This window comes from Pseudoliparis swirei, chromosome 7, assembly GCF_029220125.1.
Source record: "Pseudoliparis swirei isolate HS2019 ecotype Mariana Trench chromosome 7, NWPU_hadal_v1, whole genome shotgun sequence".
Taxonomy (NCBI): Eukaryota; Metazoa; Chordata; class Actinopteri; order Perciformes; family Liparidae; genus Pseudoliparis; species Pseudoliparis swirei.
Window position 1 is genome coordinate 6,525,753 of NC_079394.1, and position 61,608 is coordinate 6,587,360.

At 43.1% G+C, this 61,608-nt stretch overlaps 5 protein-coding genes across 5 annotated transcripts; 3 read left to right on the forward strand and 2 right to left on the reverse strand.

Moving 5' to 3' along the window:
- Positions 1–455: 455 nt before the first annotated feature.
- LOC130196603 (calcium release-activated calcium channel protein 1-like) lies at positions 456–4,847 on the forward strand. Its single transcript, XM_056418879.1, has 2 exons — positions 456–793; positions 1,888–4,847. The coding sequence occupies exons 1-2, from the start codon at positions 680–682 to the stop codon at positions 2,428–2,430; spliced, it is 657 nt and encodes a 218-aa protein (XP_056274854.1). The 5' UTR covers positions 456–679; the 3' UTR covers positions 2,431–4,847.
- Positions 4,848–4,934: 87 nt separating this feature from the next.
- LOC130196606 (histone-lysine N-methyltransferase SETD1B-A-like) lies at positions 4,935–22,435 on the forward strand. Its single transcript, XM_056418883.1, has 17 exons — positions 4,935–7,065; positions 7,188–7,292; positions 7,382–7,652; positions 8,090–8,202; positions 8,342–9,388; positions 9,510–10,238; positions 10,341–10,457; positions 10,553–10,631; positions 10,734–10,924; positions 11,470–11,605; positions 11,693–12,094; positions 16,054–17,094; positions 17,856–18,022; positions 18,104–18,229; positions 19,206–19,325; positions 21,371–21,508; positions 21,620–22,435. Exons 1-17 carry the CDS (start codon positions 6,925–6,927, stop codon positions 21,791–21,793), a joined length of 5,097 nt encoding a protein of 1,698 aa, XP_056274858.1. The 5' UTR covers positions 4,935–6,924; the 3' UTR covers positions 21,794–22,435.
- Positions 21,867–27,544, reverse strand: hpdb (4-hydroxyphenylpyruvate dioxygenase b). Its single transcript, XM_056418876.1, has 14 exons — positions 27,325–27,544; positions 27,136–27,162; positions 26,906–26,968; positions 26,597–26,701; positions 26,441–26,483; positions 25,706–25,788; positions 25,494–25,583; positions 25,293–25,396; positions 25,126–25,203; positions 23,681–23,843; positions 23,512–23,583; positions 23,306–23,428; positions 22,798–22,914; positions 21,867–22,688 (listed from the first exon to the last, which is right to left on the reverse strand). Exons 1-14 carry the CDS (start codon positions 27,325–27,327, stop codon positions 22,578–22,580), a joined length of 1,182 nt encoding a protein of 393 aa, XP_056274851.1. The 5' UTR covers positions 27,328–27,544; the 3' UTR covers positions 21,867–22,577.
- Positions 27,545–29,333: 1,789 nt separating this feature from the next.
- Positions 29,334–34,341, forward strand: LOC130196602 (uncharacterized). Its single transcript, XM_056418878.1, has 2 exons — positions 29,334–29,848; positions 33,133–34,341. Exon 2 carries the CDS (start codon positions 33,302–33,304, stop codon positions 34,145–34,147), a length of 846 nt encoding a protein of 281 aa, XP_056274853.1. The 5' UTR covers positions 29,334–29,848; positions 33,133–33,301; the 3' UTR covers positions 34,148–34,341.
- A 6,506-nt stretch (positions 34,342–40,847) lies between these two features.
- Positions 40,848–42,983, reverse strand: LOC130196601 (apelin receptor A). Its single transcript, XM_056418877.1, has one exon. The coding sequence runs from the start codon at positions 42,791–42,793 to the stop codon at positions 41,708–41,710; it is 1,086 nt and encodes a 361-aa protein (XP_056274852.1). The 5' UTR covers positions 42,794–42,983; the 3' UTR covers positions 40,848–41,707.
- Positions 42,984–61,608: the final 18,625 nt, after the last annotated feature.

Below are 61,608 nucleotides of genomic sequence, written 5' to 3' on the forward strand. Positions count from 1 at the left end.
CCAATCCATGGGCCAGTGTGAATTGCTAACTTTCCAAACATGATCTACTGACATAAACCCTTTTAAAAAATGTAACTGGACTTCGCACTCTTTAATAGTCCCTGCATATTATTTGGACCAAAGCAGTCACAGCCTGATTACTTCCAGACAGTATATACTTCATTAAAGTCCTAAATACCAATATATTCATGTTTAATAACAAGGAACAATTTCACACTGCATCATTAGTTAAGATCTGGGTGCACTTCAGAGAAACACACTCACAGATGTGTGGGCATTCATAATTTCACATGAACGTGAACGGCATCATTTGGGGGCATATTTCAGGAGGTAAGATACATATTTAAAAATATGTCAAAAAAGACAAACCAGCTTCATGACGAATAGCTGGCACAAGGAGGCGGACTGCAGCCGCAGCGCTGGCGGGGAGCATTGCATTGTGGGTAATTGTGTTTCCTGATCGACTGACGGAGTCGGTCAGCTGCTGAAGGGAAGTTTTGACCTAGTATGATAGTTTTATGAATCTAACGTTGCTGTTTTTTCTTGACGTTGTACTTCCCCGCGCGTGCTTTTCATCTGTCAACTCCATCGAGTGCCAGCCTGTAAATCAGTCCGGGTTCATCACTCCATATTGATACAAAAAAATAACTGAGACAAGGAACTTGCGGCAGCTTTCGGAATGAGCTTGAACGAGCACTCCCTGCAGGCTCTGTCATGGAGAAAACTGTACTTGAGTCGAGCCAAGCTCAAAGCCACTAGCCGCACTTCGGCTCTGTTGTCCGGCTTCGCGATGGTAAGTTATTGTGTTCCTGTCACTCAGGCGGTGTATTTACTGCATGGATTCAAACTCATGTTTAGGCCATCGGCATGACCTGCAGATATGTTTGTGACGCAGCTGATAGTTTTCAAGGGTGTGTGAAGATCCCGACACTTTGCAGGGCTACTAGCGGCTCCTGGACGTCTCATATATACTGTTTACCGTCTCTGAGTTGAAGCGCAGCGTATTGAATTATGTCGGTCAACGTTAGAAGACCACGGTCACATTGTCTGACGTAAACTGTTTAAAAGCGTGACTTTGCACGAGGTGTTTTCCCACGGTGCACCTGTGCGATGTTAACGGATGAAGACTGATGATGTTTAAGCTCCAGAGGGCTTGCCTACTCACCATCATGCCTGTGATAATCTTCCGCCCTAACAAGTAGACTGCACAGCAGCATTTTAGTTTAAACAAAATATCTTTTGATATGGGTTTTGTTTTATTCAACGTGCAAATCAACACCAATTTCATATATTCAAATACAAAAAACAAATAGCCATATTTATTTCTAAAATGTGGTGTTGAACAACATAATTAAACATTCCAGATATGCGTTGGTCCATATCTCTCGACAGGGAACTCTATTTCACCATTTGTGAAAAAGTCTTATTTTTTGGTCATATAGACATATAGCAGATAATGCTTGATATGCATATAGTTGATGTACAAATCAGTCTGCAATGGGTGCATTTACAATAATGCAGCTGTCCTGCTCTTATTACAATCAAGAGGCCCTCAAATAGCTTTATGATGACACCTACGTTTGAACTTTTAACCACAAGCTGCTATTTGGTAAGCTTTAGAAGAAACGGTCACATCTGAGACTTTCATTATATGATTACATTCATTTACATAGTCCTTACTTTAAGATGGAGATAACAAGTATAGAATAATGAGTGATTAAAGTGGTCTTTATTAGACTTTCTTATGTCCAATATGTACAGTGATATACATATGACAGCCATGTTCATTGTGTTACTCACTGATGCAGTCTGGCTTAACAGGATTTCGGAAGTTTATTTTCAATTATTACGTGTAAAAGAGAATTTTTTCTTCTATGATATTCCCAGGTTGCCATGGTGGAGGTACAGCTGGTGGCGGAATTTGATTATCCTGCAGGGCTGCTGATAGCCTTCAGTGCCTGCACCACAATTCTGGTCGCAGTACACCTCTTCGCCCTCATGATCAGCACCTGCATCCTTCCTAATCTCGAGGCTGTCAGCAATGTTCACAACCTCAACTCCGTCCACGAGTCTCCCCACGAGCGCATGCACCACTACATAGAATTGGCCTGGGCGTTCTCCACAGTCATCGGCACCCTGCTCTTCCTGACTGAGGTGATGCTCTTGTGCTGGGTGAAGTTCTTGCCAATTAAAAGCAAAGCCAACAACAGCAGCTTAACTTCTGGTCAGGCCGCAGCCATTGCCTCCACCTGCATCATGGTGCCGTTTGGACTCGTTTTTATCATATTCGCCATCCACTTTTACCGCACACTCGTCGGTCACAAAACGGACCGGCAGATCAAAGAACTGGAACAGGTCATTCAGCTCCAGAGCCAGCTGGACCACAGGGGTGAGAATGACGACCTTAAGACCATCATCCATTTCCCTTGATTATAGCCCGCTTGCACACAACTGCAATGGACATTCAACGATGCTTTTATTGTAAAATCTCTGATAAAAGCTTTATTCTTCATGTTTATGGACTGTGCTCCCATGTTTTTTTTGGAGGGAGGAAGTGCACGTGTGATCCGTCGAGTTTGGTTGAGTTCAATACAACTTTGGGATGCTGTATTTTCACAAACTTCTAAACATTAAACATCAGGAAACTAGTTTTCACCTTTTAACATGAGGGCACATCTTTTGTTCTTAGGCCTTTGCATGTTAGTGGCTTGTATGATGATAATATTACATATTCTAAAGCCATTTAAGGACTTTACAGGTGCACTTGTGTGTTCTATTATAGGAATTAGATTTCCATTTGTTTTGTTAGTTAAATACGACACCGATCTAATGAAAAATGGGTTGTTGTGTAGTTCTTACCAAGAGACAACGTGACTTTGTCTCACCAACACAAGGAGAATCTGGATCAAATCCACATCAGATGCAAACAATCACAATGGCTCTATTAAAGATGCACCTCCTTGTTTGAATATGATTGAATGTTAATGCAAAGGAAGTCTGCAAGGAAATCTGTTTTATGTTCAGGTGGATAAATGCATTCATGTGTAGTTTGCTGCTCTATTTGAGCTGTTACACTCCCAGTTTATTATGTGCTGCTGATGGCACACAGTACAAATCTCTTCAACTGCAGCATTCACCCGTGGCCTTCTTATTGTCCCATGGTGGATTGCATTGATTTCTCCCGTTTGCCTGGCTTTAAATTAGGCCTAGTAGGGAGCCTTACCAAGCCTTTGTTATCAAGACGGATGGACAACCCACTCTTCCTACAGAGCCACAGCTGACAAATGTCAGTTGTATTCACATGGCTGGCTTGATGCACGTCAACCAAAATGAAGGAACAAGAACCCAACATTATCGTGCTATTGCTGTCTTTTTCTATACATACACGCTCATACTCACTGGACTGAACGGTTGCTTTTTCTACACATTTCTTGTTTTGAGCTTCCAAATAATAAACAGAATCTATCAAATTCTGCAGTACTTTTGTGCAATATGAGGCAAAATACCACTTCTTACAATAAATAAGAGTGCTTATAACCAAAGTGTCCTACTGCAGTGCAAATATTTCTTAACCCTTCTGTTACCTTAGGGTCAATTTGACCCCATTCAATGTGTAACCCTCCTGTTACCTTTATATTTACTGACATATTTTACCCTCGGGGTCAATTTGACCCCAGCAATTAAAACCTCCAGAAAATTATTAGAATTAATATTGTTTTCCAAGTTTAAGTGTGAGGTACTTTATGTTTGTTTGTTGATGACCTAAATAGCCCTTTAAATATATAAAAAAGTTGATATTTCTTATATGTTTGACACAGTGAAAAACAGCCTGGGGTCAAATTGACCCGAAAGAACACCGACATTAAACCTTGAATGGGGTCAAATTGACCCGAAAGGTAACAGGAGGGTTAAACAAGGGACAACCAAAATGAGTTATGAAGAGTGTTTTGATCCTGACAGCGAAGTCTGCAGACTTTCTGTCAAATCAATCTCTGGTCAAAAAGAAAAGAAAACAAGAGACATTTTTCCTATTTCACATTGCTTTTGTGAGTAAAAAAAAAAATGTTTCTGGCTTTTTTAAGAATTATTGTTGAATGTATTATCACAAAGCATATATGTATTGGAAATGTCAGTTTTGTATGTTTTGTACTTTTCATAGTTTACAAGCCTGAGTGTTTTTTGTGTGACAGATTGTGAACGTGTGAAATATAGGATGTGTTCTTTTTGTCCTGCGGCACATTGTTGAATAGTTTGGGGTTTGACCATTTTCTTTACTTTTCTTTAGCATCTTTATTTCAAACTTGGTGACAAAAACTATGTTCAAGCTCAAGTGAGGAAATATGCACATAATTAGAGCTAATTCACTGCTCTCAGTTATCCTCTCAATGGTGTCATGACAACATTTTCATAATATATCATATAGTTGTAAAATACTGTAATTATATCAAGATAATGCTGTGGTCCTTGTTATATCTTTATTATTCACATCCTACACATGTTCAGTCATTGTTATGCAAACGCTCTTAAATCAGGAGCCGTACGGGGTTTGTCCCTAAAGACTGTTTATAAAATGATCGTTACGCTTCTGCAAAGCACTGTTGATGACAGGAACACTTTTTCTCAAAGACTGAAATGAAGATCAGTTCATTTATGTGAACCGCACACACTCTTGGACACTTCTGATCGGAATCGCCCACTGCTTGTCAATGCACAGCTTTAAAAGTGTATTTTTGTGTGGAAATATTGTATTCTAAGTTTTGCTTATTTGTGGTGTTATACTGTAACCTTATCAGATCAATATTTTTTGTGGTTGTTACCGGTTTGAGAATAAAATACATCCAAGATCATGTGAGGTTTCTTTTAATCTTCTCTTTAAAAAAAAAACTTTTGCATGTGTATAAAATGCCAGGAAAAACCAACAGAAACAAATGTATTGTATACAAATGTATTTTAAAATATGATGTCAAAAGTAAAACCACACAGGAAATGTGTCCGGATATGCAGTGCGATAGTACTGCCGGTTATGAGCTTGCAACAAGTCTCACTCCTCCGCTCTCTGACCTGTTCTGACACTCTTGTCGCACATTAGCGCTTGTTTTGTTGGCCGAGAACTCTTAAGTATAGCACAGCATTGATTTTCCTTCTGACCTCTTCTGGTCAGAGTAGGGTTTTATTACCACACATTACTTGTTTAATAGTCGATATTACTTTTCAAAAGTAATTATAATGATGTAACATAAGTTGGGCCCAGAGGAGTTTGTGTACTTTGTCTTCTTGTACGTCTGCTTTGCCCCCAACGAGGATGCTATGATGTGATTATAATGCATAGGTCAAGACAGGAAATCATCCCAGTTAGATGTTGAGAAACTGAGAAGTTTTGATTTTGGGGACTAAATACCCTGAGCAAAAAATAATTGGGATAATATAGGTAAAATGTAGGTATATTTAAAAATGGAAATGAAATGCTTTCTGGAAAATGCACATCTTGAAGAGCTATAAAAAGCCCAGCCTTCTCTCAATGCCCTCCATCTGAATATCTCAAGTATTTAAACAGCCTCACATATAACTTAAAGTTATCCAATAATATATCTGTATATTCAATTATCTATTTCAGAAAAAATATCTGAAACACCACACTAAATATACTATTTTGTAAATGTTATATGATAAGATACAAGTTATTACACAAATTTGAGTATTTCACGTATATGTTATAATATAAATAATATATATGTATATATATATATATCTGTATTATATTTTGTATAATATGCTTACATTTATTCCATTTCTATCTATGTGTAAATATATTCTCCAAAGAAACTGGATCTACTTTGTCACATTATTACATTTTTATTCAAATGTTAACATATTTAATTCATCTATTTTATTCTATTTTTCTTTTTTGTATTTATATGGTACCAGGTTCTATATTTGATTTAGGCCTATTTATGTCATTCGATGAACTACAGCAGGGGTTCCCAAACTTTTTAGGCCACGCACCCCCTTCTACATCCCGACCGGGTTCACGCACCCCCAATCCCCCACACCTGAAAAAAAAATGCAACGGAATGCAAGAGTTGTTGACGGGGGGGGGGGGCGGCGTCGGAGCTCTGCGGCGACCACGATCGACGGATTGAGCACCCCTGCATTCAAACATTAAATAGCCGACAGTTTTTTTCAGCGTAAGAAATACGATGTGTGGCGAGAGTGCGTGAGTTAAGACCGAAATGACACTTGAGAGCCCTGAGAATGTTTAATATTAATTATTACACCATTAGACCACCATTACATTTTTCCTCTCGCGCACCCCCTAGAGGCAGCTCGCGCACCCCCAGGGGTGCGCGCACCACACTTTGGGAATCCCTGAACTACAGAGTTGTTATCTGTGATCATAGCTTAAACATGTCATCATAATAATTATTCATGACCATCTATAAAGTTTTGACTTTTTAGTCATGAATCGTCAACAAATGATTGTATTATAAACTCGTGGAAACACACCTGTCGTCTCTTAATCCACCTTCCTCAAACGGTGTGTGTTCTTCCGCCTCACGGAAGGATCTATATTCCGTCTCTGTCACCGAGCGGATGGATCCGACGTCCAACCTGTGCGACTAATTGTGCAAACACCGAACATCACAGCAGCTTTTCCACAATGTTGCTCCACCAAAGGATACAACTTTTGAACAGGTACGCAAGATACAATAGTTTTGTTCGACTTAACTTTGATTACTTTGACGTGTTCCGAGTCGCAACGGGTTATCTTTTCGGGAAAGATAACGTCCCAGGTGATGCTCTCCATCACCTGTTGGGGCGTGTTAACCTCCCGTGGCGGACGAACAGTAAGCTAGCGAACAGCGATATGCATCGTGCTCGCAATGACGGCTTATTGTGTTGTATTTCCAGGTTTTGACGAATGTAATGGAAAGCGAACAACAGACTACTGAGAGAGAAGAGACCCCGCCCAAGTTCTGGAGAAGTTGCAAGTTGATTATTGACCCCGCATTGACAAAAGGACTGTACAAAGTGTACCGTTACAACGGACAGCAGTTCAACATACCCGTGAGCACTTTGGAATACCTGTGTAGTGTCTGTGTTTCGCAGATAATTGCCTGTCAGCATACTTTCCCGCTTTAATATTGCGCCTTTCCATTCTGATGACGGTGTGTTGTTTACTCCGACAGGTGGAGGACTTAGGTCTGTTTCCTGTGGAGACAGTCAGAGATCCCCGCGTGTGCCGCCTGTGGAGCAAATCCAGGAAGACTGACCTTTTGATTTCTAAATTTAAGGTAATCTTTATAGACATATTAGATTATTATAGCAATACAAATACGTAATATATAGTAATACTAACACATGTTTACCTATGTCCTTTCAGCTTGATGAATGGTATGTTGGCCCTATTCCTCCCAAAGAAGTGACGTTTTCCAGGTTGAATGACAATGTGAGGGAGACGTTCTTGACTACGATGTGCAATAAATACGGGAACATTGAGGACGTGGAGATATTTTACAATCCTAAGAACAAGAAGCATTTAGGGGTCGCAAAGGTCGTCTTCGACACAGTGCAGGCTGCAAACGACGCTGTTCAGCACCTCCATGAGACGTCAGTGATGGGAAATATTATTCATGTGGAGATTGATCCTAAAGGTAATTAATTAGCAATACCTCACACTTTGTTTGATGTATTGTGACTCCTGCACCTCGAGCTAATCACTCGAAATCCAGACTGTTTGCTGTCCTGGCTCCTGATTGGTGGAACGAGCTCCCCACTGACATCAGGACAGCATAAAGTCTCTACACCTTTCGCCGGAAACTGAAACTATATCTGGATTAAAACACAGATTTGCACTTCAGTGGCACTTAAATAGCTCTTGTTATGGTACTTTTGTAGTTCGACTATGTTGAGGAAATGTTACTTTCTGTATTCTTGTTGTTCTTAGTTTGTACTCTAGGTTGAAATGCACTTACTGTGAGTCGCTTTGGATAAAAGCGTCTGCTAAATGACATGTAATGTTAAATTGAAAGTGTCAATATGAGTTTTGCTGAATTTGTTGATGAATAGTAATGAACACCACCTTCCTCAGGAGAAAAGAGAGCGCGGTATCTTCAGCTCCTTGTGTGTGGCCTTTACACGCCTTGGACGCTGCCAGTGGGCGGCAATGAGCAAGCTATTCAAAGCTTAATCGACAAATTGCTGGTAAAACTTTTAAAGCTGCTTACGATTGTGAAGTAATCGTATCTTCTATATCTATAAACCAGCAGTTACATTCATATTTATTCTCGGTACAATATTTCTCAGCGTTTATCTTGTTTCCTCTATTTTCCATCTGTTACAGGGCGGCCCAGCCACACAGCGCCGAGGGAGTCTCTCCAGCATCGCCACATCCCTCTCTCTGGACACAGCCTACTCCAGTATTTGGCAGGACACACCTTGCAGCTTTGGGCTTACGCCACGTTCTCAGGGAACCCCCCATACGCCGAGCTTGTCTGCAACTCCTCTCTCCCAGGACTCTTGCTACTCCAGTCTTCAGGCAACTCCAGTCCTGCAGGGAGAGCCCTCCACCTACAGTGTTCACAAACCTTTAAGACGTGAGCTCTGCCATCGTCAACCGGCGAGGAACCACAGGGGATCCGGCGAAGTCTCAGATTTCAACTTTGTTTTGAAGCATTGCCAACCACAGGCCCCACACCACGTCTCGTCCCAAATACAAGCGAGCAGTCAGCAACTTGCTCTGTGGGGTCACAATGCACACTCTTCTTCTCACAGGAATACAGAAGCTTCCTTTGACCTCGCCTCCCCCTGTCAGCAGTCCAGAGATGGGGTCGGCACTACCTCTCCGGCTTCACGTCAAAACCGCAATTCTTTTAGCATCATGAGCATTAATTTCACAGTCGACCGGCAGACAGCAGCATCCTCCCCACCCGATGACCATGCATGCATAAAAGACGTATCTCCATCTGCTGGTCACGGCTCCTCCAGTCGCCTCCAGCCAGTGGGAGAGAGTTTGGACTCACGCATTGAAAGTTTGCTCATAAACAGCCACATTTCTGACCCTTCATACTTTGATAGAAAGACTTTTGAGGCTGACTCTCAGGATAGCCCCACTTCCCCTTGCTCTGCAAATACCTCCCCTTTCTCGGATGACTCAGTTGTTGACACTCCGACATGTGACTTCCCAACGAGCCTCCAGCGCTCCTCCAATGATCTGGTGGACGTCAGCCCAACATCGCTCATTGAAAATGAAGAGGATGAAACTACTCGAGCTGTTATGTTTTTAACAAGAAACTCGGAGTCTGCATCTGATCTCACGCATTTTGAAAGGAAGGCTCACGCAAACAACGAAAAGGAGGATCAAAGGTTCCCGTCATTCTCATGTCCAGAGGTAACTCCTCCATATCTTTACATAAACACATTATCATAACACAAGTAGTAGTTATGTTAGTATAAAAGTATTTATATTGTGCCACAGATGTGTCACTTACATTTGTTTGTGACGTTCTCAGGACCGGCATGCAGCAAATGAGAATAAGGAGCACTCCAATAACAGACCTTCCAGACCTGCAGCACAGATCTCCTCTCGACCTCAGCCACTGTCCATTTCTCTCAATAGACCGACTCGACTCTGTCCCTCCAGAGCTCCTCCTGCCATCACATCGAGGTGCTTCCGTCCACCAGTCACCCATTTCCCTTTCCCCATTCCTCCCTTTCCCCAGTCTATTCCCCCTGGTCCACCTCGCCTGCCAAATGGCACCATCCCCATCCCACCTCCAGGCTGGATCCCACCTCCAGGCCATCAAACCGGCATCTCCATTCCCCCTCCACCTTTTCCAGCTCCACCATATATTCGTCCTGCACCAACTTTTCTTCGACCCCCTCCAGCTTTGATGGTGCCGCCCTTTGTTCCACCCTCTGGGCACACCTACCCATTCCCCATGCCTCCTGCAGTCCCTTTGGATCAGGGGAATCCTCCAGCGCATGGCAGTGCACCCTTCCCATTCCCTAGACCACCCTGGCTGCCTCCACCTTTTCTCAGGTTCAACCCCTTCGTGCCACCACCAGAATACCCACTTGTTTGGGAAAACCCTCACAAGGTCACAATAGATAAAGTGATAGAAGTCATCATGGATGAACTGAAGTCAATCATTAAGAAGGACATGACACGTAGGATGATTGAAGGGACCGCTTTCAAGGCCTTCGAGGACTGGTGGAGCTGCCAAGAAAAGAAAACAAAGGTAAGCTCTTTAATATCTCAGAAATTGGATCATGAAATAAAGACAAATACGTCTATGACCTTTTGGAGCCAATAGGTTCATTGTTATTGTGTAATTCCCAAGACACACGTACCTCCTTTGAAAAGTGGAGCGGCGAGTGTTGATGAGAGGAACAAACTAATAAATCCCCCCAGTCACATCAGTGGCCAGGGCAAAAAACCTCCACTGCCCTCCTTCAAGGTAAACTATTTAGTTTACTGTTATATGAAACACACCATATTTCATCCTCTGAGCGATGCATAAATTAATGTAATGGAAAATAACTTGCTATGCAGGTGAAAAGAAAAAGAGCCGATGATACTGCTACATCAGAAGAGATAGATAATGGCTCGTGTTCTACTCACGAAAGCTCAGGTTGGTGCTTTGAATGCAATTAACCCTCATTTACTACATTATTACTCATTTGGCTCTTCTAGACCGGAGCGTGATCAACTGTGTTGCTCTCTTTCCGCGAAGGTGTGAAACAGGGGGATGACAGAGTGAGACCTGCATCTCAGAGAGCCAAACGCAGACACGCAAGACCACACGGGCTTGAAAGTGATACTGATGATGACGGGAAAGATGGAGATAACATACTTCAAGATGATGACGCAACATCAGACAAAGTGGAGGCTATTGTGCCAGTTGATGAGGATCCTCAAAATCTGGTGAATATGGATTTTGATCCAAAAGAAGCCCGTAGTTTAGAGACAGTAACTTGTTCTCAGTTCTTGATACAAAATCAGCCATCAAATGAATTCATCACGTCTTGATCGGCTCTGATCGGTGAACAAAACTATCCTCATACAAAGTGTCAATGTGATAAACTATAGTCTATGTGCTAAGAGTATGACGTTGTTAACCCTTGTGTTGCCTTAGGGTCATTTTGACCCGAATCAATATTACACCCTCCCCTCGCCTTAGGATTAATTTGACCCCCCCAAATGTTAATGTCGTTGTTCTTTGGTAAAAACACAAACAACATAAAGTTCTCACCTTTAAACTTGGAAAACATAATTTAATTATTTTCTGGAGGTTTTAATTGTTTTGCTAAATTGAACCCAAAGGGTAAAAATATTGTAGTAAATAAATATAAGGGTAACGTGAACATTGAATCAAATGACCCATAGGCGGGGAGGGTGGCATTGGTGTAAACAAAATTCGGGTCAAAAAAAAGGTTAAGATTGTATAATATAACTTGTGCTCTAATTAGTGTGACAGAGATGGTGATGGTGGTGATGATGATGGTAATCACCCTGAGGAAGAAAAGGAGTTGGCACAAAGACACACAGAGGATAACGATGCTGTCATCTTCCAAACTCGTGATGGCGTGCAGTGCTCAGGTAGCGGTACGTTTAAAGGTCCTACAGTTTGAACATTGAACACTTTTGAATATTCACATGACATTATTTGTGTTTCTTTTTTCCCAATTCAAGATACTTTTTCCGAGAGCAGCTCCCCAGAGGACAGTGAGTACTCGTCAGACTTCGACTCCTCCGACTCGTTCTCGGGGAGCTGTGAGGACTCGTTCCACTCTGACCTCAGTCTGGAAGACGAAGAAACGGAGGAAGACTCCAGGTCTCGTGCGTGTATTGTCATATCGTCAGATGAAGAGTCGATGGAACTTGAGCCCCCCGTCACTCCGCCAGCCCCGCTGACCCCTGGTGCTCAGCTGGAGCTGGGCCTTCAGGACTGGTCCGACCCATTTCATAAGGAAACGGAGGAGAACCAGTACACTTCCTGTCAACGAGACACCTGCGACTCGGATCTCATGATCGAGCTCCGAACCAGCGAACCCCACAACCATCTACGGCCCCTGTCACCTATCGGACGTCCAGGTGCTGTATATTAATACAATATTTAAATAGTTGGTAACACTTTATCATAACCATTATCGACAACTGTTAAATTGATAATTCATTAAACTTTAGTTAATAGTTATTTTACTATGAACAAACAAGATAATTATACTTACCATTATATAATAACCTCTACAAATTATTAATAATGCTATGATTTATGTTATTTTAACAGTTTTATATACTTTATTAAGTGTTTGTTAACCACATATAAACATTATTTGGACGGCCATTATACCGTTGCAACTGCTGATTACAAGACTTTGACAATTGGTTATTAATAAATACTTTGTAAAGCATAAACATTATTTAGATACATAATACATTGTCAATTGTTAATAATTGGTTTCCAGTGCAGCTTTCTATGTAATCTTTAGAAATGTTTTACAAATGATTTCTTAAAGGTTTACAAATAATTTGGTAATCATGAACAAATACTTAATATTATATTAAATGTTAGAACGTGTGTGCAGCAACAAACTTTTAATATATATTTTAACAATATAATCACAATGTAATTCACAATTGTTCGGCTCCGAAAAGAGGACAAAATCAAAAGTAAAGGTTTACCAGACATGGCTGGACATAGATATTAAATATGAATCCTGAATGTGCATGATTGCCATGTTTACAGATCATGCTCGTAACTTTTGACAGCCATGCTCGCTGCTCTGCGAGGCCAGATGTAGGAACTCAGGAACATTTCAGCTAAATGCTCAAATCAGTCGCAGTCCAATGCCAGCATGTTGCTGTGGAGCAGGTTTAACGATGATCACGTTATAACATCTTAGCTTACTGCGTTAGCATGCTAGCACCACACACAAACTGAAGCTAAGGCGGAGGGGACTGTCATTAGTGTTGCAGGTGTTTTTTGTAAGTAGGTATAAGTATTGGACAAAAAAAAAAAAGTCACCTAATGATGGTTATTACAATGTATCCTCTGGTGCAAGGGTCAGGAACCTTTTTGACTGGGAGAGCCATAAAAGCCAAATATCTCTAAATATATTTTATTTCATTGAGAGCCATATAGTATTTTTAACGTATCATTTTAATGTGACATCTGGTGCTGCATGATGCTCGGGGGGGGACATGCTGTTGTGTAGATACGATCAATAACAGATGTTTTAGTTTCATAAAAGAACAAAGACGTCTTAAATTACTTCTGCTGTAATCTCGCGCGATAGAAAAAATTACAGGGTGGCGGGCGGAGATTTTTTTCTTTTTAAACTCAAAATTGTCTGGGAGCCATATGCCGTCACCGGAAGAGCCATATATGTGCTCTGGTGTGTACAATGTGTGTGAACAATGGAGCAAAAGCATTGAGAGAAAATAGTGGTGCAAGTATGACTTTGTAATACGTTATTGTTGTTATTTATCTGTGTAGCAGCCGAGCTACACCTTGATGTCGAGATGGAAAGCCCTGACTGGACGAAAGAGTCATTGGGGAACATAGAAAACCTGAGGCCTCTGACTCCTACTGGCTGCCTTCTGGACAGTGACCCGGACCTTCTGATAAGAAGCAAACCCACATCCCCGGCTGAGGAGGTGGAACGGCCACAAACACCCGGGAAGGGGATAGTGACTGAACTGGAAAGTGAGGACTCTGCCGATGAAGTCTTCTCCATCTCTCCAACAGGCACAGAGGTCAATCTAGCTTCCTCTGATCCCCCGGCCTCATACCCATCATACCAGGATATGCCCAAAACTCCTGGTCGAGAGGATGGACGTGGCTGGACACAGTCTCGCTCTGGTAGAGCTCCAGCAACGCCAGGCAGAGAGACGCCCATGTCATCAGGCAGCACAGTGATGTGCCCAACTCTCTGTAGCCCACTTCCTGTGCCATACCTGTCTAACAATCCATATGTCGCAGCCCCAAAGACTCCCGGAAGAGACATCATCCTACCCCAAAGAGCCGTCGTCCACAGAAGGAAAACACGCACGGTGGCAACCTCTCAGCCCCCGTTCTATGATTCTGTCGGACGCTCTCCCATCTCAGTGTCTTCTCCATGCAGCCTCTCCGGGTCTTCATCTGACTCCGCTGATGAAAAGGGCAGGTGGATCAATTCAGGTGTGAAAAAGAAGCCCTTGCAGGGACTGGAGAACATGCCTGGGCTCCTGGAGGAGGGGAACAGTAGAGAAACAGAGAGATCCTCATTAAGGAGGAAACAATGGAGGAGGCTAAAGAGGTCTAGAATCCAGCATCGGCAGAGGTCACTGAAAAGAATCGACGGCTCTCTTCCCTCGCACAGTCCTCTTCACAGGTGGCGTTCACTGTGCAAAGAGAGGAGGATGGAACTTGAGCCCCGTCACTCCGCCAGCCCGCTGACCCCTGGTGCTCAGCTGGAGCTGGGCCTTCAGGACTGGTCCGACCCATTTCATAAGGAAACGGAGGAGAACCAGTACACTTCCTGTCAACGAGACACCTGCGACTCGGATCTCATGATCGAGCTCCGAACCAGCGAACCCCACAACCATCTCGGCCCCTGTCACCTATCGGACGTCCAGGTGCTGTATATTAATACAATATTTAAATAGTTGGTAACACTTTATCATAACCATTATCGACAACTGTTAAATTGATAATTCATTAAACTTTAGTTAATAGTTATTTTACTATGAACAAACAAGATAATTATACTTACCATTATATAATAACCTCTACAAATTATTAATAATGCTATGATTTATGTTATTTTAACAGTTTTATATACTTTATTAAGTGTTTGTTAACCACATATAAACATTATTTGGACGGCCATTATACCGTTGCAACTGCTGATTACAAGACTTTGACAATTGGTTATTAATAAATACTTTGTAAAGCATAAACATTATTTAGATACATAATACATTGTCAATTGTTAATAATTGGTTTCAGTGCAGCTTTCTATGTAATCTTTAGAAATGTTTTACAAATGATTTCTTAAAGGTTTACAAATAATTTGGTAATCACGAACAAATACTTAATATTATATTAAATGTTAGAACGTGTGTGCAGCAACAAACTTTTAATATATATTTTAACAATATAATCACAATGTAATTCACAATTGTTCGGCTCCGAAAAGAGGACAAAATCAAAAGTAAAGGTTTACCAGACATGGCTGGACATAGATATTAAATATGAATCCTGAATGTGCATGATTGCCATGTTTACAGATCATGCTCGTAATTTTTAACAGCCATGCTCGCTGCTCTGCGAGGCCAGATGTAGGAACTCAGGAACATTTCAGCTAAATGCTCAAATCAGTCGCAGTCCAATGCCAGCATGTTGCTGTGGAGCAGTTTTAACGATGATCACGTTATAACATCTTAGCTTACTGCGTTAGCATGCTAGCACCACACACAAACTGAAGCTAAGGCGGAGGGGACTGTCATTAGTGTTGCAGGTGTTTTTTGTAAGTAGGTATAAGTATTGGACAAAAAAAAAAAAGTCACCTAATGATGGTGCTAGATGAAAAGTCAGAGGATCAAAGTTATTATAATGTATCCTCTGGTGCAGGGGTCAGGAACCTTTTTGACTGGGAGAGCCATAAAAGCCAAATATCTCTAAATATATTTTATTTCATTGAGAGCCATATAGTATTTTTAACGTATCATTTTAATGTGACATCTGGTGCTGCATGATGCTCGGGGGGGGACATGCTGTTGTGTAGATACGATCAATAACAGACGTTTTAGTTTCATAAAAGAACAAAGACGTCTTAAATTACTTCTGCTGTAATCTGGCGCGATAGAAAAAATTACAGGGTGGCGGGCGGAGATTTTTTTCTTTTTAAACTCAAAATTGTCTGGGAGCCATATGCCGTCACCGGAAGAGCCATATATGCTCTGGTGTGTACAATGTGTGTGAACAATGGAGCAAAAGCATTGAGAGAAAATAGTGGTGCAAGTATGACTTTGTAATATGTTGTTGTTGTTGTTATTTATCTGTTTAGCAGCCGAGCTACACCTTGATGTCGAGATGGAAAGCCCAGACTGGACGGAAGAGTCATTGGGGAAGATAGACAACCTGAGGCCTCTGACTCCTACTGGCTGCCTTCTGGACAGTGACCCGGACCTTCTGATAAGAAGCAAACCCACATCCCCGGCTGAGGAGGTGGAACGGCCACAAACACCCGGGAAGGGGATAGTGACTGAACTGGAAAGTGAGGACTCTGCCGATGAAGTCTTCTCCATCTCTCCAACAGGCACAGAGGTCAATCTAGCTTCCTCTGATCCCCCGGCCTCATACCCATCATACCAGGATATGCCCAAAACTCCTGGTCGAGAGGATGGACGTGGCTGGACACAGTCTCGCTCTGGTAGAGCTCCAGCAACGCCAGGCAGAGAGACGCCCATGTCATCAGGCAGCACAGTGATGTGCCCAACTCTCTGTAGCCCACTTCCTGTGCCATACCTGTCTAACAATCCATATGTCGCAGCCCCAAAGACTCCCGGAAGAGACATCATCCTACCCCAAAGAGCCGTCGTCCACAGAAGGAAAACACGCACGGTGGCAACCTCTCAGCCCCCGTTCTATGATTCTGTCAGACGCTTTCCCATCTCAGTGTCTTCTCCATGCAGCCTCTCCGGGTCTTCATCTGACTCCGCTGATGAAAAGGGCAGGTGGATCAATTCAGGTGTGAAAAAGAAGCCCTTGCAGGGACTGGAGAACATGCCTGGGCTCCTGGAGGAGGGGAACAGTAGAGAGACAGAGAGATCCTCATTAAGGAGGAAACAATGGAGGAGGCTAAAGAGGAGGTCTAGAATCCAGCATCGGCAGAGGTCACTGAAAAGAATCGACGGCTCTCTTCCCTCGCACAGTCCTCTTCACAGGTGGCGTTCACTGTGCAAAGAGAGGAGGATCCTTCATAGTGTTTGGAAGGAGGGCCTGGATGAAGAAGATGAGAGGCTGCTGCAGTGTGCATATGAAAGGCTGCAAGCGCAACATAATGGCTTTAGGTGGATCACTGACACCCTGTGGATACCTCACCCTCATATCCTTTTGAACAGTTTCATGTGGAGATGTAATGAGATCAAAGTCAGTTTACAGAAAGTGAACTCAGTAACTGATAATGTTTTGATAGATTTGATCATCGTTCCATACACAAACTAGAACGGGCACTCGGTAGAGCGCATGCCTTCGCATATCACAAGATTGGGCATTGAATTATGAACATTTTGGCATTAGTTGCATGCCAATTGGATAAAAATTGACCGTGCTATGGTAAAAAGAAGATTTTGACCTTTTCATGACCTTGACCTTTGACCCGATTGATCCCAAAATCCAATCAAATGGTCCCCGGATAATAACCAATCATCTCACCAAATTTCATGCGATTCAAGAAGATTTTGACCTTTTCATGACCTTGACCTTTGACCCAATCGATCCCAAAATCTAATCAAATGGTCTCCGGATAATAACCAATCATCCCACCAAATTTAATGTGATTCGGTTTAATACTTTTTGTATTATGCGAGTAACACGCATACAAATAAATAAATAAATACACGGCGATCAAAACATAACCTTCCGCATTTTCAATGCGAAGGTAATAACTGAAATGTATTCCCTAATTGAACATGTTTTTTTAATCCTAATATCTAAGAAAACAATCAACCCGTAACAATGAAACGAAAGCCAATATAATGTCGTTAAGTATCACGTGAACAGTAATGTTGCATATTCCTTGGATGGGGTTGCCATTGAACCATCAATTTAAGTAATCTGTGCTTTTCATCCTTAACTGCTGCTCACTGACAAAAATCCTCCCAGAGGAGAGCGGGGAGCAGAAATCCTGGCAGCCCAAACACCGGACCGGCTCCGCTCGCAGTGAAGGGTTCTACAGAATTAGCAAGAAAGATAAAATGGAATACCTCAAGAACACAAATCTCGCTTCTGAGCTTCCATCTACAAGTACTCAGGTATTAGTGAGAGGAGACGGTGGCGATCTCTCTGCCTAGTTTATTCCATTCTGTGCTTAACATCAACATATATTTCACCAGGGGATGTGCATCCCGGCCCAGCAATCGGTCTCACTGCGCGCGGGATCGGACTTCAGGTCCGAACAGCGCCGCCTGCTGTCCTCATTCAGCTGTGATAGCGACCTGGTCAAGTTCAACCAGCTGAAGGTAAGTCATTGGATAACTACACTCAACGACCGGCCAACAACAACTGCGAGGGTTTCATAAACTGCGGTTTACTGCGCGTACTTTATTTACCTGAATAGAAAAATAAATAAATGGAACAATCTTTTTTATCAGTGTGCAAGTCCAGATCTGTTTAATATAAATATGTGTATATCCCATCAGATGTATGTATGTGTGTGAGTGCGTGTGTGTGTGTGTGTGTTTGTACACTACCGTTCAAAAGTTTGGGGTCACTTAGAAATGTCTTTATTTTTCAAAGAAAAGCACTGTTTTTTCAATAAAGATAACATTAATCAAAAATACACACTATACATTGTTAATGTGGTAAATGACTATTCTCGGTGGAAGTGTCTGGTTTCTAATGAAATATCTCCAGAGGTGTATAGAGGCCCATTTCCACCAACTATCACTCCAGTGTTCTAATGGTACATTGTGTTTGCTAATCGCCTTAGAAGACTAATGTCTGATTAGAAAACCCTTGTGCAATTATGTTAGCACAGCTGAAAACAGTTATGCTGGTGATATAAGCTATACAACTGGCCTTCCTTTGAGCTTGAAGTTTGAAGAACAAAATTAATACTTCAAATATTAATCATTATTTCTAACCTTGTCAATATCTTGACTATATTTTCTATTCAATTTTCAATTCATTTGATAAATAAAAGTGAGTTTTCATGGAAGACACGAAATTGTCTGGATGACCCCAAACTTTTGAACGGTAGTGTATGTATGTATGTATGTGTGTGAGAGTGTGTGTGTGTGTATATTCAGACGGTTTCCTTTTACAATAACAGCGGATGTGATCTGTTTGTTTTGTTGTGGTCAGGCTGGTCTGCCTGAGGTGGCAGACGGTGATGACTGATTAGCTGACAGGAGTAAACTGTCATGTCAGTGTGTGTGCAGTTGAAGCCCGTCCTAACAAATGTCACATGCCTTATTTTGTCACGATATATATCAGTTCCGAAAGAAGAGGATCCGTTTCAGCCGGAGTCATATTCACGAGTGGGGCCTGTTTGCAATGGAGCCAATAGTCGCCGATGAGATGGTGATTGAGTACGTGGGCCAAATCATCAGACAGGTAAGACCAACTTAAACTAATTACAAAGGTTTGGAAATAAATTCATAATGCACTCACCCTTGGTACCAACTATGTGTGTGTGTGTGTGTGTGTGACACTGTACATTTAGTAACACAAGATATGATTGCTAATTACCTTCGCATTGAAAATGCCGGAAGGTTATGTTTTGATCGCCGTGTATTTATTTATTTATTTGTATGCGTGTTATTCGCAAATCTCAAAAAGTATTGAACCGAATCGCATGAAATTTGGTGGGATGATTGTTTATTATCCGGGGACCAGTTGATTAGATTTTGGGATCGATCGGGTCAAAGGTCAAAGGTCATGAACAGGTCAAAATCTTTCGCAGAACTCAAAAAGTATTGAACCGAATCGCATGAAATTTGGTGGGATCATTGTTTATTATCCGGGGACTAGTTGATTAGATTTTGGGATCGATCGGGTCAAAGGTCATGAACAGGTCAAAATCTTTCGCAGAACTCAAAAAGTATTGAACCGAATCGCATGAAATTTGGTGGGATGATTGTTTATTATCCGGGGACTAGTTGATTAGATTTTGGGATCGATCGGGTCAAAGGTCAAGGTCAAAGGTCATGAACAGGTCAAAATGTTCTTGAATCGCCTGAAATTTGGTGGGATGATTGTTTATTATCCGGGGACCAGTTGACTAGATTTTGGGATCGATCGGGTCAAAGGTCAAGGTCAAAGGTCATGAACAGGTCAAAATGTTCTTGAATCGCCTGAAATTTGGTGGGATGATTGGTTATTATCCGGGGACCATTTGATTAGATTTTGGGATCAATCGGGTCAAAGGTCAAGGTCATGGAAAGGTCAAACTCTTTTTTTACCATAGCACGATACATTTTTGTCCAATTGGCATGCAACTAATGCCAAAATGTTCATAATTCAATGCCCAATCTTGTGATATGCGAAGGTATGCGCTCTACCGAGTGCCCATTCTAGTTGTTTCCTGCTTTAATCGCAAACAGCTGATCTGCTCCTCTCTCTCTCTCAAAACTCCCTGTGGCCGCATATTAAGCTGCTCTTATTTTACCATGTTTCTCTTAACCCTCCTGTTGCCTTAGGGTCAATTTGACCCCATTCAATGTTTAACCCTCCTGTTACCTTTATATTTACTGACATATTTTACACTCGGGGTCAATTTGACCCCAGCAATTAAAACCTCCAGAAAATTATTAGAATTAATATTGTTTTCCAAGTTTAAGTGTGAGGTACTTTATGTTTGTTTGTTGACTACCTAAATAGCCCTTTAAATATATAAAAAAGTTGATATTTCGTATATGTTTGACACAGTGAAAAACAGCCTGGGGTCAAATTGACCCGAAAGAACACCGACATTAAACATTGAATGGGGTCAAATTGACCCTAAGGTAACAGGAGGGTTAAACATTGAATGGGGTCAAATTGACCCTAAGGTAACAGGAGGGTTAAACATTGAATGGGGTCAAATTGACCCTAAGGTAACAGGAGGGTTAATATGGATACATGTGTTCGCGGGTAAACTTGTCTTTGGCCATTTCCATATGCTAGCAGGCGTACTGCGAGCACAAAGCGTGTGTGTGGCATTTTGCAAGTTGTTTTCTTACAATACACACATCCACAGATATGGAAAGTGTAACGGCCCCAGGGGCAGCTAACCTGCTTCAGCTCAATTCTTAATGTAAACATTCACATATTAATATTATTACACCAGGTTAGAGGGTCCTTTTTACCATTGACATCATTAGTTCTCTGAGAATCTCATTTATATCCAGGCAGTATTGGTATTGTAACGGACTTATCTCGAATCAAATTCATATAGAGTTGGAATGGGAATCAAATTGATTCAGGAAATGCGCAGCAGTACCCAGCCTTAGTAACAAATGTCACTGTCAAGCTTTTTAGCAATCTGTTTTTCCCCTGACTTGGCCCAGTGGGCCACTGGGACATACTGGTTATTCTGGGTATTTTCAAAGAGTGTGCGAAGGGTGAAAGTGATAAACAACACTCGCATGAATCGGCACATCTGTTATCTGTCTCCCTAGGTCATCGCTGACATGAGGGAGCAGAGATACGAGGAGGAGGGCATTGGAAGCAGCTATTTGTTCCGGGTTGATCAGGACACCATCATTGATGCTACGAAACTTGGGAACTTAGCCAGGTTCATAAACCACAGCTGCAGCGTGAGTAAGAGCCGGCAGGCTGTGGTTCATGAGATAAAAGTGATTCGAATTTTGATTTTTTTTTTCATAAGCTCGATAATGCAAAATACACCTTTGATTTTTTTCTCGCAGCCCAACTGTTATGCAAAGATCATCAGCGTGGAGTCTCAGAAGAAGATCGTGATATACTCCCGACAGCCGATACGCATCAATGAAGAGATCACGTACGACTACAAGTTCCCCATCGAGGACACAAAGATTCCCTGTTTGTGTGAATCAGACAGCTGCCGCGGCTCCTTGAACTAATCTCTGAGGAAGAGATCTGATTATGACTCGATCCAAAGTCACCTGAGGGACAGTACAATGAAAACCAAGGGCCTGAAGATGCATCAAAAAAGCCATTTCAATACTCAAACCTGGACAGTCTGGAGGCCAAACAGGAGCTCATGACATCAGTGCAGGCGAGTGGCGGCTCAGTGAATTATGACTTAATAAACTGTCCTAAACAGCATGCAAGACAGTTATGGATTATCAATGGAGGTCAAGCATGACATTATTGTGTGCCCCCCTCAAGTACTGGAAACCACTGTTTAGACTAAATACTACAATACAAAACAGGACATTTGTATGTAAATTACAGTTTATAAACACAAATTTGACGCATTGCGATTGTTGCCTCTTCCCAAAAAGGCCTTTGTTACAATGAAAGGTCCGTTGACCTTCTAGTCCAGATAACAAATGTGTAAAGTTAAATGTTTTCGTTTATGAGAGCTTAAACTGTGTTTTGCTTGAGTCAAGCTTGTGTCAATAATATTATTTTTTGTTGCTAACATTTTATAAAAAAGAAAGTGTTGCATTATGGTTACGTTGTGATTAAATGAGGTACGTTTTGACAGATACAATATATGTTACATTGGAATAAAACATGCAAGTCACAAAAAAACAACACCCGTTGCACATTATTATTGTGTATCTCACAATATCAAAGCATTGATGTGGCACGTACTACAAGTTAAGCGTCTCTTCATCGTTCATTGATAGTTATTCAGACTTTCCCTAACTGTAAAGTAATTGCAATACGGCGATCACGTCACATGTTCTTGGAAACTCCATTTGGTGTCAGGATCGTCAGATTTCCCCGAGCGTGCTGTTCTGCTTCGATGGCTTCAAAAAGAGCCTTGAAGTTCCCGGCGCCAAAGCCCTGGGGAGAAATACATCAAAACGTGCATCAGATGTTTCATAGGAAGCACAATAAGGTGCTTTATATTTCCTATCCCTCGTAAAAGTGATCTATCCAGTGGCGCCCTCACCTGGTGGTTGTGTCTCTGAATGACTTCCAAGAACACGGTGGGGCGATCCTGAACTGGCTTAGTGAAGATCTGAAGTAAATAGCCATTGTCGTCGTAGTCCACCAAGATCTTCAGCTCCTGGACACGAGTAAGGTCACAAGAGAACATGTGTTAGCTGTACTTCATTCATCCACTTAGTTTGATTGACGCTGAATAGCTGACTGGACATTTTGTTAGATAGATAGATAGATACTTTATAAATCCCCAAGGGGAAATTTGTCGTAGCAGTAGCAGCACCAATAAACTAAACGCACAAGAATAAAATATAAAAAACAGGGATGAAAGATATAGATATACTGTATACAAGAAGTATACAAAGTAAAATATAAATGTATATATACAACATATATGCATACACAATACACAATACTAATGACAAATTAAATTAAATATTAAATATATTAAATCATTACAGCAGCGGATGCAAAGGATGTTCTCAGACTCTAGACGACATGAAAAGAGTTCTGACCTGCAGAACATCCAGGTCCTCTGAGATTGTGACCTTTGAGTCTTTCAAGTTCTCCCTGAGTAGGTGGTAATAGGTGTCTGGCACACACATGAACTCCGTCCCACGCTCCTTTAGGTTACGGATCTACAATTAAGGGATTCATCACAGATGTATTGATGCTGTGTGTCGCAATACATCCACAAAGCCAAAGTGATTTGTAGACTTACTGCAGTGATGATATCTGATGTGTTCATGGCTATATGTTGCACTCCTGGACCTCCGTAGTACTCCACATATTCCTGTGAGTGAAAATGAACGGAAAGGATACAGTTACTTTACCATTATTGTGCAAGTAAATGGTTTCTAGTCCACATATGAAAGGGGAAAGAACATTGCCTGGATTTGAGACTTTCTCTTCCCCATGGCAGGCTCGTTGATGGGCATCTTCACCGTCTCCTCGTAGTTTGCCACGACAATAGAGTTCAGGGCACTAAACTCCGTCTGAAGCTGCTTGTCGTCGACGGACCAGAAGCGGTGGAAGAGAAGGTTTCTTTGATACCTGTTGGAACGCAAACCAGAGATCAAGACCTGCAGGTCAAAGGTCAATATGAGGTCCAACGCACTCAAAGTGTTAACACGTGTGTTAAATCATTTCTAATGTTTCATGTTTTTTTCTGGTGCAGAGTCAACACAAGTGTTTTTTTATTGTTTACATGCCCATAACTGATGCTTTTATCATTCCATGATCTAAATTGGAGACGTGCAGCCTGCTAGACATGAGTGATGTGTTTTTATTAGTTAAGAGCCAGTTCAATGAGGCTCTTCCCATTTCTAAGATTTCCAGCGTAAGTTACACCCCTTTTCCCAGGATCAACCAATGAGCTTGCTCATTTAGAGAACTCCCTTTCCCCGCCTTCATCTGACGGAGGACAAACAAGATCCAGATGTGGAAAACTACTGAAAACCCGTGAAATGCAAAGTCATCCTGATCACCGACTCGAGCCGAGTTACGTAAGAACACCCTTTGACTCTTCTCTGAGCAAGTATGTTGTTACCTTCGCATTGAAAATGCCGGAAGGTTATGTTTTGATCGCCGTGTATTTATTTATTTATTTATTTATTTAATTTATTTATTTGTATGTGTGTTATTCGCAAATCTTGAACCGAATCGCATGAAATTTGGTGGGATGATTGTTTATTATCCGGGGACCAGTTGATTAGATTTTGGGATCGATCGGGTCAAAGGTCAAAGGTCATGAACAGGTCAAAATCCTTCGCAGAACTCAAAAAGTATTGAACCGAATCGCATGAAATTTGGTGGGATCATTGTTTATTATCCGGGGACCAGTTGATTAGATTTTGGGATCGATCGGGTCAAAGGTCATGAACAGGTCAAAATCTTTCGCAGAACTCAAAAAGTATTGAACCGAATCGCATGAAATTTGGTGGGATGATTGTTTATTATCCGGGGACCAGTTGACTAGATTTTGGGATCGATCGGGTCAAAGGTCAAGGTCAAAGGTCATGAACAGGTCAAAATGTTCTTGAATCGCCTGAAATTTGGTGGGATGATTGGTTATTATCCGGGGACCATTTGATTAGATTTTGGGACCAATCGGGTCAAAGGTCAAGGTCATGGAAAGGTCAAACTCTTTTTTTTACCATAGCACGATACATTTTTGTCCAATTGGCATGCAACTAATGCCAAAATGTTCATAATTCAATGCCCAATCTTGTGATATGCGAAGGTATGCGCTCTACCGAGTGCCCATTCTAGTTGTCACATGTGACACACTGCATGCTTTTATACTCTCTAAAAGAAGTGGCTGATAGTCCTTTACCATTCCACCACTGGGACCATCTCATCATATGGTTGGTTTCCCACAACGTGATCAATGAAGTTCAGTTTTCCACTTGGTCTGCACGGAAGAAAAAGCACACACACATAAGCTGCAATGACGTCTTCACCGTCTTATAAACATCATAACAATGACTTCTGTACACTCACAGTTTGTCGAGTAAGGGGTCCTTGAAGATCGGGGGCTGGAAGCCCGGCAGAAACAACCCGCTGTATCCGGCCCTCTCCACAAACGTGTGCGTGGTGTCACCATACTGCAGCAAACATCAGCAAGTCTACAATTATTTCCCCCTACATTTTAACTTATTATATTATGTACTTAATTGAAATGTACATTTATAGGATTCCTACCGTTTGAAGCACGGCCAGCCTGACTTTACCACACTTGTCCTCCAGGGTGCGGGGCTCCTTTACAATAATTGCGCCTCGCTCTCTGGCTTTCTGTGAGCAAGAATATTTGGTCAGTGAAAATATGACTTTAATAGAATCATTGAGAGCAATTTATTGTAATCTCAAAAGTAAAACTTCTTTTAGAAAATAGCTTTGAATGCACTTGAATGTACCTGCACAAGGAAGTCACAGTCCTGCACTGTAAAGGCAACGTCCTTCACTCCATCCCCATGTTTGACTAAATGATCGCCCATCTCTGAGAAGAGAAGAGAACGCATTTCTTCATGTTAATATGCATTCTCATCTCTTCATGTGTGTCTAGAATTATGATTGCAATTTGTTGTGGGATGTTTTATTGGGATGACTGGTTAACAAAACCTTTCTGAGCACACTGAGAGGGATGGCTTGGATTTAATTTGACAAAAACAAGTCCGGATATATCATGAAATGTTTTGCATAGCCAGCTATGGTAGCCAGCTGGCAATTTAAATTGTCTAAATTATAATTTTTTAAGGGACAAATAACAGTAAGACTGATGAAGCCATTTCATAGTATTAAGAAGAATTAATATGAAATCCAGAGTTTGGTTTGCCAAAACCTGAGTTTTTTGTTGTTTTTTATTTTAAATTTATTTAACCAGGAAATGCCTCATTGAGATTAAAAATCTCCTTTTCAAGAGTGTCCTGGCCAAGTTGTGGCCACTCTTCTTTTTGCTCTCTCAAAGAAATTGTTTTATATTCTTGGAATTGTAACTTTAAAACATGTTTTCCTTCTGCATGCCAGGCAAATTGTTGATGAAAACGAGTATTTCAAACTTTAAAATGATAGTTTCCTCTTTATTTAGTATGTATTGTTAATAGTGACATGTGACATTTTGAGAAACACAAATAACTACTTCCGCTACGTACCTTTGTTCCCAGGGTTGAGGGCAGATGAGAACACATAAATGATCTGTGAAATACAAAGAGAAAACATGAACTACTCCTTCTCTCTCATTTACTCTGTACAACGTCACCATTTGAGTCCAACATAGCTATTTATTCCAGGCTCTGACGATTCTTTACCTTTCCCTGTTTGACTGCATGGGACACCACATCACGGCTGTCTGTCTCCAAACCCTGGTAGGCCAGAGGCTCAAATCCCAGCTTGTTGCAGTAATATGATGCAGCCTGTTGAAGACGAGGATTAATATACAACAGAGAAGCACGGGAATGTATCCTATTCAACGTTAGAGTTAACTGACATTGAGCATGACTTCAAACGATTGGTCTTACACTTCGTGATAGCTCCATCTCCCAGTGGCTCGTGAGTTTACACATACAGATGGTCAGAAAATAAATTGAATGTGTCCAAATTCAACTGGACTAACTCACCTGTTTGGCATTTCCAACCCAGAATGTAATGTGATCAAAGCAGAGGAAGCTCCCCTGATCATGCTAAGGACAAGAACAAATATTTAGCTTCGGTCCTCTGTAGTCCCAATGATCAATACCCCTTCTTTCTTTGAAGAAAATCAAAGAGAAGGTTGAAGTAAAGAATGCATATTAAAAGGGGAAGACAATCTACAGCTAAATGAATACAAACAAAAGTTTTATTAGCTTACCTTTTCGCCTTTGTCTGTGTATGTTGTCTATAATCAAAAAAGCACACCATTATATTACAAAGAAATACAACAGCCACGATGAGGACATTGGCAGATGTCATGACCGTGCACACACAGAGTCTCTTTATCCCAGTTAACAATGAGACAAGAAGTTATCTGAAAATTATTCAACAGTCAAATGTAACTCACCATCTTGCTCCTGGTTACGTGAATGTCAGAATGAAATCAGCCAAGAATTTCTGAATTTAAAAGCTGAGTGGGAAGTTTCTAGATCAACACCCACCGGTGAGGGGGAGATATTCGAGTCGAGGGAGGAGGAGGAGGAGGAGTGATAGTACTGAAACAATGACTACTTGGGAACATATGTTGACATATAGGTCTGAATATACCTCATTATCACTTAATTCACTGACACTCATTTAGTTTTTCATATTTAAAAGCATCTCTTCATAGTCCATCCTAAATACAAAACAAGTTTTTCACCGAGATTTAGAAATACAATTCTTTTCCCCCCAGAAGGCCGCCATGTGTTAGTGGTTAGTAGTGAGAGGAGGTTCACTCATGCAGGACTCTCATTGGCCCGCTGAGGTTGAGCTGAGTGAACACTTAAAAATGTCCCCCCCCCCCCCCCTCTCTCTCTCCCTCTCATCGATCCTCCTCCACATACATCATTCCAATCATTGTGATCAAGTTCAAGAGTTACAGAAAATGAAGTAACGCTATTGTATACTCTTGATACTAAAATCTCTGCTTTTGGGACATTATAGGTTGAATTCCTGGGCTTCAGCTGTTCCCAAAGTGCAGTTGACTGGTTTCATTTGTGCACATTGTTGCACAAAAGGTATGGAATAAGATTTTACAAATGTATTATGCCATATACATTATGACATATAAATATGAAGATAATATGATAAGACATGTTGAATTTTATTTTGAAACCGAGACCATATTTTTGTACACGACAACTTGTAGTATTACAGCCTGCCATACACAGTAATAGAACAATAAATTGAATGTGTCCAAATTCAACTTGACTTACTCACCTGTTTGGAATTTCCAACCCAGAATGCAATGTGGTCAAAGCAGAGGACAAGAACAAATATTTAACTTAGGTCCTCTGAAGTCACAATGGTCAATACCCCTTACGTCTTTAAAGAAAATCAAAGAGAAGGTTGCAGTAGCATGTACCTGAATGGTATTATTGCTCCAGTTTACATTTCTATGATAAAAAAAACACAACTAGATGCTGAATATAAACCTTCTTTGTGTAATATGGTAGTCCTCAGTGTGAAAAGCAGACTGATTACATTGAGCTGCTTTTAAATGCACCACTGCAGCACCAACCACAATTAAAGTAGGCACCTGTTCCTCAACAGGGTTCATCAGAGGGTCCTAAACCCTCACGTTGAAATACTTAAGTGATAGGAGTTACGTTTCTTTGTCTGGGGAGTCGAGGTGGGAGGGTGGTTAAACTCCCAATAACTCAATTACCTGGTCTCGCAAAGTCTTCATTTTGCAGTTACCGTCACCACGAAAACCTTTGATTGCCGTTAGACAGACAACAGGTGAGTTAATTAGGGAAGTTTTGCCACACACATACACACAGGTTCCTGTGACGGGGTGAGGCTCAGATTGACAGGCTGGACACAAAATGAATAACAAAAAAAGCACTCTTTAATGAGGCAAAACAGTTTACAAAAAAACAAGGTCCAAGGGCAGGCAGAGAAACCAGGTTCAGGGGAGGCAGGGTCAACAGGCAGAACCAGGAACACGGACAGGACGACGGGAAAAGGACACGGAACTATAGACGACAATCCGACAGCAGACAATTCAAAGACTGACACAATATATAGGGGGGGAAACACAGGTGTACGACATCAGACAGTAACGAGACAAGAGTGGCTGAGGGCAGGTGCAGGGAATTAAACAATTAAGACAGAGAAAACACAGAGGAGACAGAGACACGGAATACAGGAGACACAGAACAGGGTGTTACACCTTTATTTATCATACCCCCATTGAATAACTTACCTATGACATCATAAAGTGTGATTCTATGTTTCTCTCCCTCTCCCGACCTCTTAATAAAATCCCCATAGAATAACTGTGTGCTAACTGTCGGAGGAAAATGTGTTTAGAAGTTCTCTCTCCATTTATGGTTAGGGAATTTACCTGATCCTGTGGGGTCATGGGAAAAGGTCACGAACCGATGACTTAAGTTTATGATCCTGGACAGGCCAAACCCAATCGGTCTCTCAGTAGAGTTGGTGCAGACGGACAGGTTACAGACGGACTTTGGGAATGTGGATTGTCTCTGAGATCGTATAAAGGATGCAGTCTTGCACTGAGGAGGCAGCAGTTATTTCTGACGGTCTTGAGAGAAGGCTCAGGGATTCTGCTCCATTCAGCTGAATGTTTTCATGACTTGTTTGTATTTAGCGCTTGGTTGATTACTTGTAAACTTGTTACTATAATAAAGTGTTATGGGTCAACCATGCTTAAACTACTTTTCATTTCTCACAAGGTAAAGGAACACTAATTTCCACCACAAATTGGCGACGAGGATGGGATGGACGCGCTTGTCGGGGACTCCGGCTGAACGGCAGATGGCCATAATATAGATGAATCCTCCCCCGAGGTTGAGAAGCTGCTGTTCAGGCGGAGACCGGACAGCCGATCCAATCCAGTTGAAAAAACTATGGAAAAACACGCGGTGAGAGATACAATTTATTTTAAAACAAACAGTCATGAAACAGGGAAAATAGAAAAATCTTGCAACCATTGAGAGTTGTTAACAGACGTGTTTTGGTAACTGTCGGGTTCTCTAGAAGTTTGTATGCATCAGGGGTTAAATCGTAGACGCACACTTAGAAATAGCAGCGGTCACTGACTTGCCTTAGTCATTCATGTGTATTGTTTAGAGTTTGCATGCATCTGGTGAATCCTAAAAAATTTATTGACGCACACGTCGACGTAATACACAAATGACTAGAGATGGGTAGCGCTCAGAGAAGAGGAGAGACGAGTAGGAACCATGTTGTCCCCATCCCCATCTTTTTCAAAATAAAAGCTCCATAGAGTAACTGTGTGCTAACAGGAAGCCAAGATGAGTTTCCCCCCCCCCCCCAAATCTCAATTATGGTAACATGTGGATGCTCTCGACAGTGCTTACAACTCAGCAAATTGTGTTTATCTGTATTCCAACAAATACAATCAAAGAAACCCCAAACTCCTACTCAGTACACTTATTTAGCTCCTTGCTCTAAAACTCTCATTTTAATTTCTTGAATTGTTTACTCTATATTTTGCATACTTCATCCCTTTCCCACTTTTCTTACTGTTCATAGTGCTGCAGCTACTTTTGAATGCTTAAGAAAAAACGTATTATCTACTGATTCATACTTCAATAAAATCACAACATATACATATACATATTTGGCATTATTTAACAGTTAAAGCTGGCAATGCGGTGCAGCTTCAGCTTTTCAGAAAACGTAGAATATTTCACATTACGTCTGTGCTTATATATCGTTCAACTTTCGAATGAAATTCTATTCAAACCAATTCCTACTTTTCTAGCTGTTCCTACCCAGGATGAGTGTTCTTCGGGTGTTGTCCTTTAACACTCAGCTACATAGGAGGCTATGTCCGTGATAGCAATATAGCAGCTGCTTGCTGAGGAATCAGAATATCTGGAAAATGATATATTTTAGTTTTAGTTTCACTCAGTTAGAGAGTAGTCCCTCAGCATGTGTCCATCCAGAGCATCCTTACTAAGTGCATCACAGTTTGGTCTGGGAACTGCTCTGCTTCAGATCACAAAGCTCTGCAGAGGGAGGTTAAAACTGCCAAATGCATCACCGGTACTTCACTCCCTGACATTGAGTCCATCCACGCAGCATCGTCATGGACCCCTCACAGCCCCTCACACTCCCTCACAGCCCCTCACAGCCCCTCACAGCCCCTACCAGCCCCTCACAGCCCCTCACAGCCCCTCACAGCCCCTACCAGCCCCTCACAGCCTCTCACAGCCCCTCACAGCCCCTACCAGCCCCTCACAGCCCCTCACAGCCCCTCACAGCCCCTCACAGCCCCTCACAGCCCCTACCAGCCCCTCACAGCCCCTACCAGCCCCTCACAGCCCCTCACAGCCCCTCACAGCCCCTACCAGCCCCTCAAAGCCCCTCACAGCCCCTCACAGCCCCTACCCGCCCCCCACAGCCCTCACAGCCCCTCACAGCCCCTACCAGCCCCTCACAGCCTCTCACAGCCCCTCACAGCCCCTACCAGCCCCTCACAGCCTCTCACAGCCCCTCACAGCCCCTACCAGCCCCTCACAGCCCCTCACAGCCCCTCACAGCCCCTCACAGCTCCTCACAGCCCCTCACAGCCCCTACCAGCCCCTCACAGCCCCTACCAGCCCCTCACAGCCCCTACCAGCCCCTCACAGCCCCTCACAGCCTCTCACAGCCCCTCACAGCCCCTACCAGCCCCTCACAGCCCCTCACAGCCCCTCACAGCCCCTACCAGCCCCTCAAAGCCCCTCACAGCCCCTCACAGCCCCTACCAGCCCCTCACAGCCCCTCACAGCCCCTCACAGCCCCTACCAGCCCCTCACAGCCTCTCACAGCCCCTCACAGCCCCTACCAGCCCCTCACAGCCCCTCACAGCCCCTACCAGCCCCTCACAGCCTCTCACAGCCCCTCACAGCCCCTACCAGCCCCTCACAGCCCCTCACAGCCCCTCACAGCCCCTCACAGCCCCTCACAGCCCCTCACAGCCCCTACCAGCCCCTCACAGCCCCTCACAGCCCCTCACAGCCCCTCACAGCCCCTCACAGCCCCTCACAGACCCTCACAGCCTCTCACAGCCCCTCACAGCCCCTACCAGCCCCTACCAGCCCCTCACAGCCCCTCACAGCCCCTACCAGCCCCTCACAGCCTCTCACAGCCCCTCACAGCCCCTCACAGCCCCTCACACTCCCTCACAGCCCCTACCAGCCCCTCACACTCCCTCACAGCCCCTCACAGCCGTTTGTCCTCCTTCCCTCTGGGAGGCGCTACAGGAATCTCCATTCCAGGACCAGCAGGCTCAGGAACATTTTCTTCCCCTCAGCGGTCAACACCCTCAACTCTGCACCACGTTGACACCCCCTAATCCCCTCCCCCCCCACCAACCCTCCTCCATCATCGCCAACCTCTTCTTAAAAATCTCCCCCAATCACACTTGCACCTTAACTTTAATGTTTACATATTTACTGTTTATACATACTGTTTATATATATTTGTACATATCCACTGTATATCATATCTGCATTGCACTTTTATATATATATATATATATGTAAACTGCTCTCTTTGCACTGCTCTGGTCAGATGCTAACCAACATGTCGTTGACAATACAGTTGAACCTGATCTGAATCTGAATCTATCAGATAGTCTAAGAGACTTGAAAAGAAAACTGAATTGTAAATGTGGCAAGTAGCCTATTCTTAATTCATATTTATTCAAGTCCTCCAGAGCACATGTTGAGCAGCTTTACTAGAGTAATACATATGTGTTAGTTGTGTGTTACAGCTCTAGATTCCAGTAACAGCTCACTAATGAGAATATTGAGCCCACCCCTCGTCGCTCCCACTGCAACTTTCCCTGAAGATCATTGTTTTTCTTGCTGTTACCAGGAGGCTTATTGTCATGGGATCCATCTACACACATGCAGAGAGAGAAATAATAAGAGCTGCTTTACACAATGACATCTATTTAAATTGATAATATGATATGGGAGGTGTTGTTTGTTGCAATTGAAGTGGCACTGAGAGAGTATGAGATATAACATATAAAACATTGCAATTAGATGAGACGATTAAAAAGCTGGAAGAACAACTGCTCTGGAAAAGAAGTAATTAAATGTAAATACTGCTCAACCAGAGCAAAAGTTGTTCTTCTAGCCTTTTAATAGTCTTGTCTAATTGCCATATTTCATATGTTTTCTCATAGGTAATGCAGCATTATGCAAGCTAGACTGCAGGCCTAACTCCCCTGATATTCAGAGTCTCTAAGGACAAACACCCCAGTGAATCCGGTCCTTCCCCACACCTGCACTACTCACATTGTTGTCGTAGCTCAGTCGAAGGGAACAGAAGAGCTGTCAAGACAAGAAATAATAATGAGCAAATTATCATCGCAAATGAATCCACAAATTCTCTTGAATGATGAAGAACCGGAGCAACAGCAGGACGCTACAACAGAAGGGCCGATGTCCGATGTCGGTCTGGAAGATGAATGTTTGGAAGACAGCGATGCTGCAGAAAAGAAGACACAAGCAAAGGTGCAGTCTGTTTTCCAACAGGTACGTGACCAGATCAGATCACAAGTGGGTATGAAGGGCCCACAGAGCAGCTTAATGGAGCTGGTGCAACGAGTCAGAGACAGAGAGACGGAGATTGCACAGGCGAACGGGGAACCTGAGGGCAAGGATGTCAGCAGCAAGGAGAAGACACCAGGAGAGATGCTGACCGATGAGAGCAAAGATAGGATGGATCTAAAGGAAGAGGAGCTGTGTGCACTTTTTGAAAAAATGCTCCAGGCGAGTGAGAAGGCCTTAAAGGATGAGTTTGAAGGGAAGATTTCTCAGGTGCGTAAAGAAATGCGGGCCTACACTGACCAGTCCTGCAAAGACTTGGAGTGTAAGATGCAAGAGAGAAAAGGTCCAAACAAGATACAGAAGACTTCCGCAGCTCCTTCTCTGCCACCCAGACGAGGAAGAGTCCTGACTCGGACCATGACTACCATTTTTCCGAAGACGTGTGCTCCAGTCATCATTGGCCCACGAGCCAAATCAGAGACACTGAGCTCCTCGAAGGGTGCAAGCTCTCGCCTCGTACTGAGGGATCCAGTGCTCGTACTACCGGTCTACAAGCCTTGCCAGAGCCGCAAGCCGCTGCCCCCAGTCTGCCCACCACTGCACCAGCACAACAAAGTCATCGGGCCGAAAGCTAAAACAGGAAACTGACGCAACGTGGGAGGCAAAAAAAAAAAAAAATCTTTATCTGTCCTGATAAACAAAGCATTCACGTCAAAACTGTCAATTTTTTTTAATATAACCTCTGTTATTGCTTTTTCATGGTCATTGCTGTACCTTCTAATCTGCTGTCCAGTTTATGATTAGCCAGAGGGGCTGGTACTACTACAGCACTTTCAGCCATGTTTGACTTCATGTAGAAATTTAAGTTTGAAAATAGCAATTGTAATGATCAAAAATAATAAAGCATATTGTGAGAGTTTGGAAAAAGATTCTTCATTCACTTTAATAGTCAATATATTATATACTAATAATATAATAATATATTTAGGCTCTCTAAATACTTGAATTTTCTCACAAAAGGACTGAAAGCTTTTACTCTAATGTGTTGGACTGACTTAAAACTCTAAATTATCATTGGTACCACGAGTGTTACAATAATCTAATTGCCATATATATGAAATGCAACCAAGTGTGAAGCAAAACCGTGATACTCATTTATTACATTACAAAAATAACTATATGTACATTGTTAAATTAATACATTTACTTTACTACACCGGGAGAGGAGCCACTTTACACGAGAGGAAACATACTTTTGGTAATTGCCCAATCTGACCAACAGATGGCAGCAGTTCATGTGTATGGCTGTCGAGAAGCTCGTGTCGGTTAACGTCTCCTTCCTCGCAGAGAGTGATGATGAAGCAGCTTTACAACTTGTTGCTGCAGTGGAGCAACATGAAACTATTATTGTAATTAATGGGTTTGTCTAGTGGAGCACCAATATAACAATTACAATATTTGTGTAAATCCCTGAATAATGATTGGAAAGACTTACATCAGTGAGTAAGCTGGACAATATACAACTGTGACTGAACAGGAAAGACAACTTGACCCAGGAAGACACTTATTTGAAGATAGAAATCAGCTGGAAGGTGAGGTAACCTCTTATTGGGTGATGTGGTCTGCTGCTGCTCCCCAGTGGCCACGCAGTGGAGGACTGATAAGCTACCTGGAAAGATGCATAACTACGCCGCAAAGATGTCAGGGGTCATGCAAAGTGTGCAGAAACATTTGACTCCATTTTGACTTTGATGTGACTTTTTAATGACCGACTCAAGATTTTAATGAGCAAATTGCCTTATTTTAATTATTTTAGTAATGTGTCTATTCATCCGATGTGAGGTCCTGGGACAGGGATGTCGTGTTCAGATTGTAAAGCCCACTGAGGCAAATTCGTAATTTGTGATATTGGGCTAAATTCAATATAAACTGACTTTAATTGAATTGAATCTCCATGATGCGGATGCCGTGTGCTCTTCACAGTCCCTGTCATGAAGGAATTTACCCTGACATGCAACAAGCTCCCCACATAAGGACAGATACATTTTTTTGTATCTGTCAATTTATTTCTTGCAGAAAATATGCCATGTCTTGCTTCTGATGAGAGACAAAAAAGGTTCAAAACTGCAAATTCGGTCCTTGCACCCTGTTTATAAAAGTGTTTCTTGGGCAAGGAAAGGTGATCTGAACCTTTACGTCTGATATTTGGAGACCTGAGCACCTGAGTGCTTCCAGCAGCTGAACTGGCACTGGGACCAGTCCGTGACAGGAGATGCATTTAGTCCTGAAGCAGGCCCAGGAGTCGCGTGGCTCGAGGCAGCAGGCCCGTCTCAAAGGACGGGATAGAGAAGGATGTGAAGAGGATCTTTGTGTATGAGGGCCCTGAGCGACCACATCCGGAGGGGACGAGAGCCCACCACATTCAGGTCTGGCCAAGCCACGCTGTCCTCTCGGAAGCAGCATCTCTCGACTAACGATATTCACCAGCAGCACGGCTCATTGCTATGCACCATGCAGCTGGGTCATGGCTTTCATAGATAGACAGACAGACGGACAGACGGACAGATAGACGGACAGACAGATAGATAGACAGACAGACAGATAGACAGATAGATAGACAGACATACAGATAGACAGACAGATAGACAGACAGATAGACAGATAGAATATACACTTTTATTAATCCCCAAGGGGAAAGTAGTTCTCTGCATTTAACCCATCCTTAGTTATTAAGGAGGAGTTATTAAGATAGACAGACAGACAGACAGATAGATAGATAGATAGATAGACAGACAGACATATAGATAGATAGAACGACAGACAGAATAGAATATACACTTTTATTAATCCCCAAGGGGAAATTAGTTCTCTGCATTTAACCCATCCTTAGTTATTAAGGAGCAATGGGCTGCGGTGAAGCGCCCGGGAAGCAACTGGGGGTTCAGTGCCTTGCTCAAGGACACTTCGACTTGCAACTAATGGGGAGAGCGGGGATCGAACCCACAACCCTGCGGTTGCAGGACGGCCCTCTTACCCCACTGAGCTAAAGCCGCCCCAAAGACAGACAGACAGTCCCAATAGACAGACAGACATACAGAAAGACAGACAGATAGATAGACAGATAGAAAGACAGACAGACAGACCAACAGACAGATAGAACGACAGACAGACAGACAGACCAACAGACAGATAGAACGACAGACAGACAGACAGATAGACAGAAAGACAGATAGACAGACGGACAGATAGATAGATAGATAGACAGACAGACAGATAGACAGACAGACAGACGGACAGACAGACCAACAGACAGACAGATAGATAGATAGAGAGACAGAAAGATAGATAGAGAGACAGACAGACAGATAGAGAGACAGACAGACAGACAGACAGATATGTGCTACGTGTTATAAGTTTAACGCTAGTCTTTACAGTGGACTGTATATCCTCATATATTGATATAGTGTCTCAGCTGACTAGAATCCTGAGCCCATCAGATGCCGTTAGATGTCAGATGGCGGGTGGAGTGGACGTGACCCTGAACAACAGTGAATAACAATGACAGGGAGGTGACTTCGGAAAGCCCAGATTTCCTAATCCCCTCTCGAAAACATGCTAAAAGATAACAACAACATTACCATGAAAGCACACATCTCATGTAAATGATGTATTTTCTAAAGCGTGGTTCTCGAGGTCTGGACAGTCGCAGTGAGAGGCCACTTCCAAGTTAAACCAGACAGATGACTGAGACAAGCTGATTTCAATGAGTCTCGAGCTTGACGTGGGAGCAATTTACAGCCATCAAGTGGGGGAGCCGTCAAGGAGGGAGGCTGCAGTGTCGATGTTCTGGATACTCAAGTGGCCACTTTCGTGGGGCATGATTAGACATGTACTACTCATTATTTGTGAGACCTTATTGATAAGATTTGTGGGGATTTGGCTCCGTTTCCAAATGCGGTGGAATGCCATTGATCACTATCAGTCGAGGGAAAGGACACGAGTAGAAAGGTTGCTGTGAATGCAGTGAAAGCTTTTACTTACGTGAGACTTCAAACTTTTACTGAAATTATGTCTTTTGTCTTTCCAACAAACCAAAACCCAAAGACGTTTAGGACAAGAAAACGATCACAATCGACTATACCTTTCAACTCTAACTCCCATTCATTTATATAATAGATGTGTTCATTGTCACAATTCTTAAAGCCCCACCATCATCTTTAGTTTATGAATATTAAAATGCAGACAGCTCTGTAACATTTATGCTCCGGAATTAGGTTTTCATTGAAAAGATGTGTGAGGTTAAGAGCGACATCAGAGAGAGACAGGAAAGACTAAATAATAATGCTGGTGCTGGACTCACACTCAGACACGTGATGTCATTAACAGTTCAGCATAAACTTTAATCCTCTGGACAGTTTCTCATCTCAAAGCTGTCAATCCTGACTTAAAAGATAGTTCCTCGTACACAAATCCTCCCTGTTCATTTTCCGACACAGAAAAACTGGAATTGTTAAGATAACTTGCATTCAAGCGATATCTGATTGATGCTCTTTAAAAAAAAAATACTATCCTGCAGATAATAAGATGGGTATTTCCAATAAAACATGTCAAGTATTGACAGAATACAATTAACATTGAAGCCCACTGCTTATGGTTTAAAATGTGTTTTCAGGACCTTTAAAGAAATAAGGAGGGGAGTATGAAAACAAGAACACACACACTATGCAACCACCCGCACAGACACGTGCACAAAGGAACACATGCAGCCCACAATGCAACACCCTCACTCCCCCTCTAGATTCACAGGTAAGACATACAGGCAGGCAGCGAGAGGGACATCCAAAGGTCCTTTGGATCTTCAACACAAAGGTTTTGGGCCCCCTCCCCTTACTCTGTACAGTGTTAAACCAACTAGTGTGTGTGTGTGTGTGTGTGTGTGTGTTATGGTTTGGCAACAGGTGGGACGAATGCTACAGAGAAAGTTGGGTTAGCGTTGACAGGCCATGGAATGTGTCAGATCTTTGTTTACATATGCTTATGAACACACACACACGCGTGCACACACACACACACACACACACACACTATGCACTGCAGAGTGCATTTGTTGCTGCTTGGGTGGGATTGAACAGCAGGGAGATCTGAGGAGAGGTGAGCAGTTGTGTGTTTTGCTTCGGTCCCATTTGGGTGTGGCAGCTCACGCTGACGACAGCCTCGCAGCAGCAGGCACCTGCGCGCTTTAGCTGACATAATTAATTTACTCAATTTTTGAAAAGAAACTACATATGTTTGACCAGTTCCATCAGATGTCCACCTTCAGGACTGAGAGCCACATACGAGAAGAACTTTTGAAAATATTGAAAGACAGTGGTTGGTTTTGGTCTTTTCATGATTTTAACTGTTGACATTAACACAAATGTAGAATATCACCATTCTTATACTTTACAGTGAGATGGACTGCATCACATTATCAGTCGATCTTCATATAGGATAAGAAGTCCATTAAATAAAAGCAAGTTAAAACAATCAAATTGGTTTATTTAAATTCAAGAAGATTATAAGAGTGAATGCACCTCATTTATGTGATGAAATTACTCGTACAAGGTATTTTTTGTAATACAAGTAACGGCTGTTGATCAAACCAGTACATTAACATGCACACATGTATGCTCCACTCTCCTAATGAGGAGGAAATAACATTGTGTAGGTGCCAGTGGGTTAGCTTGGTTAAACTCCCTCTCAGAATACTTTGGGAACACTATAAAGCACACACACACACACACATTCCCACACACAAACATTCCCACACCCAAATATCCACACACGCAAACAGGTCACACAGGCCCCACACGGACACATTTATGTGCGTTCAGAGGCCGACACAACTGTTGTCTTTGTGTCGGCGGTGTTCTGGGTGAGTTATTCCAAAGTGGACTTTCTGCCTAACAGCGTCAGACAAGCTGTCAGCCCAGTTCATCTCAATAACAACAAAAAGTCTGGCCAGTCCGGCATGCATGATCGACTCCACCCTGACTCCCCTGTCTTATTGTCATACGTTTAAAGGACGGACCAGATGAGGGCGGCCTGCTTTGTGTCCTCACCGTCGTATGGGCTATCGCTTATAAAGCCTTATAAATCAAGAGAATAACTATATGTGTTTGAGCCATCCTGCTTCTGTCTGCGTGTGACGCACAGGCCCGGCCCCCTCACATGCACCCTGGGATCCGCGTTAAGCTCCTTCGTGGTCAAATCTGCTGCATTATGCCAGGATGGACAATAAGTAACTTATGATGGCTCATACACGCAAAGACCAACTGGACTATGCGTCTTCACATTCTCGCCATTTCACACGTGTTGTTACTTTAGAGTGTGACGCCAGGCGAACGTGCGTAGCTGCAGCTATATGTTTCTCATCTCGTATTTCACGATCATCACTATTTGTCCTCTTTTTCTCTGAGCAGAGGCCTCTGCTCAGTGTGTTGGAGCATCTGCACCCCCCCCCCCTCCTCCCCCCGCCCCGCCCTGCACTTCAACAACCGCTCTAACTGCGATCGCTTGTCTGTGGGGACAAATATTGACTTGTTCGGTGTCCCGACTTCTGCCAGAATTAGAGAGCCCCCCCCCCGCCATCTCCAAACTGTGATTATGTCCACCAGAGCTCATTACTGTCAAACCAGAGGATCCCTCAGAAGAGTAAGTACTCATTGGTAAGGACCCTATTATCCTGTGAACATGTGGGGTTCGGTTGACGTTACATCCTGAGGATAGAAAGAGTCTTTTTTTTAAAAGATTGTTTTACATGAATTGTAAAGTACTTAAAATGGACGTAATTTATCATTTGGAATATTTGCAAATGCCTCCATCTGCTCGTAATAAACACTATTACATTGAAACCCCTTTGATTGTGACCCACAGGACAGTGTCATCAAATGGTTAGAGTACCACAGCTGATGGAAGTCACAACTGAGTATTGAATACACACTGAGGAGGACGGCCACTTTGCATAAGCCGGTTACAGTCTGGATACTGGCTGTGAATCAATAGAGATTAGAGATCTATGAGTCTGAAGCTGTAAATCAAATGCAAAAAGCATTCATAACAAAGCTTTAACCCTCTGGAGATACTTTGCGCTGGAATAACAGGACGGTGTCATGAAACTGATGTTGAACTGCAGGAGTTTAATTCCCAAAAGATAAACTTTAGTACAAATATTTACATTTAGTATTAAAATGTTCTCCTATCTGCTTTTAAAATTGCATTTTTAAAAGTGTTAACAGAAGTATACTGTTTGGTCTTCACTCTCACACACACACACACACACACACACGCACTCAATAAATCTAAGAAATCTGGTTCATAGAACACATCTTTAATACAGTAGTTAGTTACAGTGATGTCAAAAAATAAAACATATACATCAAATTGGAACATTTATTTACAGAGTTCCTTTGTCCTCTTTTAGTGCCGTGACAACACCGCAAAAGCCCTCCGCCCCACCCCACCCGCCCCATTCCTGTTCCCAACAACATTTGTCACTTGCCATCTGCCTGTCTGCCCCCGTCTCCTCTCAACAAACTATATAATTAAGCCACAACACCTTTTTTCCCTCTTATGCCCCCCCCCCCCCTTCCTGTAGACTTATACCTTCAAAAATAACACGTTTTATTCAGAGCACACTGCTTTATTTGATTTCCCTGCTCACATATATTTTTAACAAGTGCTTCTAAAACAAAACAGCAATAGATCTGAACAAGAAAAACAATGCTATGGTATGAAAATACTGTACAGCTTTATGTTTCATCCAGTGTAAACTGATTTCTCAGTAAATCGATTTGCAATTACCAACATCAGTGTGTGTTTCAAAAAAAATCATAATGTTGCCCTCTTTCCATGATAGAAATTAAGACTTTTGCAGAGCAGGACAAAACAAAAAATATACTTTTTTTTCCCTCTGAGAATTTGAGCAACAAAGCAGCTAAAGAGCTCAGCCCGCTGACTCCAGCTTCTAATCGGAGCATCCACATCTTTCGCTGCAGAATAGGAAGAACACATGATGGATGTCATGACTGTGAGCAGTGGAAGTTCATCATCTCAGCTGACCAGCTTTGAACAACGGACACGTAAAGTCATATTTTTTTTTTTTACAAGTGTTCCAGTGGTTGGAGCTGGGACCGGCCCGCAGCCACGCTCCACCTTCCCTTTGACCCTCTACACCTTGGTGGCCAGAGACTGAATCTCTGACTTCTGAGTCTGGGCGCTGAGCGTGGAGGACATGGAGCTCATCTGGCCGTGCATCGCCTTCTTCAGGTTGAGCAGGCACAGACACTGGGAACGAAAGCGCAGGTCGAAGAAGGCGTACAAGAAGGGGTTGAGGCAGCTGTTGACGTAGGCCAGGCAGGTAGCGTAGGGGTGAGCCAGAAGCAGGAAGCGCAGGAAGCCGCAGGAGTTGGGGGCCAGGTTCAGGTAAGAGAGGGCATCCATGCTCTTCAGCAAGTGGAAGGGAGTCCAGCAGATGGCAAACACCACCACCAGTGTGGTGATGATCTTCAGCAGCCGCTTCTTCTTCTGGTCCTCCTTGCGCAGGTTGTTGAAGTGGCGCGTGACGGTGCAGCCGATGAAGCAGTAGAAGATGGTCATGGCCAAGAACGGCAGGAGAAAACCCAAGGCGGAGGAGGACAGGCTGAGCCCGGCGATCCAGAAGTACTCGTGCCTCTGGTTCATGGTGACCAGGCTGAAGTCCATGGCGCATGTGGTCTGGTTGCTGTTCTGGTCGGTCACAGTGGTGCGGAAGAGCAGCGTGGGCACGGCCAGCACGCTGGACAGGAACCAGATGACGCCCAAGGACGCCAGCATGGTGCCCCGGGAGCGCAGCCTGCTGCTGGACAGAGAGTGCACGATGGCCAGGTAGCGGTCGAAGCTCAGGCAGGTGAGGCAGAACACGCTGGCGTACATGTTGACCAGAACAACGTAGCTGCTGATCTTGCACAGGGCCACACCGAAGGGCCAGTGGTAGCCCAGCGCCGTGTACACGGCCCAGAGAGGCAGGGTTATCACGAAGGTCAGGTCTGCAATGGCCAGGTTCCCTATGTAGACGTCTGCAGCCCGACGTTTAGATTTGGATCTCCAGACGGTGAAGATGACCACGCCGTTACCTGACAGGCCCAGGATGAAGATGAGCATGTAGAGGATCGGGATGAGGGAATAAGAGGGCTCCCACTCTGAGAAGTCACAGGCAGTCTCATTGTCATCATAGTAGTCATAGTTGTCAACATAGTCCCCAGTGGTGGTCTCCATGCTGCGGGGAGGGGGGGAAAGAAAATCCCTCGTTCTCAGAAGAAGAAGAAGAAGAAGAAAAAGATTCCGGTACAGTTCCAAAGTCTTCAGAAGTGAGCCAAAGCAAAAATCAGAGAATCACAGGAGCTGTGGCTTCTGCCGAGTGGACCGCTGCTGGGATGTGGAAGGAAGGCCGGTTGTGTGAGAGAGTGAGTGACTGTTGGCTCTGTCTGCCTTTTTAAACTCGGCCCTCCATACCCCTGGTTCCCTCCCAGGACGACCTCCTCCTCCTCCTCCCTCTCCTCCCCCAGTGAAACATCTCTCAGCTCCCCCCCCCCCCTCTCTCTCCCTCCCCTCTCTCATCTCTTCTGTCGGGGCCCAACCCGGAGGACGAGGAGCCCCGATATGACAGGTGAAACCCTCGAGCGAATGTTTTTCTAACTATGGCAAACTATTAACCATCGTTTAGGAATGTGCACGGAAACCCTGATTTAATTAATGGCGCAATACTGATGTTACTGGTGCAGTAACATCCCAACATTAAGATGTTGCCACTCAATCTCACCCTGAGGTCCGATCGAAGTGGCAATTTGCTAAAAATTGATTACATTGATTAATCCATAAATTAATGGATAAATCAATGCATTTTTGACTTAGAACGTAACTTGTTTCTGTGTTTACCAAAGAACGGATATGGAAAAAAGCCTACATCATTTTAACATTATCGTGAGTAAGTACGTATAGGCTAATAATAATAACAATGGTGATCGCACCATTGAACAGTTGATTTAATCATTGTTCTCCCGTTACTGAAGTGATTAAATGAATCATATACACAAAGCGGACAGATGCAGACCTGTTGGCCATGTGACGTCACTCTGCTCATCGTCGCTGGAGGAATATTGTTTTTCTCTTAATCGGCATGAAAACGTTTCAGCATTCTTTCTCACTTTGTTAGTAAAGGTGTATATTTTACGCATCGTGTGCGGAACAAGTCTGGGCATCTCCACTGGTCTCGTTTTACATCACAATCACAATTAAACGGCCCTTAAAAGTGCAAAGTGTCGGATGTGTCACACATGTTTTCTTCTTACTGTCGCCAGATTGACAGTTAACGAAAGTGTACCGTCAGATTAAAATGTGCTGCGATCTCGCCATCAGAAAAATATCAGCCCACCAGTTGGACGAGTTGCCTTGAGATGTCCACGTAATTAGATCGACGGGCAATTGCAAACTGTTTGAAGATTAAATTAGACGTCAGCGGGCAGCGCGAGGAGCGACGTGTGAATTCAATTCTCAAGTCTGGGGATTTATTTCCATGATAAAAGGAGAAGCAAACGCACCGGTTTGAAACCAAAACACAAGGAACCCTCACCTTGCCACCACCACTGTGACAACAATGTCATGTATACATCGTTTCCACTGAGCAGGTTTCATGTGTCGTTCTTTTTTTACTTGTGGTTTTGTATGTATTATATTATATTTTAATGTTTTGTACTATCTGGATCTGTAATTAAAGTTTGATTGATCGATTGAGCCTGTTGGTTAATAGGCCTCCATGGTCATTTATTGCATTTATGCAACTCACAAGGCACACTTTTTACATCTGTATTGTATACATTATATATAATAACGTATATCATAATAACAATAAAACAAACCACAAGAAAAAATAGAAAACGTTTCGAAAAGGATTGATAACACGTAAAGATACAATTGTGCATTACATGAATTCAACTTTACTGAACACAACAATCTGCAAAACAACAGTTTGAGAAACGATTCAATCAGCTCACAAAATAATGTTATTTGTAGACCTGCTAATAACCCAAGACAGGTTATATTAATGACCTTCAGTGAAACTATCTTGAGCAGTGCTGATCAATATCTACAGCAGTTTTGATAATCTGCCCACAGCGTGGCCTCCTAGTGGTGATGACAGAGAGTTGCTACTGCATGAATCCTCCCTTCTGTAAATGCTTCCAGTGAAGTTCTCTTTGGATCCCAGTGTATCAGTCTGGTTATTGTGCTGCACAGTGAGCCGGGTTAGGAGACTAGGTTAGCATGGAGACTTTATCTTTCTTCTAACAATGAGGAGACGTTGAAGCCCAGTTTCTTCTCTGTGGAGGCTCAACTGCTGCGCTGCTGTTTACATGATTTAGTATTTGTGTCAAAATATTCAAAGTTCAAATTTAGAAGCAGTGATCCTACTCAGATTGGCTTTTATAAAAGAAAATTGCGCCATGCTTACTGTTCTTGCAGTTGATCCTTGATCTTAGAAAACCACAGGCCCAGCAGCGGGGCTTTATCTTGGCACCTATAAAGGCTCTGATTAACAAGTGAGGAGGTCCTCTGAAGATATCAAGACGGTGGTCTAATCTGACCATCTGTTTCTTATCTACTCGCCTTTATTTTTTACATTTTCTAATTTATTTGTCTAAGGGATACCAGGTCTGCAAGCAGCAGGCGGCCAATTCTCTCCCCGGGGAATGATAGAGGTGGGATCCACCTGGTGTGTGTTTGTTTGTGTGTGTGTGTGTGTGTGTGTGTGTGTGTGTGTGTTTGCGTGAAGTCGGTTTTATGGGGGTTGGGAGGATGATCATCGTCTATGATGTCATGTATTCAATGTCAGTTTTGACCATGAAGTTACGGCATGCTTTTAATTTGTGTCATATTTTCCTTCCACCCCATACTGCATTGTGTCACAGGGCTTTCCCCGTCAGGCCTGGACCACACATGTGTGCCGGCCACAGCTGGGACTGCTTTTGATCTGCTGTAATGGCCCTGTTGCTGCATCGCACTGCTTCTATCTCACTCTGACCATCAGCTGTATTTTCATTTGAGGGATTTCATGGATATTTACGCAACCCTACAATGGAAAGTCACTGCTATTACATGATTTTTAGTTTAGCAGCAGATATTTTGAAAAGAGAAGGAGGTGTGTGATACTCATCTTTACCGTGTTCACTGGAGTGAATAAAAAGGCGACTTGGGGGACATTTTCAATGCTCCAGTCTGGTCAGAGGTGGAGATAAGTGATTGAAGGTGTAATCTGGGATCTGATGTTTGTTTGAAGTGTAAAAGTTGATGACGGCACACAGATCCCCCTCTCCCCTCCTTGATTTGTGGCCAATGCGGCAGACCCCAGACCTCACAAATCATGCTGAGGCATAGGGACCAGGTCCAACAGTGTCTAGGGTCACAGTGTGGTATCATTTGAGAGACAGGGTTGGTCCTGAAGCGAGCACCATCCTTGCTGAAAACACTTTATGCGGAATACAGATGACAATAACTCATAATGAACCCCGATTTGTATTCCCTTCCAATCTTATAACGGAGCCACAGCCGCGGATCTTTCACGTCAGCCTGCTAAGTGCCGACTTTGCTGTGTCAGACGACATCGCACTTCTGTGCCGGGGAGCCAGTGCCACACCCTCAGATGTGCGAGGCCACGGCTGCAGCTGAGGGGTTTGCTTATTGGCGGAGCACCTTGTCCAATCGAAGGTTATCCCTGGCTGTTGTGTGTCTGCTACTCCTCTGCGTGACAATTTGCTTCTTCGTGTGCACATTTTCAATGTAAAAAGAAACCAAACATCACATTAAAGCACCAGGATGAAATACATTCTCATATAGCGTGAAATGGAAAGTTCTGTGAATAGCTTCCAGGGGGAAGAGTGGTGTGCTGCACGCGATGAATTAAACCCTTAAGCTCGAGGTCACGAGCAGCTATCTTTCTTCCACATCTGCCGATACTCTTGACTTCAGCATTGAACTGAACAGAGACCAGAAATGTTTGAGCTGATAAAGCTGCTCCATTGTTAAATTTCTGGCACTCTCAGCACTTTTCTCTTAATGAGCAATACACCTGTAGTTTGAGTGCTATTGAAAAATAGCAACATGCATCCCAGATTAGGGTCCAAACAACAGATGCTTTCAACATTAATAATTTAACTCTGAAAATCTTCAAAACGGTGGTCTCATCTGACCATCTGTTTCTCATCTACGTGCCTTTATTTTTCGAATTTACAAGAATAACTTGTAAAGTGCTATTGTATTGTTGTCCATACACTCACATGCACATATTGCACAACTTTGCTATAAATATCAGAAGACACAAAATATATATAATGGAAAAAAAGTGAAAAGACTCACTGCTGCTGCAGGCGAGATGCATTGTGGGTAATGTAGGCGCCAGGTTCTGACAAGAAAGAAGTGTAAAGAATGTGTGGCATTTCAAAAAGACGTTCTGCTGAATTGGTTTTGATACTCGACTCGACATGATGACCCTCCATCGGGGGTCCGACAATGCTCAACCAGAACTTCATGCAGCTTCATGCCGCTGTGGAGCTGGTTTTGATCTGAGGCTGCAGGATGAAGAAGTAAAGATTTATGTATTTTAACACTTATTCTGTGCAAGTAAACTGAACATTACATTACATTACATGTCATTTAGCAGATGCTTTTCTCCAAAGCGACTTACAGTAAGTGCATTCAACCTAAAGTACAAGCTAAGAACAACAAGAATACAGAAAGTAACATTTCCTCAACATAGTCGAACGACAAAAGTACCGTAATAAGAGCTATTTAAGTGCCACTGAAGTGCAAATCTGTGTTTTAATCCAGATATAGTCGGAAAACACATGCGTGCATCGAAGCATTGTTTCCTTTGGATGGCTCAAATGGAGCGGAGACTTTATCTGCAGCAGAAGTCCTGCTGCCGGTGACCGACAGTTGGCTTTGACGTCCATATCAAAACCCAAACATGGCCATCCAGAGCAAAACTACTGCAGTGTTTGCAACTGTTTACTGTTGCCACGAGAAACACAAGCCTTAATGTTTATGTATCAGTTAACTCGCTTCCTTATTGCATGTCACATTTTTTTCAAACACACACACAAACAAGGACAGGATTATTTTTGAAGTCCTCAATTTAGTTATAGTTTTGCACTATTTTACACCTGATGAGAATGCGGTTAACACTTCATAAATGCATCAAATTTAAGCAGGTAATCATGATTAAATGTGAGGCAACAACAACTGATTGACCCAAATCGCCCCGACTGCCCAGCGGTGACCTCTGCTTGTCCGTCCTTGTTGTCTCCTTCAGGAGCTTGGTCAGGAACAAGAGGGTCACAAGGTGTTTCCCTTCTCCTTTCTCAGGACTCTGGACCACCCCCGGACCCATCCTCTCACCACTATATTGTGTGTGTGTGTGTGTGTGTGTGTGTGTGTGTGTGTGTGTGTTTGTCACTGGACAAAACAGCAAGCACCACAGGATGTGCTATAATAGGACCATTTGTCCTCTCCAACTGAGATGCTTCTGTCAGACGTTTATTTTCTAGCTATACATTTCAGAAATGGCGTGATTTGTTTCCTTGCCTTTCCTTGTTATTGTATTTAGAAACTTGTAAAAAATGGATCCGATTGGAAGTTATTCTCTAATTGTTTCTATCAGTTAAGAAACATTTTGGAAATGAAGTGTGCAGGTGAAACACTTAAGATTCATGTTTCACCTGCAAATCAAAATCAAATGGAAGATCGGGAAGGAAATCCTGTAGAAACCGTAGGAAACAATAACACAGGAGAAAATATAGAAGCGGGAGATGAGTCTAATGAAAGAGAGGATGTGAGGGAAGAAATAAAGGGACAAAGGACAGGGCTGATGAGAGGGTAGCGGCTGGCGGGCCGGCCAGTTCTCTCTGTGTAGGAGAGCTAATGACAGGGATTAAGGACCCGGGGGGACTGCTGGGATCTCCTGGCTCTGCTACGCTGCAGCTCGGCCCTCCCATCATCCCAGGAGATCTGCAGGAATCCGACTCCATTTGGCCCAAAATCTCCTGACAAAACAAAAACCCCGTGGCTCAATTAGGAGGAAATAAGTATCTCCTTCCACAGTCACATCTTACTGGAGAGTTAATATGATATTTAAAATCAATTATCTTGTCTGCTTTTAAGATAACCTGGCTGATCCTTTAAAGATGGATGATTATTCTTAATGGTTCAGGCAGTACATCTATTCCAAAAGGAAATGTCTGGATCTCATAGTCAATAAGCACCGGCATGGTTTTTGCCTGTTTTCCTTGAAACTATAGAAACCTATAGAAGAGTCAAAGAGAAAACCCCAAAAACAGCAGCCCATATGAAAACCAGGTGCTTTGCAGACTTTTCATTCAGTCTCACAACGTCTGAGCCAAACTTGTATCTGTTATATGATCATTTCCTCCAGGACAGGAATGAAAGAGCTGTCGCGGACATGACTGGCAGTGAGAAAGGCCAGGACGGAGCCTCTGACAGCAAAGCTTGCTGAGTGAAACCATAAACTCACATTTTTTCGAGCATCAGTGGGCTTTACTTGTTAACTTTTTACTCCGAAAATTACTCGTCATATCAATTAAAGGCCTAAACATGTGCTCTATGCAGCAGCGCACAAACATCACAAACAGGTTTATGGCAGTTATTTGGCAAGTGTTGAAAGTGTCCAACCCAGCACTGGAGCCTTTTGGAGAAACTACTTAAATAAGAAACAAGTTGTGTTACGCAGAATACGCATGTCGGAGATATCCAGACCATTAATATATTAGAAGATCTATAGACACAATTACAGCCACGACTGCCATTTCATCACAGACAAGCACTGCGTTACATTTTTTTTTCTTACATCAGGACCAAGGATGACAATAATTTTCCAAGAGTTTCAAATGTGAGCAGCTGTATGTGGGTATTGTTTAGGTTCAGTGCCTGAATATCCTCTAACAGGATATTTAGCAGGTTCAATGTGTCGTCACAGGTACAACACAACACGGTTGGATGCTCCACTCTTACACTTTTATGGCAGCTGTTAATCTTCCGATCCAACGTAAGGAGCGGTCCTCAGCATTCTTGCCACTGGTGAAACTGCAAAGCATCTAAGACTGGCGACGGTGTGTCGGAGGCAGCAGTGTTCTGCCCATCTGTCAGCTGTTTGACAGACAGCAACAAACTGTAAATCAGTCACCTCTGAGCCTTCTGCTCAGAGCAAACAAACCACAGGGTGTGTGTGCATCGTCGGCCTGCTTTGTACGTGTCATGCGGTGCTGACGATAGCTCCCTATCAGGTGGGTCAAGTGGAGCCACATTTTTGAAATACTAGGGTATATACTGGGGTTTCGCCACCTACTTGGTGTCGTATGACCGCTCGCATTTAGATGCTATCTGTGTAAAAAGTACGTTTAGTGACTTTGCGTGAAACATATGGTGCATTTTCATCCAACAGCAAAAATGAATAAAAATGTCAGTCTCCTCATTTCTTAATTTTGCGATGATGAGACTGTCGAGTTTCTTAAAATAATACGAAAACATCTGTTTATTTTGAAGCGCCCAACTCCTTATATTCACATAACTGTTAACTGTGGATGGAAATGTGCATTTATTTGCATTTTATATTGCAGATTCTCTTGAATTTCTGTTCAATTTCCTTCACATTTTAATGTAAACTTGACTTTAACCCTTGTGTTGCCTTCGGGTCATTTTGACCCGAATCAATATTACACCCTCCCCCCGCTTTAGGATTAATTTGACCCCATTCAATGTTTAATGTCGGTGTTCTTTCGGTAGTCAACAAACAAACATAAAGTACCTCACACTTAAACTTGGAAAACAATATTAATTCTAATAATTTTCTGGAGGTTTTAATTGCTGGCGTCAAATTGAACCCAAAGGGTAAAATATGTTAGTAAATATAAAGGTAACAGGAGGGTGAAACATTGAATCGGGTCAAAATGACCCAAAGGCGGGGGGAGGGTGTAATATTGATTCGGGTCAAAATAACCCGAAGGCAACACAAGGGTTAAAAGAACTTCAAAGCAACTCAATTTGGAGAATTTTGGAAAATGCAGACAACTTTAATGTGCCATTACCTTGTCCTGCCTGAACACTGGTTGCTGTTCAGCAATAGTGATATTATCTCAAACAGAAAATGGTTTCTCGCACACAAAGTACAACTAAAAAAGAGGAAGGACAATCGTAGCATCATAAAACTAATTTTACGACTTGAAACTGCATTTGTGCCTGAATAGATCCAACCACTGGACATTATGGTCTTTTTTGAGGATGTCTGTGCTCTGCAGCTAGAAGCTACTGATCCCTTTAAACTGCCAACTGCTTTCAGGAGTGAAACAATAAAATCAGCTTTAACACTCTGTTGACAACTTTGATGTGCAATCACAAGGCGAGAGGAGGAGCGGGGGGGTCAGAGTGGGAGTAAAAACATCCTCCGACTTGCCCTAATTGTTTCAGCATCTGTTTTGCTGTTGCTATCACCCAGACAGTTCGAAAGCACTCCTGAAAACACACATTTTATAGTTTCCACTCAGTCCACTTCCTTTAATCAAGCTGCCCTCAAAGTGACTGATTGTCAGATCAGACCTCGTCTCGTCCTGCCCGTCTCTCCATCTCTGCTTACTGTATAACTCAAATTAAACTCGACAAGGCTTTCCTCTCAATAATACTTTTCTTTTCCTTTCAGGAGCAGCTGATAAATACATTACCTCATTACAACTGATGAATATTAACATTGTGTGTGACTGGGGGAAGAAAGGTAGGATTGGGCCATTAGGGACAGTTTGTGTTTGGGTAAGAGTCCATGACCAGCGCATGCTAATGAAACGTGACCAACTGGCTGAGGAACGTGGCCATCCCATTAAACATGTACTTCAGGTTTCTAAAAGAGGAAGCGGGACACTGTTAAAACACAAAAGGTCCAGATGTGAGGCCCATTGAAACACATCTCACTGTCTGCTCTCTGTTGAATGCTGACAAATTGGTCTTTAATGATCCCAAAACAAGCCTAAAGTCAACGTCAAGACATGTGCCACTCTTCTGAGCCCCGAGTGGGAAGACTAAGTGCCTCCAAAAAGAAGCCAGGACTCTAAGAAAATATTTGGACAAAGCCCTGGACTATTTAAGCTTTCAAAATGGGTTGATCCCAATACTCAAAACTTAGCACATGTTGACTTGGCGCACTCCATCTCGTTTAAGAATTAAGAGCTTTGAAACACAGCTTGAGGGGTTTAGGACCTATTGCATTCTTAATTAATAATAAAGACACTTCACACCTCAGGAAGACCATTTTCAAACTCTAAAACCGGTGGCCAAGAAAAAGATTATAAAAAAGTGTCATTTCTATCCATGCTCATCGTGAGCCACCAGGTTGTTCCATGAGCTGGGTGTCAGGGTGGCCATGATGTCAGCATATGTGGTGGCTGGTAGCCAATTTCCTATGAAGCCAAATGTTTTCACCTCACACTCATCCAGCTTTGATTTAGCTGAATCAAACAGCTGCAGACCACATCCCTCCCGCTCCAACAGCGTCTCTTTAATCTCCTGCTAACCACCACGGGAAAAAAAACAATGCCCAGCATTTAGTTAAACATCACTCAAATGTGAGACCCTTTTTATGTATTGAGTAGTAATCCATACACAGCATCACGATGTGAGAATGAGCATTAATAAGTCGTGTGTAGTACAGTGTAAGCAATAGCTGTGGCTAATCCTGACCTGGATACGAAATATGATTTGAGCTCACGCCTCCTCACAAATCGTTGCAGCTACTTCGTTATATGCGCGGCTTCCACGTGGCAGTAATACTGAGGAACAATCTGGAAGAACCATCTTGAGGTGTGATCTCTGTGACAGCCAGACCCATTCACAAAACAGCAGAGCAACACTGTTGGATTTCAATCATGTTTTCTTTGCAAACAAATCGCATGTATTACTATGCCTCAATGTGGATATAACACTTGAAGTGTCGAGAACCACGTTAGCAACTCGGACTCCTCCAAATCTGGTTTCCTGACCACAGTGTCCACGTCAGGCAGCAGTTGGGTTGAGTGTGGAGGTGAGAAAGTTTTCAGCGGAACGTCTCGCTTTTAAAAAATGTAAACTATATGAATTCTTTGGAGGATGTTATTTTTGAGGCATGTGCACTCCCTCCTGTGTCTTCCTTTGTTTGCAACCAAGAGGGACACAGTGTGTGACAATGGCCGAGGACACTATGTATTCACACCTTTCCATTTCTGATGTCACAATCGCCACATCAGAGCCATGATTTGAGAATGTTTACATTGCACTGCAGACCCCCAAGTCTTTGCTCTAAAAGTGAGAATCCCCCGAGAGGGAATTCTAAAACAGGAAAAACATCCTCATCATACTGCACTGACACTATGCATACGTGTGATGCTGTGGGTGTAGGGTTCAACGGCTCAGCCCTTCCTGCCTTTGTTGGGCTTTGTTTAGGGTGCTACGCCTTCATCAACAAGGGTTGCCCTTGTGGCTCTACAGGTTACGCTGTAGGTTTCACTTTAGTTTAAGTTTGAGGTATTTCATTTGTAAATGGAGCAGAACCTGGAGGAACTTATGGACCTGTTTTCATGATTATCATGGAAACGGAGTGCTTCTTAAACAGATTGGTGGGATGGGGACAACCCTGAGGGCCTGTAGGATTAGGACTGAGGGGGCAAGCCCAAACCTGCTCTCCTACCTTCCCACTTTACAACACACATGCAAAATGGTGGTGGAAATACAGGTAATATGTGACTGAGCAAACCATCTAATTACCAGATTCAGTTCTGATGGAAAATGGAAACCTTTTAATTGCGGTCACACTAAAAACCACCATGACCCCCTCACACATGTGCAAGTGTGACTGTATGGGGGTCCATGCATATGGCAGCAGGCTGCTTGACAGCAAGATCAAGGTCAGAGAGTTTGAGAAGAAGGAGGAAAGAGGAGGACACCCGGGCTCTTTTCAGGGATAATCTCTGCTCCCACAATACGAAGTGACAGGCTTTCACTGGCCCAAAAGGCAAACAGCGCTCAGCATTCCAACATGGCAGACTGATCGGCCCATTCATACGTAAAGCAAATGGCGACTCATTGCCTTGCTCCTCCTGACATGCACGGGAGGAGGGGGGGGGGGTTTAGGGGGCTTTGTCTTGCAGGAGAGAAGCCTCACCTGTCAGAGGTAGAAAAGCCCTTTGGCCAGGACACAAAGCACATCACGAAATCCGACAGGTCAGGTGCTTCCTGTTGACACACATGAAGGGGAGGGGCTGAGAAGAAAAGATGCACCTTTACATATTCTTTTTCGGGTTATTATTCTGTAAACCAACATGTTTTGGCAGGAAACTTCTTGCTCGTGATATTTATGCACACCTTTCCGTATGATGGAGGAACATGCTAAGCCTCCCAGTGATCTTTATCTTGGCTTCAACATCCTGCCTGCATAATGCATAGGCACCTGCTGCTTTGATTAATATGACATTGATAATAACCCTGTTTGGAGCATTACCTCTATCAGATGGAAGAGTTAGATATTTTGGAGAAAGGCTATAACGAGTATTTTCTTTCTTGCCAGAGAGTTGAAACTATAGCCAGCAGGCGGTGAGCTTAGCGTATCAGAACGTGGAGAAACGGCTCACTAGCTCTGTCGAGTGGTAACAAAATCAACCCTCGACCGCCTCTAAAAGTCACTAATTGACAGGTTATTGCCGGGCTAATATTTGCTGTTTCCCCCCGTTTCCAGCAGGCTAGTTGTGTGCTACAGTCGTAGCTATGTGAAGCTAATCTTTATGATTGTTTTGTACAGATGAGTGGTATCAATATCCTCATCTAATTATTGCCAAGAAAGCAAATAAGCTCTCCCAAAATGTTGAACTATCGCTTGAAGAGTTTGAATTCTTTAATTTTACTCAGAATATGGGAAATCAACAAGTCACCTACTCCCAAAATAAGTTGTTGGCAATTGTTTCCAAGTTAATCAAGCTCAGTGCTGCTGTATTGTTCTCGGGTGATATTTGGCAGCAGACCAGTAAATCATATTCTGGCCAGTTAGCGTTTGACAGTCTGCTGATTTTCCTTGAAGAAAATGAGGGAGAATCCAATTGTTTTTCAGCTCCCTCCTCTCCTCCCTCTGAGACTATCAGCAGGTCTCTGGAGAAGTGCTGGTTTCCGTAAACGTGCTGGGGAGATGTTTCCTGTGGCAGGTCTGTCTGCTGCTGATTAGAGGCCATCCATCAGCCGGACCTCCTTGGAGCAGAGAGGAGGGCACTGGTCAGAGCTGTCTCCTACAGACCAGACCAGCCTCCCATAAATAAGACACACGTTTACAACAGGTCCACACCCTGCCTCTCCGCCGTGGACAGCACGGCCAGATACACCCATCAGTTGCCACTCACTGATTCAATTTCAAAGTGCACACAATAAACAATGTTGAAACTCAGCCAAGATGTCATATTACTCTTATCTCAATTTATTTAATATATTCAATATTCTAATGGGTCAGCTTGGTTTAAATGATCTAAATATAATAATAATAATACATTTTAAAATAATTTTAAAAAAAAGAAATAATAAGAAGAAGTAAATAATAATAAGAAATAATAATAATACTTTATTATTAATTAGTAATTTTATTTAGTGCTTTTCTAGGTACTCAATGATGCTTTAGCCAGCAGGCGGTTAACAAATATACACTGGAACTCACCCGTGCATGTGTTCCGAACATCACACGCTATATTAATTGTCTTAAATAGTTTTACAGTGTAGAGCGGCTGCCTCCAGGCTCGCAGAGGTCAAAGGGGCTTTCTTTTTCTTTTGCAGACGTGATCCTTCATCAGTTCCGATCTGCAGGTGCTGATTGCTCTGTGCAGCAGTGTGCTTAGTTTCTTCCTCTGTAGACCTCTGTATCACCCTTATACATGAACTTATACACCCACAAAAGCAGGATGCCTCAAGTCTAAAAACAGGCATGACCCCTGCTGTGTTGTGGCATTTTTCTCCCCACTCCCCATCACTTTCTTTGGCCTCCAATGTAAAGGGTAAACAGGAGGCCAGGCAAGGGAAACAGGGTCTGGAGATTGAACTTCCTTGTGGTCAACTGGAAGGCAGCTCTGTAAACTCCTGAGTCCTAGAACCTGTTATAGCTGGTCTCTTATGTTGGACATTGTTTGAAGATTGATGTCAAAAACAACCTGACCTTGCATGTGAATGAAACGTTGCTCCTGTGTTGGCACTCTGGAAGTGCCAGTAATAAAAAAAAGCGAGGAGCGCCACAAATGCGGAACAGTTCAAGGCATCGAGACACAAACAGGAAAGATTGAATTTAACAAGTGAGCACCAGAGCAGTAAATATCTCAGCTGGTCGGTCTATCAGGGCTGCTGTCTCAGGACTGAACTGCCCTCCCGAAAAGAAATCCCAGGGGTGATTGTGCTTGCGTACATAAGAAAGATCAATGTTTTCCTTTCATGCATATTTTTTCAACACTATCTAAATCAGCAAATATCACGGTTCATAATACAGACATGCTGCAGGGTACTTACAGTAAGGCTCTAACGTGACAAATTATTTAGTAAATCCAACTCTAACAACATAATTGACCACGTCGGGCAAAGGAATTTAGTCAAATTTATGCCACACTTTGACTTAAGACTCCTTTGCTTTTCAGGGCCCCTTCCAGGCATGCGCTTGTGCGGATGTAGCATTCCTCAGAGAGCAGTAAGCGACAGAACACCACTGACCGTACTCACCTCAACCTGTCAGGCTTGAACCTGAGGCTGACGTAGACAATGCACAGGTCAACAAGTCGGCACTGCAATCACAACAGCCAACAGATTCCATTACTCAGGTTTGACCTCTGACCTTTGAGGGAGTGACAATATAAGATCAATTAAAACGGTGGGGACAGCGCCGACACATCAATCAAAGGACCATTTAGAAAGTGGAAGAGATTCAATAAAAACAAACAAACTGTAAACAAGCAACACAGCCGTGCTAACAGCTCTGGGAGGCTCTACTTTGAGGCCTGGAGTTAAAGGCGGGCATCAGCATGCTAATATGCACAAAATAAAAAATACTGACGTGCTGATGTTTAAAAGGTATTATGTTGACAATGTTCAACATCGGAGTTTAGCATGTTAACATGCTAAATTGGCTTTTTTGCAGGAAATGCAAAGTATTTTTCACAGAAAACAAGTGAAAACTGTGACTTGCTGGTTGTTATCCAGAAAAAGCAAGGTGATCAATTAAGTTATTAGGCTTCTGCGGACCATTAACGTCTGTAGAAAATGGCATAGAAATCCATCAAATAGTTGTCAAGATAAAGCAGTCTGGATCAAAGCGGTGGGCTTACCCACCGACATTGCCAGAAAGACCTCAGTACAGGTCCTCTGAGGATGGCAGGATACATTTTCTCAGGCTCCAGCTTTGGGTTAATTGCTCTGCATGTGAAGAGCTAAAACCTCATCATCCTCTTTTACCTTCTGGCAGGAATACAGGCGGAATAAAGGTCAAAAGTGTGACCCAGGATGTTGTAAGAGCATGGCTTCTTGGACTCAGCGATGGAGCTGCAGAGGAGGGACAGAGGCCACTCCGGGCTACGGAGAAAACATTTTACTGTTTTGGCAAAAGAAAAAGGGAAATGGGAACTTGGCCCTTCCGTGCTGCACTGCTAGAGCGGGAAATGAGAGGCAGGCTTGGAAAGATGTATAGTCTTCATTTCACAGGAAGGATTACAGCATTACATTGTAAGTATAGTAGAGGAGGAGGAGCAGGCCCACTTGGCCCAGGCGGGGACGGTTCTGTTAATAGCTTGGCCACCGCCGCTGTTATTGTTTGGGAGACGGGCAGACTCCTCTTTAGATCAGATACTGCAAGTCTCCAAGGCAGGCGCTGAGATTTCCTTTCTGCCATCCAGCTGCTGTCTGTCATGACTGAGCCTCTGAAGTTACAGAGAGCTGCCCCGGCAGATCAACTCATTCTCACTACGGTCTGTACAGTGAGATATAAAACATTAAATTACACACAAATACAGATAAATAATGCAATATTTGAAGGAAGTGTGCAAGGACAAATGGATCATTATCACAAATGATTAGAGAATACTATAAATGAACCCTCAGATATGTTCTCATCTTGCACATTGACTCCTCACCTATTCCTTACATCTGGGCTTCATGTTCATAACTCAGAGAGAGAGAGTTCCCACATATCACTCATTCCACTTCACCATCGTATCTGACCTGGATTGTTCATGCACAGACCCTCCAAATTCCACAGCCAACAAACTCCACGGGGCAGAAAAGGAGGGAGGCCTGTGGACTTTTCACAGAGGAACATCTTATCAGACAAAATACCGCCAGCATGCAATTATCTACCATGCTCGGTCATTTAAACACAAACTGCTGTTGTAGTTAATTTTCTGTGATAAAACAACTTATGTTCCATGGAAATGTTGTTCAACTCCTTTATCCGGTGCCAGACCTTTTACTCTCTCACTCCACTGAGTTTGAGATGACAGTTCTGTCTGATATCATGCAAAACAACTCAAAGACGCTAAGTATCATTTGTAATATTTGCAGTTAAATAGCTCAGAAGCACAAAACAAAAATATCGAGCTAGAAACATTCCAGATTAAATCAAAGGGCCAGACTGATACGACCCGACAACAATGTGCATGCGGATAATGCCTGTAGCCTCAGTTTTCCTCTTTTCTTTTGTTGCTCAGGCGTGGCTTGTCAGATCACATGTTTGCTGTACATTGTGTAAGAGGAGGGGTAAAAGCTGCAGAAGCCAGCGGTGTGACCTGACGCTGGCCCCTGACCTTTACACCCAATGGGAGTGAAGCTCAGCAGCAGGATGCAACTGCCGCCATGACAGCTCCTGCTGGGAGGGGAAGGGGCGAGTCACAGCCCACTTCTAATCCCCACCCGATCGAGCTTCACCAGGCTGCTCCCCTGCCTGCAGTGCTTTACCCACATGTCTGCTCATCCCACCAGTGCAGATGTCCCTTCTAGACCAGATTGAGGAAAGCACCTGTTGAGACTCATATAGGGAATTACACTACGGTGTGATAAATGAGATCCAACAAGTGAAAAATGTCCACGTGAGCATGTAGATATTTGCTCACACCCTGCATGTGATTGGTAATATGGTCATGTGTGCAAGGCCCACATGCAGCAGCATGTTTCATGTCACATCCACAAGACTTAAGATGTTACCTGTGGGGCACAATGCCAAAAGCAAATACTGCTGATCTCTGAGGAGTTGAAGAAACAAGGGAAAGGCATTTAGGGGCTCCCTGAAAGCAATTACTGTGGCACACACACACACACACACACACAAATACAAAGGCTACGGTCAGTCATTGGTGAACGGCTTGAGTCCTCAGGCTCTGGTTCTCCAAACACACCCTCTTCCTGTTTTCATAAGGAGAAAATGGGAGCAGCAATAGAGAGGAAGAGAGGCGAGACACAGCAGGGCGAGAGAGAAACTGTAGAATCATTCTCCAACAGCAGGCCAAAAACATACATTGTGCATTCTGTCTGTTTTAATTCGAGCGGACAAATGTATTTGATAGACAGAAAAATTATCGGGAAACCAGTATTTTAATAATCGATTCATTGTTTCAGTAATTTTTCTAGGAAAAATTCCCAAAGTGAATTGGGAGGATGGTAAACTATTTTTTAAAAGTGGTGGTTGGACATTATAAGGCATATAGTAAAAATAAATCACTTTAGAAATGTATAGTATAATGGCCATTTTTCGCTATTAATCTGCAGATTTACAAATAATACAAATATGTATCTGCTGTTGTCAACCATCTTTTGCGAATATATATGAAAAACAACAGGGTAAGATGAAATAAATGTGTTGGGTGGTGTTTTTAGATGACCCACAAATACCTCAAGGATAAGAGGATGCAGGGGAGGGATGTGTAAACCACGAGTATGTGAGTGTACATTTCTAGGGTGATACCATTCATGAGCCAAATGCAGAACATAATGTGAATAATGGTCCCAATATGCTGAAGCCAGAGGTCGGACGTTACAGGCACAAGCCTTTCCCACATGAAAGCAGAAAGAGAAGAAACCACTGGCTTTTATCCACAGGCACGAGGCATGCAGACAGCGAGCATCAACCAAAACAACAAATATGTTATAAAGCAGGGGAATTATGGGGGGATAATTGCGTCAGCATGTATGAGGGGGGATACAGTGTACGGTATCCCGCAGTGTGGGAGGTGAAAGCAGGGACACTTCAAACGATTTTCATCCGATACTCTGAATCTCTACGTCTCTCAGGAAGAAACTCTCAATCCTTGCCAAAGAGTGTGAGCTCCTCACCCGGAAAACACCGGCTTAGTAATGGTGTGAATCGGAGGAGCCATAAGATATCACCCAGGACCTTGAGAAAAGTCACTCATGTAAACTGTATCTCCAGCTGGTCAGGCTGCTCCTCTCGCCACACCGAGTGGATTCCCAGTTCCGATGACTTCCTGAGGAAGTCTGCAGAACAGGGTTGTACCGCAGACAGCCAGCCAGTCATTACTACACTTCAGCGGAGCACACCGCACCAGATGCACAACACCAGCTCCCGTATGATGCAACTCCTGCAAAGACATAATCTACAGCTCTCTCCAGATATGCTGAGGGGATGTTACAGAAGGATTTAGGGGGATAAAGAGTCTTTGTGCATATTTATTTTCCTCCCCCAATTAATTATCTGCAAAATGTGACATATTCACCTCCTCTAAGGACTGGGGAGGGCCTCCAAGTACGACCACCACAGCCTCTCCCATGACATCAGTGATAAGCGAAGCAGCAGGCAGGCCAGGGGAGGAGAGAGCTGGAGCTCCATCTGGACCACATCCACCTCACTGGGTCCGGGCCTCATTACAAAGCGCTAAAACACGTGTGCTGCAGCCGCCGCTGGATCCACCCGAGCAACACTAGATTATTCATACTTGAATGAGCTACTGTGTTTTACACATTCAGGCTCGTGTGGTAACTGATGAGATTTAGCTTGATGGGTCAGAGGTCATGTTGCTGTAACTCTAAGTAGGATTTATAATAGTTAAAAGAACCCTTAGCTGTGGCCAATTTAGTAAATCCCTTCAAGTATCAGATGACATACAGCTAAATGTTATTGCTTATTTTTCTCTGCAGCTAATCCTTTGCAAGAAGGAACTCAAGTTATTATTGCTGACCACAGCCTATCTCTGAAAGATGATCGGTCAGCTGACCATTCAATAAACCTACAATTTTTCTTCTTTCCAATTGTAGTTTAGCATCCGTGGTACTTTAAAGCTTTGGATTTCTCCACATGCAAAAGTTAGTCTGAATTCAGGAAACAAACATTTTGGAGGGTGGTGTCTTCTTTGAGCTCATCCAAAACATTTGGGTTAAACAGTGTGTTGGTCTGCAGTGAGGTAAACTGCAAATATTAGCATGTATGCCGTGCTATCTTTCTATAGTAATAATCTAACCCACCATTACCCCCAAAGAGCCTTTTATGTCACGTCGCTATTAGAGTGGACCCAATAGCACGACTCAGACAGGAGTAACAAAGATGACTGTCTTTGGTTGGAAACAGGCTGGGTCAAAACCGGGAGATCAGTCGAAGAAGCAAACAAGTCCAAAAAGGGGCGGGGCAGAGAATCAGAGGTCAGAACAGGCAGGTCAGGAATATACTCTAATAACGCTGGAGAACTTGGCACGAAAACACAAGACAATCTGGCAGAGGACAAGTGGAAGTGAGGGAGCTAAATAGTGAGGGACTAATGAGGGGATGGGCTGCAGGTGAGAAGGGCGTGAGGACCAGGTGAAGGGAATGAGGGACTAACGAGGTGATCAGAGGCAGGTGAGGGGAGTTGGATTGACGAGATGGTGTGACAGGATGAAAACAACTATTACAAAAAGGAAGGCGTGGAGCTAAACTGTTACATTTTATACAACATTATTTGATGGAGTTACAATTTGCATTAAAGCCCATTATTACTATGTAGATTACATTGTGTGTCGCC

What these genes read in the sequence shown, in the direction of transcription:
- LOC130196603 (XM_056418879.1), top strand. Translation starts at nt 680, where the DNA reads ATGAGCTTGAACGAGCACTCCCTGCAGGCTCTGTCATGGAGAAAACTG. An exon ending in TGTTGTCCGGCTTCGCGATG is followed by an intron (nt 794 to 1,887) that starts GTAAGTTATTGT and finishes TGATATTCCCAG; the next exon opens with GTTGCCATGGTGGAGGTACA.
- LOC130196606 (XM_056418883.1), top strand. Translation starts at nt 6,925, where the DNA reads ATGGAAAGCGAACAACAGACTACTGAGAGAGAAGAGACCCCGCCCAAG. An exon ending in TGTGGAGATTGATCCTAAAG is followed by an intron (nt 7,653 to 8,089) that starts GTAATTAATTAG and finishes CACCTTCCTCAG; the next exon opens with GAGAAAAGAGAGCGCGGTAT. An exon ending in GTCACCTATCGGACGTCCAG is followed by an intron (nt 12,095 to 16,053) that starts GTGCTGTATATT and finishes TTATCTGTTTAG; the next exon opens with CAGCCGAGCTACACCTTGAT.
- hpdb (XM_056418876.1), bottom strand. An exon ending in GACCCCTTACTCGACAAACT is followed by an intron (nt 25,204 to 25,292) that starts GTGAGTGTACAG and finishes TCTTCCGTGCAG; the next exon opens with ACCAAGTGGAAAACTGAACT. An exon ending in CATCAGATATCATCACTGCA is followed by an intron (nt 23,429 to 23,511) that starts GTAAGTCTACAA and finishes CCTTAATTGTAG; the next exon opens with ATCCGTAACCTAAAGGAGCG.
- LOC130196602 (XM_056418878.1), top strand. Translation starts at nt 33,302, where the DNA reads ATGAGCAAATTATCATCGCAAATGAATCCACAAATTCTCTTGAATGAT.
- LOC130196601 (XM_056418877.1), bottom strand. Translation starts at nt 42,793, where the DNA reads ATGGAGACCACCACTGGGGACTATGTTGACAACTATGACTACTATGAT.